This window comes from Falco rusticolus, chromosome 1, assembly GCF_015220075.1.
Source record: "Falco rusticolus isolate bFalRus1 chromosome 1, bFalRus1.pri, whole genome shotgun sequence".
Lineage (NCBI taxonomy): Eukaryota > Metazoa > Chordata > Aves > Falconiformes > Falconidae > Falco > Falco rusticolus.
In genome coordinates, this window is record NC_051187.1 from 14,275,776 (window position 1) to 14,347,075 (window position 71,300).

Consider the following 71,300-nt stretch of genomic DNA (forward strand, 5'->3'; position numbering starts at 1 on the left):
GGTGTACTATGTAAAGATTGGTTCTTCAGATACTAATGTCTCGGCAAAATCCAACTGCAGTCATTTGTGGCCTGAAGGGACTGTTTCCTGGGGAGGAATGCTGTCTTGGAGGTGTGAGTAGCTGATTGCTGAGTCTTTGGCAGAGGGTCAGCTGTGCAGGAGAGGCAGAGTAGTCAAAAGCAAGTCTTGGTCTTAAGGGCAAATTTGACTTTTTTAGCCTTCACCATTATAATTACATGCTTGTAATAGCTGTACAGGATTATATATGTATATGTTAAAGAAAAACTGAACAGCTAAATATGAGGCAGCAGCTTGGAGCTGGCACTGGTCACCTGCTGTGGGAGTTTGTGTAGCATCCAGATGAATTCTGGAGATGTTAGTCCTCTTACTCAGTGAATTACAGAAGTCACTCCTGATGTGACAGCACATGGTGTTATGTGGTTTTTTTGGGGTTGGTTGTTGGTTGTTGTGTAGGGTTTTTTTTCAGGATCTCAGTGTTCTAGATTTTAATTTTTATTTTTTCCCTGGGAAAACAGGATGCCTATAACTCTGAGTTGTAAAATAGAGTTTTAACAACATGTTTGATCTATTTTATTGATGACGAACGCACAGGCAAAACAGCTAATGCCGACATTTAAATTGTCATAATTGCATTGCAAAGTTAACATGCTCTTCTGATAAATAGAAGTGGTTTGCATCTCTGGGAATTATTCTTTCGGGCTTTGTCAGTCTGCAGTACTGGATATAGCTGGGTTTCATTTGGAAGGTTTCTGAGAGCTGTTTAAGGGGAAAAACCAAAAGGTTTGTTTTCATTTTAAAAGATGGTCTGGGAAGACCTCATGTGGCTGGACAAATGGGCCACAAAATAAAATGCAAACCCTCTGAATTGAAGTAACTGCACAACAATCTTCTGTACTTTTCAATTTAGAAAGCTTATTTAATTCTAGCTTACTGCTTCATAGCCAGCAACTTGAGATAAAATCTCTCTTCAGGCGCACCATAGAACAAATCTGCTTTCATTTGGGGTTGTCATTCAACGCCATAATCTTCATACTAATTAGTGTATGTGTGAATCTGTATACAGTCACAGAATCATGGAATATCTTGAGGTGGAAAGGACCCATAAGGACCAGGTCCCCCTTTATCTTCACCCAGAGGCTCTCAGCCGTGTTGTCCCACATGGCAAGAACCATCAGCCTGCCTTTACACCCTGTGCCCCCCCTCACCCGTCCCCTGCAGGGCCTATAATGGCCCGTCATGGCGGCTGCAGGGCTCATCCTGCCAGGCTTTGCTTATGCTCTGGGGCTGGGCCAGAGCTCCCTGCACCTGCTGTATGTTTCTCATAGAACCATGGAACGGTGGGGGTTTGGAGGGGCCCTTTAAAGGTCATTAGTCCTAGCAGGGGCATCTTCAGCTACATTGGCTCGGGCCCATGCAGACTGTGCCGGGCTGGGGCATCTGCCGCCGGTGGGCAGCCTGCGCAGAGGCTGGTGCCACCGCAGGGGAGCCTCGGGCGTGCTCGGTGTGCTCGGCACACCATGGGCAGGGCGAGGGACCTTGTTGGCATGCCATCCCTCAGATGCTGGTGTGAGATGCTGGTGAGAGAGAGATGCTCTCTCTAGGAGCCTGGCTTTATTGATTTCCTCCTTCAAATCCAGTTTAAAGCCCTTTGCACGGGAGGTAGCAGGGCTTCTCTGAAGACCCTTGCTGGCAGACCTGCTGCCACGTGGGCCAGCCAGCGCCCAGCACCGCGGCTGTGCTGGTGGCTGCGGGCTGGAGCCAGGCCTGCCAGCACCTCCTGTGCCACCGCGTCACCCCCTGTAGTGGGGGGATGGAGCAGAGAGTCACTTCTACTCCTGGTCCCCCAACCAGTTGTCCCGAGGCTGCCCCCAACAGCCCTCTGACTTCTTGTGTGGCAAGACAGCACTGGGCCGCAGAGTGGGGCCGTGGGCCACCCACACCTGCGGTGGGGCCCAGCCACAGTGGCTCCTGCCCCTGCCCAGGTCTTTTCAGCTGTTGACATCAACTGCCAGCGAACTTCAGGTGTAGCAGGTGACAGGAAGTACAAAGGCGGCAGTTTATTCTTCTTAAATGGGAACTGCTTGCACTATAGTTTATTTAGACCGCCTTTTCCCTGCCTGGGTTCTGTCAGAAGTGGTGTGCCCTGGCTGCCGGCACAGCAGCCCCAAAGCCACTGCTGTCAAAGGAGGCCGTGGCCCCATGTCGGGCAGCAGCTGGCACACGGTGCTGGGGAGCAACGGCACCTCAGGCTGGCTGCCGAAGCTGCTGGCTTGAGCTGAGCCAGTGCGGCGGGAGCCAGGGCGCATGAGGGGCCTCTCCATCAAGCCCAGGAGAGCTGCTGTGGTGGGGAATGGCATGCCGTGCTTGGGCTGAAAATATGAAGGACAGGACAGAGCCCTGCCCAGACAGCGTGCAGGTCAGTCGTCTGTGCTGCTCAGGCTGGCTTTGTCTGGCCAAAACGGGTTTGTGGCTTAGTGACAATGATCTTGGCCTTTCTGGCATCACCTGTACAGGGAGGTTCCCAGAAATCACATAATCACTGTGTTCAAATCAGTGCGCTTCTGCAAAATCTGTGGCTGATCTAGATTAACTGGGAATTTGGCCTTGAACATTTGACTGAGTCCAGTGAAGCATATTGTTTGCCTCAGGACTGTAAGAAGTCTTGGCAACCTTTGAATCTGCATGTCCTGGGATCACCTTGGCCAGCCTGTGCTGTCTGGAGGGTGCTGACACCCACAGGTCTATGGAGCTTTTTAATAGCTGCTATCTGTCCTGCCTCCGTCACTCAGATATCCCCAAAGCATTGCAGTAATTGTTTACTTCCTTTGGTGGTTTTTTTCTTGCTTCCAAAAGCCCAAGTTGTCTCTGTTAAGCTGATGATGCTGAGCTGGTTCAGGTGCCAGGACCATTTCACTCCCATCACTGTGACTGGCCAAAATACAAATATGAGGGTGACCTTGTCTGTGCTGAATATTAAACCAGCAGAATTATTGATACTTCCTTCTGAAAGGTGGTTACAAATTCTTTTTCTAGAATTCTGGGAGTTGTTTTGACAGTTATTACACTATGACTCCCAACAGAGATAGATGCCTGTGGGTATTAAGAGACCTTACTTTCAGTGTTTGAGGTTTTTCTGTGTAAAACTGCATCCCTGGTTTTGCCAACCTTTTGACAATCCTGCTCAAATGTGAGGCTAATATACTGATGAGGCTGCTGCCAAACAAGCTGGTATCTGTAACACAGAGCTGTGCTACGTGGTACACATACGCAGTCCCTCTTAGGGAGAACTGGCATTTGCAAGACCAAATGCTAAGTACTTGTGAGGACCTTAGTGTATGACAATGTACTTGAAAAAGGACAAAGCAAGATGTTTTCAGTATGTTCTGTCACTGCTGCCAGTTTCTGACTTGGTGACTTCTGACTGCAGGCCAGAAGGGCAAGTGGTTCAGGCAGTTTGTTGGTATAAACTTACAAACTGAATGAGAATAGCAAATACTTCCTCTGAAAATTAGTCACTTCAGAACACAAACTCTGGAGAAGTGTAAGTGCTATCTTAAAGTAGATGTATAACATCAAAGGAATCGTGCAGTGATGGTGCTCATTGCTCTCGACTGACCGCCAAAGGTGCATAGCTGCTGAAAGGTGGGTGACTGTGCTGTAGATGTCTTGCTCCGGACAGGCAAACCCAGCCCAGATCTGCTAGCTGAAAATCAGGACTGTGTTCAGCCAGAGCAGAGGAACAAGTTGGGCTGACCTTGTACAGTCCCTGGCTATAGCCATGAAGAACCTTAACAGAAGCATGGGGAGCTTTTGGATTAATCCAAAACTCGGTTCACAGGACACAACTATTTTTTTTTTTTGCAGTAACTCGGGTATTGCATGGTGCAAAGCCACAAACAGAAAAAATAGTCTAACATGTTACTGCTTCTGGATATTTTTCTAAAGCTCAAGGAAAACAGTGTCTTTGAACTTTGCCTATTGCCAACATGCTAATCCTTGCAAAATGAAAATTACCATCTGTCCCTCTGATCAGTGACTGGCATTTGGGTCTAACTGCTGTGGTGGGTTTGGATGGGATATTGGGCAAAGTATGTGAACACATCATTTCCATGAATATTTGGGTTGTGTTCCTCTATTATATTATTATGTATGACATCTGGCATATATAATAAGTTAAGTTAATACAGCTTTTGTAATTGTTATTTCTGTTTCACATAGAGCCAACATGTAGGTCCTCTACTTCCTTCTGCTTGACCCTCCTGGCAGAGGTAGTGACTATAATGACTGTGATACTGCATTTCTTTTGCTAATCTCATTATCATGAATATATTCTGAAATCTATGCTGCTTCTCCCCTCTATTTGCCCTTTTTTTGGTATCCAAATCCAAGTCACTTCATGACTCCCTTGTCTGTTTTATTGCACAAACAGCAATATAAAAATACCATTGAGGCATTTCTTCAGACGTAGAACTTGCACTTAGAAACCTTTTTTAATGTTTCCTTGCATGGACTGTTTATCAGTCATAATGGGTTTTTTAAACAACCTTTTTATTACCCTGAAACGGCTGAAGGAGATGATCCTCAGCAGCTGATAAACCAAAAGAAATCTGTTTGAAGTCGACAGAATGATGCTAACTTTTACCAGCTAAAGAAATGGACCTTGACAGCACTAGAGCAGCAGGGTGGCTGACTCCTGAGCCATATAACTTTATGGCAAAACTCAGGTGAATTCAGTGGGGGTGAGAGCAGAGAATGAGATGCTTTTTATCTGTTCTTGAAAGCAACAAAAGCTCTCCAAACTTACTGGCATGCTTTTTCTTTAAAATCTGGTTTCTTTGAGCACTGTTTGCTGATAATTTAAACGCCCATTTTTTTCAGTCTTGACCCGTACTAAAAGGATGCTCTGCCCTCCTGTTCGGAGTTTGGGTTCAATAGCCTGGATGACAGGAGGAGTTTCTGGCAAAAGGGGTCTTTGAGAGCTCTGTGACGCAGACTTACTCATCTTCCCAACAGAAGGGGAGCAGAAGTTTTCTATTTTAACATGCTCGATCTTTGCCATAACAAATGTAGTTTTGTCTTCAATAGCACTTTTAGTGGTGGGTGTGAATGTGTGTGAAGAACAGCCCCCCCTGCACTTCGAGGGGGGCTACTACTTTCTAGGGATATGTTCTCAGCCACAGCATTGCTGCTTCCTCCCCGCTTTCCTTTCACTTCCTTTTGCTACAAAGCCCATAAAGGAAAAGTACAATGAAAGAATCGAAACCCAAAACAAACAGTCCCATTTGAAAGGTGGAGAAAGTTGCTGTGTAATTTGCTTGCCTAGTAGGTAATACTACATGGTGGTTTGTGAGATTCACTCCTAGAGACAGATTAAAAAAAAAAAAAAAAAGTCTTTTTGGCCTGCAGAGACTCTTGATTAAGACCTAATACTGTCTGCTCCTTCAGGGATCCCCTGTGAGTTGCAGAGACGACAGCTCTCCTTGTGGTGAAAGCAAAGTGCTGCCAAAGCAATGACATGTTGCACAGGATGGGATTCCCCTCCAGCACTCTCCTCTCTCTTACTGCCCGACTGGGGCTGGGAGTAAAATGCTTGCTGAGCACTTCTGCCTCAAAGGTTGCTTGTCTCTGACAATGATGGTGACCTTCCTGCTTGTCACCAGCAATTTGGCGCAAGTTTCCTGAAGGAGAGCTGCAGGCAGAGCTGCAGCAGGGGACGTGCGGACAGCACAGGGTGTACCCCAACTGCTGCTGCGGTGGCCCTGTGCCCTGGGTCCCTGCCTTGGGAGCAGCAGTTGGTCCTCCGCTCTGGCAGGAACCAGAGCTCATGGGGGCTGGCATCCTTGAAGGCAACGTGGGAGAGCGGCCCCTCTCTGTTACCCCTCATTGTCTGTCCAGTGTGGTGCCTTTCGTTGGTGATTGCCAGGTAGAATCTGAGTTCCTGGGAGCACTACTAGGAAGAGGGCAGAAATGGGCAAGAAGGGAGCAGTGATGGTCCCCACAGTCCGAGGGACCACATGGGGACCATCTGGCATCCACAGAGCAGACAGGGTTGTTTGTAAAAACCTTACTTAGTAGTTGAAAAGACTTCCCGTACTTCATTGATTGCAACGTTAAAAGGCTGGCTTTCTAAACCCCTGCCATCTGGGCAAATCACAGCTATGCCGTGCCAAGCTGCCTGGCACGTTTTTCCTGCTTTGCAGAATCCCAGTGCCTGCCTCATCCTGCAGCATCTTGCTGCCAGGCAGATGCTCACAAGCCGGGGCAGGGCTTGGAGCAGTGACCCCAGTGATCCCAGCCTGTGTGGCATCCTTTAAAAGCCTAGCATCCTGAGGAAGGTTTGTCCCTCTTGCCCATAGGCTTACAGGGCGAGACTCCAGCCTAGGTTCTGCAGTCTTTCAACTTTTCTATCAAACTGTTCCTTTGCAGAAATTGCTGTTAGGATTCATTGTGAAAATTGCACTAGGATGCAAGGTAAAAGCCAAGTAAAGTTTAAAATTGCCAGATACAGAATCTGGAGAACAAAAAGCCTATAGAAGCTGAAGGGGAGCTAACAATGGGCTTTTAGTTTAAAATCAAATTCAGAGGAAACCAAAGAGACCATTTTCAGTCCTAGGAAGGTCAGGCTGTGTCATTGCTGGTTTGACGTTGCCTCTTAATGGCTGTTAGGTTACTTTAGTTCCATTAACATCTTGGTGCAGCTCTGAAGCTGGAGACTTTCTTCCTCAGGAGTATTCTTCAAATGTATTTCCAAATGCCCCATTTACCCTTTAACGGTTGTTGGCTGCACCCTTTCACGTAACTGTGAATATGGAGTATATGGCACCTTCGTGTTACCTTTGGACTAATGGGGTCATCCTTTTGTAGGCTTTCTGGCTTCCTCCCAAAGTCTTGTTGCAGACCACAGGATGCTCAAAGTGCACGTGCCTGGCTTGTGGGGACTCCAGCCTGATCACCTCCTGCGTTTGGAGTCCTTCCATGGTTACAACAAGCTTGTTTTATTGATTGCCTGAGACATGCTCATGACTCTTAAAAACCATTTATGGCTTTTGTTAAAACTTATTTAATTCAGGTGTTGACAGGATGGCTTCTGGCAGTGTTACCCGAGGTCTAAGCACTGTACAGAGAGGAAATAACAGGCACTTTGGTAATGAAAAGCATCCTGCAAACGTTTATGTGTAACTCGCACCCTGTGAACACTCCGTGGGCTTCCGTGCTGATATTTAGCAGGAAAGTGAAGGAGATGGAAATCTCCTGATTTCCATCAGGAGAGGAACACCCCCCCCTCCCCCTTCCCTGCCAGTGCTACAGGTACAGCACCTGTGGCAGCAGCCTGCTTGGTGGCAGCCCCTTCCTGCAGCGAGTGCCTGCACAGATTTTGGTCCCAATTCTTACCAAAAGAAACCAAATTGTTCTAAAACTGCTAACTGATGTGGAGAACAGTTCATACCCCTTTTCACATTGACATAAAAATTAAGAGAGATAAAAATAAAGATTTCACGAAGAAGAGGTATAATTTCTTTAATGTGGCTTTCTCAGTTCTGTGGTGAATTATGGTTTCAAGATAAAAAGAAACATGATTATTTTTGAAGCTGAAGAGGACAGGCATGGCCTTCTTTGTACAGTCTTGTTTTCTTTATTTTAGTCAGTAAACAGACACTTGGAAGATACAAAGCACTACTTTATTCGGAAAACAGCAGGGAAGAAATCTGAATGGAGTGCAGATATAGGAGATCAATGAATTAATAGCACAAAGCAGACATGCAAAGCAAGTACCAATGCTGGAAAGACGCTGAATGGTCCCTTATCTTTAAGCTTGTCAGATAGCGGTGCAGTTATTTCTAGACTGACTTTTTAGAAAGAAATCATTGTTCAGTGGCAAAAGAATTCAAAAAGCTGGTTTTAGTTTGTGAGAAAATGAGGCAATATGAGCAAGCTCTACTTAGCATAATCAACTAAATCTGTTTGTTTTCTTTCCTGAGGCTGGGGATTTATTTTTGTTTACATTGCTGCTAAAAATGGGCTGAAACTGAAAGTTGTATTTTGGGTTCAGTCCCTGGGTCAGCATGGTTGTGGTGATTTTCACTGTGTGTGAGGTCCTACCCACTGCAGAGCTCTTTGTCCCTCTCTTCCCTCAGCAGACCCCTGTGGCCAGTGCCTTGGGCTCCCTTCCCTGCCAGCACCTGCATGTGCCCTGTCCCATGGGCGTCAGCACATGTCCCGGAGCATATCTGCTTGCCCCTTGGCAGGACACATCACGGCTACGGAGGCAGATTGAGAAAACGAAATGGAGAGATAAAAGTGCTTCAACTATGGTGATCAGGAGAGACTGTGGAATCACCCCCATACTGATGTTACAGTGGTTTGGTTTTTTGCTGAAAAGCTAACAGACTGGGTCGTCGTGCTTTGTTCGGGGAGTCTGCTGTAGCTATGGGCTTACCTTCAGCCTTGGGGCTCACAGTCCTTAGGACCAGGCTTAGTGTTAGATCCCTCCAAAAAGGGCCGTGCAGCTTTAACAAAGCACAGTATCAGCAAGAGGTCTTCTTAGTAACACCATGCCAAAAAGTTCCTGCTCCTGCCTTTAACCAGTCATTGTAGGGAGAGGGGATTTCCCTTTTTCTTCCCCATTAGGATTAACCAACTTACTTTGGAAATGTTTCACCTGTCTTCTGGTACACCAGCTGTTTTTCAGAGGTAAGAATAAGACCAGTGGAATTCATGGCCAGGGCAGGTCCTCTTCTAAACAAGGTGCTAATCACCCTGCTGCTAAGGGGCTGGCCTGGCTCGGCCCTTGGGTGCTGCGAGGGCAGCTGTGTTGATGGGGTGGCAGGAGATGATGGTGAAACTGGGTGCAGCTCAGAGACCCTGGATCCTGCACCTGGGGGAGCAGGGACCCAACTTGTGGCCAAGCAGCTTGTTTCACTGCTGTTGGTGGAAGCTCCTGATGAAGCAGGAAATGCCAGTTCACCACATGACTGCTGGCTCTGGTGGGTTTGTCGAGTCTCTGCTTGGTTCCGTGAGTAGAATGTTATAATTTCTTTGGTGCTTGGCTCTGGGAAAGCGTTCAGCCAGTGCAAAGGCTCAGATTCACTAGGGCAGAGTAACCTTTCAATGACTTTACCAGAAGATAATTAGTGATTAGAAATTCAGCTGTCTTGGGGGACAGGTGTTACTGCATGTGCTGTGTCTGATGATTTCTTGGCTGTTGACTGTAGCTGCTGGGTTGGTAGGACACTGGTCCTTGCTGACAGTGTTGATGAGGTTGGTGTTGCTGGCTTTGGGGAAGCAGAGGGGTCCCTTGGAGCTGGGTCCCCAGCAGCACCTCCTGCGTGGTCCTTCCCCGGGAGCTGCTCTGATGTTACTGGCTTGTCCTGGCCTTATGTAAGAATGCACAAACATGCCACAGATGTCGCTTCCACAGAGAAGTATTTTTCCATGGAAAAGAATTTTCAGCTTTTCCTGTGTGTTTTGGTGTTAGCCTTGTTAATGGTGTTGTGTTGACAGAACATGAGATGTATTTGTTTGGTTAATATCGTATGTTCTGCTTTAAAATGATGAACCGAACAAGAACAAGGCACTGTGCAGCTGGGGCATTATTTAAATCTGTTTGGAAACCTCATGCTAATATTTAAATTGCTTCTCATTTTAATTGAAATATTTACTTCTGAGAAGGTAGAAGATAGAGGCGTTGCTTGCAAACCTTCATGGCATTGACACAGCTACAGTGGGTGATAAATACCAACTTGCAGAAAAAATAAATATGTTGAAGCATTTTCTCTAGAGGCTCAGCAATGAGAAAATAGTGAATTAAAATGTTTTAGTTATATGTTAGAGAAACTACCAAGAGCCTGCATTAATTGAAATTCAGTTCTTTATGTATATTAGTTCCTTATCCTTCTGGGATTCTTAACTATAAGAAAGAGACAGAGCAACAGATTAAGCTAAATGTTGGCAATGACAGAGATAAATTGAGGGTTTAAAGCCTGCGTTGAGACACATTACTACTAAAAAACCTGCTTGCTCTTTTTTCTAGATGACTTATAAGACCAAGTACTCAGTAATACAACAGATCTGCTGTTTGTAAACCTGGCTATGGCAGGTACAAAAGGGAATTTAAGCTTTGTGGATGGGCTCGTGTTAATGTTTTCTTCCATGACTTGAGAGCGGATGCTGTGGCACCCTTCCACCATCTCTTCTCAGTGCCTGTCCTCAAATTTCCCTCTTTGCCATGTTAATCTTCTCCAAGTCAAGATCTGAGCACGTGGAGGGAGCCAGAAGACAGAGACCATTGCTGGTGCTGTGCAGGGGTTTCTTCACCTGTCCCTGCCCCTCCAGCCTTGGTGGCAGTGGCCCGTGCAGAGACTGTCCTCTTGCTGCCCATGCAGTGCAATGGGGCTGTGATTCAGGGAAAGGCTCTGGCACTGCTCTGGTGTCCAGATTTAATGGCTTGAAACTGAGAGAAAGTTTTTTGTCTGCTTTGGGCCAAAAAGAAGCCAGTCTTAAGGTCTTTGTGATGTGTCTGAAATGAAATGTGTATTTTATGTATAGCTCATGTAGAATAAGCCAACTTGGTATTCTGTGGTATTGTTCTATTAATTTCCACCCCTTCTACCTTGCAGGTGCTTGTTTGTTTCATTTAAAAGCCTGCAGTTATGTTTGGCAGTAGTAGTAAATTTTAAATCAGCAAAAATAATACAGAATTTAAAACCTAAGAAAGCAGAATGGTTTGAACATGGACACTGTCAGAGGCTTTAGCTGCCTTCTGAGCTTTCTGCATGTTGCTGACACATTGAAAATTATTTATAGAGCATGGGTGTGCTATTGTTTCTAATTTAAATATGTGCACTGACTGTTTTAAGACCTGGAGGCAGCCCCACTGGAAGCAGGAAGGCCGTTCTGTGCTGTTAGTAATACTGATCAAAGCGGACATGTAGACCAAATCGTGCTGTTGTGGCAAAGGACAGTTCTCGAGGGTCAGGATTGAAATGTTTCATGTCACACCAAGAAGCAAATTATTTTTTTTCTCTTGCTGCTTCCAATTTTTAATATATTTTTTTTAATTTTCTTTTTCAGCCAGCTGGTTGAAAAGCGTTTTACTGAATTAGAATAATCAAAAGCTTATAGCCTTGAGACCTTGGCATCAGTTAAGTTGTAGCTGTGGAATCCAGAAACTTAAGTCCAAGGTGCAGTGGATTCAGTAGCTACAAATGGAGGGTAACTAACCTCTGGATATCGTTGTTACATCTGTATGTTCCTTTGATATCAGCTCAGCATCATTACAGTTCTCAGTGGATCAGCATTTGTGCATAGCAAGCTGTTTGTGAATCTTCTTAAATAGATGACGCTAGAGGTAGTGTTGCAAGTAACCAGCAAGGTCTGGGGCTGCTTTGGTCTCTGTGCTTCGCTGCGTGGGCACCGTGGTGGGGAAGGAGCCTTGGGGTGAGCCCCTTAGGGGGAGTCCAGGCAAGGACTGAGGCAGGGACCAGGTACCCTGGGGAGGCAGTGCCCTGCCCTGAATGCCAGCCCTGCTTTTTTTGGCACATTTGACTCTGCAGGGCTGAACAATTGGCTAAAACACCACCTGGTAGAATGTGGGTTCAGATGATGTGTTTTGGGAAAGGCTGGGCCAAGTCACACCTTGGCACAGTGAAAAACTGCCCAAGATGAACTAATTGTGGGTCTAACCACTTACACCTGTGTTTGTACTGGACCCTCTTTGCCAACATCTAGAACTTGCTTATAGACTCTTTTCAAATTAAACAATAAGCGTCTGCATTTGTAAGTAAACAGTTGCTAAATCTGCTCAAATATTCAATTTGTTCCATCCCAAGGATTTCCAATCAATATTGCATTCTAGCAGAAAAATAATGTAATAAGCCATTATTAGAATAATGTTGTGTTAGTTTGATGCTCACAAGTGACAGCAAATCTTTATTTAAATTAATTCTTAGATTAGTTAAATAAAAGCCATTCTCCTTTTTTTTTTTTTTAAGAAAACACTTCTATTGTGCTTCTAGGACAGATAAAATTGGCAGGATTGACCAGAATTTTATGTAACTTCTCAACACTGTTGATGCAGGCCTATTTTTATTTTTGGAAGTTAGTTGATTACAAATAGCAATAGTGGTTTTCATAAAATGCTGTGGAAACAAGTTGTTTTGGAAGTTCTGCTCTGCGTGGTTCTGATTGAAGGTATTTTACATATATGCTAATGCTTTAGCAATTTCCAACTTGGCTATATTTATACTTAGCATATATCTTGCAGGGTGTGATAAAATGAAGCATTTTAGCTTTTCTAACTTGAAAGTGTGCTGTTACGGGGTTATAGTTATTCTGTAAACCAAGAATCTTTCTCGTGCAACTCCAGAGAAAGTCAGCATCTGGTTCACATCTTCTTTTCTAATTACAACTGGCCATATATTTACAGCAATAGCAATTAAAACATCATTAACGGTCATTGACCAAATAATGCAGAAAGCACACTGAAAATAACTTCATTGTGCTTACCATACGTGGAGACTAGATAGAGGTTGTGTGTTTCTAATAAGACTCTATGTTTAAAAAAGCTCAGAACTTAATTTTAAAACTGCTGTAGATATGAGCAGATTTTGTTTTCTGTCCCGGAAACTGAAATCTCAAATTTCTTATCTACCCTCTTTTAATCTTTCATATTGCTGCCACTTTAAATGAGAGTTGAAAGGGCATTTGTGCGTGCATGAATGTAATTAGTCTGAGGAAGAAAACAGTCCCAGAAAGGATGTTGCTTCACCTTCAATTGCTTAAAAACCAAACAACTATAAACTGAAATTGTAAAGCTAATGCACTTTGAACTAAAACATGCCTTTTTCAATGAATGCTACTTTGGCAGTTGCAATTCTTTTTTCCAAATCTATTTTCTTAACTGGGGAGACTTTGAACATGGCCTTTTTCCATAAGCAGTTTTTGACAGAGCAGGAAGAGGATGCAGAATGTTCTTGTTGGCATCTAGTATTTGGTACCTTACCGCTCCCTTAGTGTGCTGAAGTGACCTGAATTGGAGAACTGAAGAGTCCATGAAATTTATTGATCTTTCTTGGCAATGTAATTAACTTGAGAGGTGCTTACATACTAGTTATGGGCATCAACACGAAACTCAAAGACAGACTAAACAAAGCAATAGATAATAACCTAGAACCCCGGGGGGATATCCTGTGCTATCAGATTGCTGGACTGGATAGCCTAACAGGATTTCTGTCCCTGGCAATTAGGATTAATCCTGTTTATAGCTGGTAAAGAGTTGTCAAAGGCAGAACTTCTTGTCTCCCTCCTTTCTGAATCAACATTAGAAGAAATGAACTCAAGCTTAAAGTTCAGGCCTGTTTCAGCCTTCAATAAGGAAATTTAATCATGGCAGTGGTGAATGGAATATCTTTGACATTACCCAAGGAGCATGGAATTTGCAGACATATTTTGCGTTTAGAATAGTTTTAATTGGTTTCTCAAGGTATGAAGTGGATGGATTTATCCTGATGAGTCTGTCTTTTTTTTTGTTTGTTTGTTACATTCTCAAATGCGATTGTAATTTGTTTTAGTTTCCATGAAATTTTGATGACTTTCCCCCTGCCCCCGCCAAGTGTGGATTTTACATTGTGAATTGCTCTATCCACATCCATGTCAGAGTCTTTTGGGACTCAGCAAGTTGTGCATCCTGTCATTATTACTTTGTTCCTCTCTCTTTTTCCTGGCTTGCTTGTATATGGAGGAAACGTGGACTCTCATGTTCAGTACTTACATGTATTTCTCCCTTGCAGACCCCGAAGGTTTTAATAACAAGCTGCTACTGTCCCTTTTGCATGCTTTGCATGCTTTTCTTGTACATGTGTTGGAGACACGCAGGTGCGAACCAAGCTGCTATAGACAAAATGGATTAGAAAACACCCTTTAAATTTCATTATGGAACTTGAAAATTAGTCATGCTCAATTTTAATGTAGTATCACAGTAAACTCTTGTAGGTGAGGCGATTACAAGTGAGTACCTTCACAGAAACCTTCTCCTTCGGTACATGTCGTATTGCTGATGCTCCAAGGCATTTTCTGCTGTGTGAATTACTACAGGGACCTCTGGCTTAACCCTGAAGGGCTGAATGGAGAGGAGCTCATGCTGGATTAAGTAAATCCATCTAGACTAAGGTGGGCTGTCCCGATCATCGTATGAGTGCATGCAGCAAACCTGCCTGATATTGTGCACGTTGGTACCCATCTGCTGTGATGGATTTGGCATTATAGGAGGGTGCTGTGAGCAGTGCTGTGCGGCTCAGGTCCTGCAGCACAGGAAAAACTTCCTCTTGCAGCCTCAAGGTAAAAGCAATAGACAGAGGCTACTCTGAAAAGGTCATGTAGCAAGGTGAGCCCTGTACATATCACTCCCTTAAATACCAAGGCTGGGAAAGGAAGGTAGATGTGCAATTGCCTCATACATCTCCTGTCCATTCCATTCAGGAGATGTTTTACTTGTAAATTTGAGGTGTTGTGCAGACTAAACTCCACTTGTGATGGTGTTTCTCCTCTTCCTTGAAGTAGTAGGCACAGATAATTTGAGCTGTTATGCAAACATCTCTGGCAGCTGAGGAGCTGTGGGAGAGGCTGTCTTGTGCTGAGGATCCTGACGTTAACAGGAGAAACGCTGTCTTGCAAATGGATCTTTATTGGCCTTCTGAACTAGTACAGCTCAATTTAAACGTTCAAAATTGACCTTAGCAGGCTGGAAAATGAAAGGGCTGGTGCTGCCATTTGGTTTGAAAGTGAATTTCATCTTTAAAGTGAACTTTCCTAGTACCTTGAATAGGAAAGACAGTTTTTTCTAATTTATACCGGGTTGACCTTCTCGATGGCAAATGCACTTTATAGTAATGTAATGGTCTGTCTACAATACACACACACACACATATATATATAAGGAATGACATATATAATGCCCTGGGTGGATTAAAAATATGATGCAAGTATCACTATAACAGTTACTGTTCCCTGGTGTAAAACCTGCTAAACTTTGTGCAGCCTCTGGAAAGCAGAGTGGATTTCCTGTGGTTTGGCTGTGCTTGTTGGTGCTCGCAGGCAGTGCTCGCTCACTCTTCTCTGGTCTCAGAGCAGTACGATGGCCTCAAAAGGATGATTATGTGACACTCTTGTTAGAGAGGGCCTGTCAGAAGGCGAGACCTCTTCTCTTGCTGTCTTTATTTGGGTTACTCAGCTGACTTCTCCTGCAGTTATTCTGGTTTACACATGGATAAGCAGACAGAATCAGGTCCTAGCTTTTAAGACTCCTCCCAAGTTGGAGAAGTCAGTGTGATCTAACAGCCGTTAAACTAAGTGAATAATTAAGACAGTTTGTTTTTTTGGTGAAGGCCCTTTATATGTGGGACATGTTTGTGCTTGCCACATATCTCTCTCCTGGTAGCATAATCTATTTAAAATAAATAACGTACATTGATGCTTTCTCAGTTACTATGCTTGCTGAAAAGAGAGGGGATGCTAACCTGGTTCCTGTGCCTCCAGTCACCGCTGCTGGAGCACAATTTCCAACTCTATATCCAGCAAGACGGAGCATTTCAAGTAGTGAGGACTGTGCCCTTGGCTGCATTGCTTGCCATGTGGAAGCCGTCCATCAGCATGGTGTCAGGATACCTGCCAGCAGTGTGGCTTACAGCTATCATGCAGCATCACTATGCTCTGCATGGCTGCTCACAATGGCACTGGAAAGCAGATCAGTGCATGGGGGCAGCAAGCCATGGTTTTAGGCTGCTCTGCAGTTGGTCTGCGGAGCTGTGTACCCTCCATGGGTGTGTGGACAGGCTGGTGTCCAACCAGCCCTGCCTGTCTCTGCTGCTTCTTCCTTCCAGCCTGGCACCAGTGAGTACATGGGCCAGGGAACATCCCTCTGGTCCCTTTACCCCTCCTTGCACTGTGCTGGGGCCATGAGGTGAGCTGGACTGGGATTGCTTGTACCAGAAGAGTTTTCTAGGAGAGGAGGGGGAAAAAAGACCCCAAATGTATGGGTCTTTCATAATAAGACCCAGTAATAATTACAAAAAAATATTATTCCATCAGCTGATCTGCTCCTTGAGACAAATATTTTGTTTAACCTTCACAGCATCTCCAGGTTTTCCTGTGGTACATAGATGTATACAAGTTCTGCAGTATGGAAGGACATGGGTTTAAATTAGTCCAGACTCATGTATACTAGGTACACTCCAGGTGCATCCTATTTATTGTTGTAGTAATCGAATACAAGCCCTTAATTTATCTTCTAATGGGGACTAAATCACCATTATTATTCCTGAAAACTGAAGTAATACTACTGCTTGGTTCCCCTAACACTATTACTATGCCAGGAAAATCCTTGCAAATAGACATTTTGACAGAATACATACTTAGTCAATGGCAAACTGGTAGCTGCACGGTTTTATGCAAAATTAAAGTGCTTAATTCTTCCCTCCTTTTTGGAAAACCTTATGCATATTTGTAGTCTGCCAGTTTTCTGAGCAATGTGTAGATCTTCTATACTGAGGAGAGAAGTACATGCTCGTTTAGGTCACTTTTCCCCCCAATCTGCTGTTTAATATTAATGATGTAAGTTGCTGTGTCGAAATATTAAATAATTGTAACCTGTATAGGAATGGAGTTTTATTTTAACCTTTGAAAACTATATTTACATGTTTTAGTATATATGAATAATGCATAAAGTTAGGCACTAAGGTTATTTTCAAAGTCAGTCACTTCAGGATCAAGCTGTAGAAAACAATGAAAATGGTTTCTTTTCTCTTGCTCTCCCCCTTTCTTTAATTCCCCAGGATTCAGGAAATAGCATTGAAGTCTTAATGCCATTGGGATTTCTCACTAAACTTCAAAGCTTAATTTAGTCTCTGCTGGAATGAAGAGAGGCATAAAATAGGCACAGTGGAATCCATTTAAATGAGTAACTGCAAAAGAAATATAGTTTCTAAGAAAACAAATATTCTGCACAGTCTTTTAACAAAAAATACTCATTGGAGTACAGTGGCTAAAGCATAGCTGTGCTTTGTGGCAGTGAGTGCTCTGTGTGGCACTGCCCGAGCTGTGCCCTCCTTGTTGCACGGTGGGGGTCCTGGCCTTGCACACCCTGAGGTGGCATGGTGGCTCCAGGGGACTTGAGGCAGGAACAAGTCTCCAGGTCCTGTTGCAAAGGACATGGGACCAACCGCCTGTGTGGTCACATGTGCATGTACTCGCATGCATTTGACAATTTTCCAGAACATCATTTTAATAGGGTAAGTCAGCATGGAAGATTTGGTTTATTTTCCAGCATATTTGATGCTTCATGGAGGATGTAGTTTTACTTCAGACTGCTCCTTTATATACCTACTAGTCAAAGAAATGTTCTTGTCATTAGCAAGGTGTTTCCTTTAAATCATTTCCCTATCTGTATTTTTTATCCATTGTGACATGAATTTTCTTCTATGAAATGAGCTGTATAATTTTGTTAAGGCAGTGCTAAGTGCTTTATTTTAGAAGCATTATAGGTTAATGCAGGCTTTCGACATATCTTAAAAAACCAAAGGCTATGATCATTTGTTCTGCCTCTGCAGTGGTTTTATGATAATTGCTTGTAATCCAGTCAATGTGGATCTGCAGGAACTGCTCCAGCTACGCAGTATTTCTTCTAACCCACCCCACTGATGCAGAACTGACCTTGAAAGATCTCTCCAGTATGGTCCACGTGAAAAAAATATTCTCTTTTTCAGTAATTGTAAGAGCTTGCAATTACATAGCATCTCCTGTCTGCAAACCTCAGTGCTTAACATTTGGCACTGCTGAGGGGCAGCAGCAGCAATAATCAGGTGGGCATCCAGATGTTATTCACTGCACTGGGGCACGACCTAAAGGAGTTCTAGCCAAGGCTTTGGTGAGCCTTGAACCTTAGAAGAATCCTGCCTGGTGTCCCCAAGGTGGGCAGGTTGGTGGCTGTGGACCACCCTCCCCTGAACAAGGAGGGGACGGGGAATGAGCAGGCTCCAAAACCAGAGAAGAGACACAGCTCTGTGGTAAAGGGGGAGGGTGGGGGGGAGGGGAAGTGGGGAAGACCAGTTTGGTGAAATGAGATTGCATTAATTAGAATTGATTTCATTTAAAAACCTTTGGGCCTATCACACCATCTTAACTGTTGCATAAAACATTTCATTTAAAAAATGCACTTTAATCATATCTTTCTTCATTTATGGGAGTGCTTGACACCATTTCATGTGACTAAAAGCAGCCATTGTTCTCTTTGCTGCTCTTTCACATTGCTTGGTCAAAAATATACATCCATTAACCATGACCGTGCCCCATGTGTCGAAGTGGTATACTTTCTGATACATTTCTTGCATTTTCTTGGATATGCATGTGAGTTGCTGTATTTTTAAGAAAAATACCATTATGGTGCCACTTGAGATGCCTGCAGATTGAAACCACTACAGTGTTTGGGTGGTAGGCTGAGTACTGCAACACAAAAAACTGCAGACCTGAGGGCCATGAATTGGAAATAAATAGATGCTGTAAGGAACAAGAACACATGCTGAGAGAGATATGTTTGCTGGTCTGAGTGTGAAGAAGGATTAAAAAATGCCTTCCCATGAGATGTTGTGGTTCAAAGGGGAATTGCTGATTTACAGTCCATTATAATTTGTACATCTGGAAATTTGTTAGAGTAATTAAATGCTAATATAAAAAGGAGATTCAAAGGGATAGCTTCCTTAAAGATTACTCCCAAATACCCAGGGTCAAAAGTAAATTATAAGTAATGCAGATGAGAAGTTGGAGCTTTCTGGCTGAATAAATGTCACAACTGAGAAAAGCAGTAACTCAACTTTCTATATTTGAACATCTCATTACATTCTAGGCCACTGAAAGACACATTAGGTTCCAGAGAGGTGACGCATAAGGTCTCATGCTGATAATCCATCCTTTAATTATTTTATGGAGGTTAATGTTGCTGTAGTAGAGTAGTAGCTTGGTCTTAGCAGTGAAGAATAGGTTTTAGTAGAAATGAGTTTAATGGACAATTAATAAAGCAGTGCGAATGGCTGAATTACATATAAGGCTGGTGATGACGTTCATGCTTTTTTTAGTATTGCTTTAAAGGCTTTATTTTGCACTTGGTTTCCAGGAAGCAAAACCATTTTCTCTCCTATTATGTCCTCTGTTCCTAGTGAGGTTTACCTCTTCCCCCCGGCCTTAACAGTGCCCATGCGCTTGAGGAGTAAGTAGGTCTCTAATTGAGATTACCAACCCAGTCTTTTTCTGTAGAGATGTTGTCTCCCACCTACATGTAGAAGTTTTGCAGGACTTCAACTTTGACAGGGGGAGAGGGGCTAACTGTTCTTGTCTTCAAGCTAAGTCTGGCAAAACTTGGTTTTGGTTTTGTGCCATTACAGCGTGTGTCTGTAGTAAGCATATGTGTGTACAGCAGTTCATGGTTTGTAGAGAGTGTGTCCACCTGCATTGCTGTTGCCTGTTGGCTTCGGGGGTGTTGGCTTGAGCAACCAGGCTTTTTCGTATTGGAGCACCTGGGGAACATTGCTCATTGACACAACGGACCTTGCCTGGGTTGCAGAGTGGTGGGGAGGGTGTCTGCAAATGTTTTAACCTGTAGGTCCTGTCAATGGCTGTTCTGGGAGGAGGGGAGAAATGCAAAGCATTGGCAACCTTTTTCCTTAAGCAGGCTGAACTTGGTAGTGTGGCTGGAGGTTGGCTTTGAGCTCTTGAGTCAGCAGGAGAGCGATCGGGATCGAACAGGAGAGTGGTCAGGGTGACCTGAATTCAGATGTGCAGCAGGGCAAAACATAACTTCAGTTTAATGGAGAATCTTGTTTCCAACTTGTTTATTCTCACAGTTGTTCCCTTTGAAAAATTCAGGCGTTAAACTCTACTTGTTTTTCAAATGTAGCATCTCTTAGTTGCCTGTTTATGACTCATCATAGCCTTAACTTCCTGAAGAAAACTGAAAGCTTGAGGGAACTGCATGCGTGTTTCTATTTCTAATATGCTACTACTGAATACAAAATAAGGAGGAAAATGTACGCGGAGTGAACATCAACATGACTTTTAATGGCATGATAGATTATTTTTTTTGACTAAAACATCCTGGTTAATTAAAGCTCAGTGTGATAAGCAAAGCACTTTTTGCATGTAGGAAAACCTGCCTTGCAGGGAAATCGCTTGGGGTTTCTTTTAGTAGTTTTCTTCATCTACCCCTAGGTTTCATTAAAATGGATGCAGGGGGAGAAATAATTCAATAAAACCTACTATTCACCAATAGCTTCTATGGTGTGGCAGTCCCAAATGCAACTTAATTTGCCCAGTTTTAGTAGATTTATTGCCAGTGTTGCTCCCTGACCTGACATGAAGCAGAGGAGTCCCAGTAAAATGGTCCAGAATCTGTACTGGATAGAGCAATCTGCTTCTTTAGAGCCTTCTGTCCTCTTGATCCTGGTGGCAGGTTTTGGACTCTGACCATTGCTTCACCTGCCCTGGTACATGGAGAGGTTTACCCGGGCAGCTTGCACCATTTGAGGGTCTGAAATGTTATGTTACTGTAGGATATTCTCTAGTTAGAGATAATGCCATGGAGAGCGGGAAGGGTGAGTGATCTCTGAACCAAGTTCTAGGGAAAATGGGACAAATACAGCTACTTGAGTCAAGTTCTGTGGGCCTTAATCTTCCAGAAGTTTTCTGTGGTCAGAGGGAGGTGATCTTCCAGGAGAGGAAACCAGATGGAAGCTTTCCTTTCTGACCTGGACTGCACTAGCCACCTGTGGTGGCTCACTCTTCCTTCTTTTGTGCATCTACCAGAGTGCGTGCACTCAGCAGTGACCTAAGTGGAATCTGCATGCTGTTTTTGAAAGAAATGCATATTTTCATATTCAATGAATGGATGTAATATCTGTGCACAATTCTTATGGTGCAGTGCGGTGTGCCAGCATCAGTGTCTGCTGTGCAAACCTGCTGCAGCGCTTAGGTCAGCTGTGGCAGAGAGCTTTGTCTTTCCAAATGCCATTGAATTGCTGACTTAGGATATAAGGCTAAAGCAACACAGATTATTTGCCTTTGCAAGAGGGAGCTTGAGAGAAGCTATGATCAATGTCTGTGAGCACATCTGGAGGCAAATAAGAAGGGCTTCTTAAGCTAAGAGACAGTGCTGGCAAAGAAAAAAAGCACAAAGGAAGGCAGTGTGAGCTACATGTATGTTCAGGCTGCCTGTTTGGAGGCAGTTACTAATGATTAGAGGAAAAAGATTCTGCGACCTTCTTCCTAGGAGAGCAAGGGGTAAAAATACTGCAACTGTTTTTAAGATAAAGTCCATGTATTTGTGTGAATAACTTGCATGCATGGTGCAGGGATGGTTTGCAGTGGTCTGAGAAGTCCTTGTCTATTCCTATGGTCTTGAATGAGCCCTGGCAGAACGTATAGCAGGCTGATATATACATGTTGTGTTTGTATACATATAGATGTATGATGTATATAAGTGTCTATATATTTTATATACAACAGATGTATAAGTAAAGAGTCAGTCCCATATCTCATATATTAAGAATTAGCTACAATTTTTTTTTTAAATGAGATGATTGGTGGCATACACAGAGCTAATGAATATTCGTAATTTTTGCCAGTTCTAATTGTAGCCACCTAGAGTTTTCATTACAGAACATGCATATAATTAAATAGCCTTCTTGAGAGTTCACAAACTGCCCTTACTCTCACCACTTACAGGTTTGGAATGATAAAATAGTTTTTAAATGATCCTATAAAGGTATACCAGGCTAGAAAGGCAATACAATAAAACATCATCCTCATAATCTTAACATTTTGTGTTGGACCCAAATTCTGGTTTGTCGTTTCATGCGATTCAGTGAGACTGAGAGCAACTTCTTTTTGTGAAATATTTGTGCACCTTGCAGAGGCTCAAATTTTGCAGGACGTGACACACATTCAACAGCAACTGTACCCAAATGGACTATTGAAGCATTTTAATGCCTAATTTCACAAAGAATCTGCTCTTTACTAAGTCACAGGAAGGATGATGATAGCCCTTTTTTGTAGCATCCTAATTTATCCACTTTATGCATCTGTTTCTGTACCTATGTGGTTGTATACATGTGCATTTATATACTATCGGTGGTGTTTGCTACATCTGTCTAGCACAATATTACCTGGTTTTGAGGCTAGTAGGGGACCTGTGGAGAGAGTATTAAAAGCAGACTAATGGGTACTGCAAGGTAGCAGTCCCAGGCAGAACAAGCCTGGGTGTCTGGCTTCTCCCCAGCAGGCGGTCTAATGGCTGTGTCTGCGCCTGTGACTCCTGGATCCCCAGCCCAGGCTGTTGGGAACCCGTGCTCCTGCGGGGACACATGGCCGTGTGTGTGTGAGCTGTGCTTCCGTGTCCCAAGAAGGGCTGTGCAGGCACCACGGAGTCTGTGGCACATGTCCTCATGCACACTGTGATGCCCACACATGCTCCCAGCAAACAGGAAGGCTCCAGCTCATTAAAACTGGGATCTGCTTATTCGAAGGCAAGGTACAGTGTAGTGTGTGTATTGTTTTAGAAATATGACTGGGTTTGTTATTTAAAGCAAGTAGCTTTTTTAAATTCTTCCCACTTAATTTTATCTGGACTTGCAGCATCCTAACTCAGTTGCTTTTCTCCAAGCTGTGCCACTTAATGTAAGCAAAATGAGATTTCAGCTTTCTTTGTGTGCCAGCTCAGTCGACCGCAATCCTGCACCTGTGGCCCCCGGGGCCTTTGCTGCCAGGGAAGGAACTTGGGACTGGAGATGGGTGCATGAGAGGCCCTCACCAGCCAGGTGGTCCTGAGCACAGAGACGAGCCGCGCGTGGAGCACAGACAGGGAGAGATTCAGGCCAAAATGTGCTCAATGTCCTGTATTTGTTTTAAAGCACCAATGATACACACGCAGAGGAAGTCCAGCTCCATTTATATAAACTTCTTGTTTTATTAAAACTAGGATTTTCACTCAAGTTTTTAAGGAATCCTTTATTTCTCATGGACAAAAGCATCTGGCAACAGGGCAGCCCCTTTGGCTGTGCAGTTTAACCATCTCTGGCAGCCCCTGCCTGCAGGCAGGACCAGGAGGCCAGCTGCCCCCACCACAGCATGCTCCCTCTGCACCACGCATGTGGGATGAAACAAACCACAGGGAACTGCAGTGAGTTAAAGGTAAAACACGCATCGCTGCTAGGGGTGGCTCCAGAGAGCAGCAATAAGTAACTTTTTTCAGGTTGGATTGCCTCTGTCTTCCTCCAGGGATCGAGGTGAGGTGGGGTCCTGCTTGTGCTGGGGCTTGTGCCCTTTGCCCTTGCTCCCTGGATGGCCTGGGCTCATGCCAGTGCTGCCTGGCCGTGGCCACTTCCAGCACCAAGTGTACCAAGCGCGGTGATGTTTGGCCCCAGTGTCTCTCTGGCCCCATTGTGACTCTCTGGGCACAGAGATGGAGGTGCAGAAACCTGTGCTGAGCCCCTGGCATGGGCAGCAGCCCCTCCTCTTCCACACCCCAACGGCCAGGCCTTGGGTTTGCTTGGTACTGGTGACACCCAGGGACTTCCACCTCTGGCTATGCTGAATTTCTGTTTTCTTCTATGGGTCCCCAGCTGTGCACCTTGCTCTGGGGGGGATGCTATGGCCACCCACCTCCCTGTGAAACTTGTGTTGGCCCCAGGCTGTGCTGTTCCTGCAGGGAAGGCTGGGGTCGGTCCTGAAGTGCCTCTCTGCCTGGTATCCGGGGTGCCTTTGCCCACCGGTGCTTTTCTGCCCTGGCATCTCTGACAGCGCTGTGGCAGGTGGCCTGACTAGCAAACTGGGGAGAAGGAAACTAGTGGGCTATGCTAAGAAGAAAGCAACTGATTTTCGTAAACACTCAGACAAAAATTGATCAGTGTTAAGACCTTTTTTTTTTGTTGTTTTCTTTCCCTCTCCCTTTACGTACATCCATTTACAACACAGCTGCTATGAAAACCAAAGCAACCCCTGCAGGTCTGTGATGGCAGTGGGGGCGAGAAGTCAGGATGCCCGCTGCAGAAGCAGGGGTGCTTCGCTGGGAAGTTCTGAGCCGCTTGTGCAGGGAGGGGTACACACAGGTAGACACTAACAGCTTTTTGCCTTGGTTTATAACCCAATTTCCATCCTTCATTGCTTGCCTTCTGGAGCACTTAGTGCCCTGAAGAACACCCAAGAGTGGAGAGAATTTGCAATGCTCAGCAGACTCCACAAGTGTCTTTGCTTTAACTGCTATAAAGCTCTGGTAAAGCTCTGGTCTGTCTTTTTTTTTATGGTTTGGTTTGTTTTTGTTTTTTTTTAAGAAAAAAAATATTTTATTTTTAAACACAGCAGAGTGCTACCAGGCTATCATCTTGGCACGTACTCTCTGGGCAGCCCTGTGAAATTTCTTCCCCTCAGGGCTTCATCCACTGTCAGGATGTATCTGTTGATAAGATCTTTCATTTCCTGGGTGAATGGCTCAAAATCCTTTTGCTTCGCACCAGATCGCTTGAAATTCCCATCCCTGTTGTTCTCAACGCAGAGCAGTCGGTCCTCTGTCACTGTCATGTTCAGAAACTCCACCATTTCCTTCAGCTTGGGGATGAGGCTCTGCTTCAGGTCCTCGTAGTGGATGATGAGCAGGCGCTTCCCATACTTGAGCCAGTCCAGGACGTGGGAGGCCCACCAGGATGCATAGCTGTTCACGAAATCCGGCCACTCTAGATGACCAGAAAACCAGGAAAATGAGATAATGTTAACCACGCTGCATTTCAACAGTTACCCAAATGTTACCTTGTGCAACAAGACTGGCATGGCTGGTCACAGCCTGATGTTGCTGTGCTCTGGAGAAGTGCAGCATGGCCGGCTGCTGGGGTATGGCAGCTCAGCTTTGCAGCTTCTGCCCTGCAGACAGATGATACTGAACCCCCACTGCCCTCAGCCAGCTGGATGGCACAGGCTTCATGGCCCTTAACAGGGCTGGGAGTGCCACTCTGCTGCCGAGGGAGCCTCGGGGATGGACAGGGCATGGCAGCAGCCAGGTGGGCAGAGCTCCAACTTTGCATCTTTACTGTCCCTTGTTCACAGGAGTTGAGCTCTCTGCATGTGTGCGGCTGGGGCACGATGAAACACCCCAGAGGAAGAGCTTGACTGAAAGCTGGTGGTGGGGCATGAGCAGGGAAGACAGCAGGTCCCGCTCAGATGGTGGCTTAAGCAATGCTTTGCCATGTAACTTCAAGCAGATTCTTTCACTTCCATGGTTTTCCTACCCTATTATAACTCTATTTCAGATATAGACTGAGAAAGATAGGCTTATCTTTTAATATGTATGTAGGCAAATAATATATAATAATTCTATAGTAGTACATTAGATTTTTTGTAAAATGCAGCATCAAGACACTGATCTTGGCTGCAGCCCAAGGTATTCCTGACTTCAAAATCTGTCAAACAACCTATCTTTCTGCATGCTTACAAGTCTGCTTATGGGGAGACTGGATAAGGAAATAAGATTAATAGGGAAGATTCTTCTGTTCCTGGTACATGTAAGGAATTTAAGGTCACCTGCTAGGATAACTGGGACAAAATTTACTGAATTATTTTCCTACCTTTGCCTTGGGCATTAATGACACTTCAATTTGTATTTGCTGTCTGTGACAATTTAATTTTCTGAGGGTCAGGATAGTCCCAGCTAAAGCTTTTGGGCTGGACAAAGAGCATTTGTGGTTGAAAGGTAGCAGTTTGTAGTCTGCAGTACAGGAAAGCCATTCCCTCCAGACTCTTTTTCTTTAAGGGCTATTTTGTCTGTTTTTTGATGAATAGGTCTTGAGTTGTAGCTGTTGAAAGATGATACATGAACTTTGCCAAGAAATGTGCTGTGACAGAGGACAATTCCCCCCAGCCTCCCCCAGCTCTGTGCTGCGTGGTTTGCCAAGCCACAGCAGTAATGCCCAAAACATGCACGTGGAGAAATGCAAGCTGAATCTCTTCTGCTGCAGAGTCTGAATGCAGCAGTGTATTCAGCTGGGAAATTGTAGCCACACCATCCAGCTTGCCAGTCAAATGCATGAAGCGTGGCAGGTATATTTGGAGGCCTTTTCATGTGTTCAAGGAACACTGAATCTCAAGTCCCCTTGTTGCTATTATCCTTATTTATCTGCAGTGCAGTAGCACCTGTGCAGGGCTGTAAAATTTCCTTCAGGAAATGTCATGCTCCATTGAATCCTCCAAATCTTAAATTGGATTTCTCACAGTTATTAAATGCTGCAGGGGCAAATTATCTTCACCTCACATAGCTTGGCAAATGAGCTGTACACAGGGGTGTTGTACCTGGACATGTTTTCTCTGCCAAACAGTACAATGGCAGGAATGTTGCTGCGTGTCTGTGGCCACAGCACTGGTGTTGCGCTACCCTCCTTTCCATGGTGGTGGATGTATGGCAGAACCACAACTACTCCCAAAGAGCAGGTCTGAAAGCTTTTGGGACTGACATTGGCTGCAGTGGAACTCGGGTCCCACTGAATTTGTTTGCAGTGCCCACTGGGGTCCCAGTGCATTCCGCCCTTGCCAGCATCCTGAGATGATGAGTTTCAAACACTGTCCAAAGCAGCAGTGAGCACCCCTAGCCCATGCCAGGTTGGCACATTACCTTTGCTCTTCCAGTTGCGGTCAGTGGCGTACCCCAGGTGCCCAGCGTATTTCCTGTTGAACTCCGCCATCAGTGACTTGTACGGGTTTCTTATCAACAGGATCGCCGAGTCAAACATTTCAATCTCTGTCTTGCCGCTTTCATGTGTTTTCACACAGATGGTCCTTCTGCTTCTCCAGTGATCTTTTTCTCCTTTAAAACCTGTTTTACAAGACAGAATTGTTGGCTTTTTTACTTGATTTCATATGTCTGTGCCTTTTTACACTCTCAATAATTCCCTACAGTGGCGTAGAACTGTTGTGAAAGTACCAGTCACTTAAACCCATGACTGGAGTCCCAGCTGCTGAGCTGGGCTTGTGCTGGAACCCAGGCTTTCCTCCACTGGGGAGGACTTTGTCAGCCCATCACTGCAAAAGGGTGTTTTTTCACAGGGCTGATGCTTGGTGCTTGCTAAATATCATAAGCCTTCAGGATAATGTCCTCCCAGAATAATTAGTAACACTTAAAAATTTAACCCTAGTGTTTCATGTGCTGAGGCTCAAGGTTTAGTCAACTTTTTTTTAGTCAACTGGTCTTTTGGACCAGTCTTTTAGATGGGACCTGCACATGTGCATGTGAACCGCAGCACCAATGCAGATGACATGCAAATTTTGCAAATGGAGAGCCTGGCTGTTGTCTGCCTGTCAGTAGCTGCCTGACAGTAGCACTGCAGGCTCAGTGCAGCACTGGAGCAGTCCCTACTGCTGTCTGTGCTGCGTGAGACTACTCATTCCAGGCACGTGTTTAAATTTTACCAAAAGTGCTGACAGCGACAGCCTTTGCTGGCTCCAAGCAGAAGGGTGCCAGAGCAAGTAAGGATGCATGCCTCAGAAGGGCTTTGCATGTCCCATCCCTCTGAATACAATACCTTTGTTGTAGAGGGCTCCATCAAAGTAATAGCTTCCCGTGTAGTATCCTGTGGCATGCTCTATCAAATGGCGAGCCCATGTATTCCCAGCCCCAGGAAAGCTCGACAAAGCAACAAACACTTTGGATTTGGTGGTTAAGAATTTCCTGTCTGTGCAGCGGGTGTCTGCGAGTACAGAAGATATTTCATTGTTAGTATCGTGGCTTTTTAATAATTTCACTGACAGCTCTTGATTACGGGGTTTATTGCTTCTTTCTTCTCTCTATTATGAATATAGGATATCAATTTGAGTCCAGTTGTGAGTCAGCTACTTCCAAAAATTAATTCAGCCATAAGGGCCCAGAGACATTATTCTCAGAAGAGGTTTTTGCTGGTTTTGTGTTGGGAAATGCTTTTTTGATAGAGCTACAACAAACTATTGTACTTGCTGGCAAGTTGTGATAATAGCCCTTTGATGTCTGTTTGCTAACGGTTATTTGCCTGGCAGGTTGGCTCTTCAGTGAAACTGTAAAGGTGCCATTGCACCTGGAAATTGCGAGTTTTATAATGCAGGAGAAACCCCTCCTACTGAAAGGAGCTGGTGTTCAGTTAAACCTCTGTGCTGCCATTCCTCTCCAAAGAGCCCAAGGCAGTGATGAGCCTGTATTGCGTTAATCTCCCATGGGGACTAGATACCTGGTTTCCATACATAATTTTGTAAATCCTAACCTTATTTCTTAGTGTGCTAATAAAAGCAACGATAGGATGAGAACTAATCTTGACCCTCTGTGATAATTCAACAAGAAGCCAGGAAATAAATTATCAATTACTCTTCATTCTTCAAAGCAGCCTCTAGCTGAAGCCATGGCTAGGAAGTGCCAGCAGAGCCCAGTGAAGGCTGTCCTCTGCCACTGCTGATCCACACAGGTGTGGGAAGTACTAGCAATTTCATGAAAGCAAGCGTTCTTCTTGTGTGATCTTCTCATGTGCTGGTGTCTGCAGTCTACCTCTGAACTGGGAAATGAAGGGGAGAAAAAAGGGTATGGGGGGTGGGGAAGCCTGGCACCAGTCCAGAAAAAGCACTTAATTTTTTTAATTTTAAGCTTGCGAGAAATTTCGGTGAACTTAGTGCAAATCATTGCATGGATAAAGTTGCCAGTACCACATAAATGGTTTAGTGGATTGGAGCCTTACTCTCTGCTTTATTTTCCGGCTTTGAAACATATATGCAGATGAATATTTTAGAGGAAGATAGGTAGAGCAAAATTAAGAGTCTGCAGAGCTGTCTCGGTGGCTGTGTAACATGGGGGCTGGGTGTGCATTTAATGAGCAGGACTGGAACCAGAGCATGGGGTCCTTGTCCACAGCTGCCCAGGGTGCTGCATGGCTTGGGGTATGCCTTCCCAGGCTCTGCCTTGTTCTCTCAATCTGCAAAATAACTAAGTTTTTCAGGGTAGGGGAAAGCTGTGCTGCTTAAGGAGAGCCTGGAAAAATGAATATTTAAAAGTGAGGTTGCAGGTGGGGGGATTTAGGTAAGAGTGGTTTCCTAAATTCCTGCCTGTATTGTGATACCAGCCATTGTGGCTAAGACTGCTGTAAACTGGAACACCTCTACCCTCTGCAGAAAGGGCACAAGGGCTCTTTCTAGCATTGGTGGCTCTGGCCCTGGCATAATGAGGCCTGGAGCTTGTACCTTGCACTGGTGTCTGGTAAACTAGGCAGTATTTTCCCTCGGCAACACTGCTGGTGTTGTGCATGCCATTGCAGAGCAGCCCGTCTGCGCCGTTGTGCAAGGAGAAGCGCCCAGTGGGGTAGCCGCAGTAGCACTCCCGCCCTCGGATGACTGCCAAGGGGAACTCCTACGAAAGAGAGAAAATAGATCAGTGCGTAAATGCCATGGCATTAACAGCCTGTGGGGAATGCTGCTGCTATACAAAGAAAAATAAATCTTCGCAAGGCCACTGTCAAGATCAAAGCAGTGTTTGATATATCATTGTAAAGCTTATGCTTCTTATACTACTGTCTTTCATATTGCAATTTCTTAAAACTGGTTTTCAGACACAAACCTCGTAAAGCTTGAAAATTCACAATATTCTGTTTTTTTCATTATTCATAAAAAATACTTTTATAATATTCCTGCAGCACCTAGTACAAAATTCCACCTGCAAAATATCAGTGTAGAAAAAGTTGTTCTCATTTGCCCCCAAATAAGGATTTTGAATTGGATCATCTATTAAACTTCCATTTATATTCCCCCAAACTGAGAAGTCAGATCTTAAAATTTGTTAGGTTTTTTTTTTTTATTTTACCAGTTTGTGGAGAGGAAACTTGCTTTTAAACTTAAAAAATTGAAGGGAAGAGGGAAATCTAGGTCTGCTAACTGCTGCAATCATGTCTAAAAACAGAGAGAAAAAATGTCAAGCCATAAAAAAAAAAAAGTATGTATCTTATTGTGACTTCTTTACAGTTTGCAAGAAATAAATGTGTAGAAGGACTGATGTAGAATTTGAGAGCTACTGTGTATATCTTTGAAAAAAAAAAATTTAGAAATATGATATCAAGTAATTTTTGGCACATCTATTCAGAGGGGCTGTGCTGACTGTGAAGGAGGGCTGCTCCAGAAAAGGCAGAGGGGGCCTGCAGTGCCTGAGCACAGCCATACCTGACGCTGGTGTAAGCAAAGGGCAGGCACAGCTCTGCCTGCATGCAGGGCTAGCTCTGCTGGCGCCTGGGCTCTGTCTTCAGGCACAGACACTTCTTGTTTTATGTAACTTGCTTTGAGATAGGGAAACTTCATCGGGAAATCCAGACTGACCACTGCAAGTGACAGGTATCTCAGCAGAGTGTAAAATGTGCAACTGCAGGAAAGTTATAGGTAGCATTAATTGCAAGGAAGTAATTCCCAAGGAAAATTTTTGGCTGTAAGAAACTTATTTAGAATGGATTTGATGAGAAGTAATTCAGGTTTTGGTGTACCAGTCTTACCCAAACAGGTAACAGGCTGCAAAGCAGCATTGCTGTGTGGCGGCAGAGCAGCGAGGCTGGGCTAATGTTCATGAGAATTAATAGAAGTTTGAGGGAAACGTGTTAATTATTTGCTGAAGAAATTTGCAGTTGCTAATGTGCTCAGAGGAAAAGTGTGCTTGCTACCTTGCTGAAACTGGCTCTAAAATTCAGTTTTTCTTCTTTACCGGGAGAGCTTGGGTTTCTGAAGTATTTGATGCCTCACCCAGTGGCCGGGGTGCGCTGGCATGCAGGGACTGGCTTGATGCAGCTACAGAATGGCTAAAAGCTATTCAGGGGTTATTTGAGCACATAGCATTCAATTCCACCTGTTCTGTAGCAACACTTTTTGCCTTTTGAAAGTCTTTTGGAGTCTGGGAGTGCGTGGCAGGACTGCTGAGCAGCTTATCTCTCACTCTTCCCCACGTGTTCATCCTCTGATAAAGAGTCAAATACAACACATGTGCCATCTCTGGCCAAACAGCCAACATTTGCTTAGCAAATGAGATATGACATTGTCAAAAACTATTTACAGATTGGATCCAAGGGTGAAACAGTTCTGGTTTTGCCTGCAAACAGTAATTTTCCCCTTACAATGAAGCAGTGTTTCTCAGTTTAAGAAATTAGTAAGTGTCCCGGTGCTCAAATGCAGCCTAGAATAAAAATTTATGTTGTGCCATGCACCAAGCAGCACCTGCAAGCAACGGACTTTTTCTGAAAGGCTGGAGGTTTTGCGAAGAGACCTAAGCAGGCACTTCTCGGTACTTCTGTGTCTGCAGAAGCGCTGGTCGTTGTGGTGCTGTTCTGCAGCCACCCCGCACATGGAGGAGGGTAATGGTGGTGTGCAGTGCCCAGCCTGTCGGTGGCAGGGCACTCGGGCTGACCCTCGCCTCTGCAGCCTTCCTGCTGCTTGGGTAGCCAGGGGCTGGAGGAGCGGGGAAACAGGGAGTGAGCTTCACAAGTGAAAGTTTCAAAGTTTCAGCGATGGCAACACATGCATCCAAAGAAGCATGACAGTAGTTCTGGGAATCACAGCAGGATCCCCAGCGTCAGCAAAGCGCTGTCATCGGTTGGCTGATTATTTGGACTGTCTACCTGATGCAGCGCACAAAGTGATTGCAAAGTAACATCATTCAGTCTTGCCTTCCCATCAGTATTTAATCAAAACTACAAACCATCCACTTTGCTCACCTGGGTATTTATGTATGCCCAAACTATGGTTATGGCTTTAAGCAACCATGTAACTTTTAAGTGCAGGACTAGTCCTCAAGTTCAATGCACATAGATCTGTGATGCTTCAATTAAACACAAGTGTATTGCCAGAGAAGTCTGCGGGTCTGTGAATAAGGATTTTTCTGGATGGAGCTTTAGAGCATGCATTGATAGGTTCAAGTGTCCATCATGCAAGCTGTAACTCAGAGATGATGTCAATGGCACTATTTACATAAGAATTTGTGAGATGGAGTCTCAACAGGTAGTTTAAATGCTGTAAGGAAAACGGACGTTCTCCAGTAGCAGCACAGATGATGTGATGATTCAGTCAGTGATTTTTACCAGATTGTATCCAAATAATTATGAATATGTTAAAAATAATACACTTATCTGGTTCTACTCTGATTACTCTGCTAAGTTCCTTTTCCAACTACCTGTACTAACTCTCCTGGTGCAATTAAACATTTTCTCACAATCTACCAAAAGGAAGAAAAGATGGGGGTTGACCATGGAAGGAAATTTCTCTCTCAAGTAAAAATGGTGAGTTTGGTTTATTTAAAAATGGGCATGTTCATTTTGCAGCAAACCTAGAAGTTGTTCTTCAAGTTTTTGTTGGACCAGATGTGCTGAGAGCAAAGAATAAATACCATAATGCCAATCATGCCTGTGCATAAAAATTGTGACTTGTTTTACACTGTGATCTGTTGAGGCCAGGGGACAGTTTCTCAGTGCACTGTTAAGCCCAGTGTGACCATGATTTGAAATACTGCTGTCTCACTGCTGCAATAAAAGCAGCAAGGCTGTGATTATCTGTGCCAGCTGAGGTTCTGGCCTACTTATCTTTGTTTTATTGTTTAACAAACAAACAAACAAAATATCTAAATGAAGCTGTGGAAAAACACTGTATGAATTCTACAGTGGAATTTGGATCAAAATGTCAGGACTGTCTTGTTTATGGGGAAGTAATAGCATGTAGCTACCTCTGGAATCCAAAATAGCACGTCTGCTTTTGAAGGTAGGAGATTGCTGTATTCTGTATATTGTTTTGTAAAGCAAAGAAAGAGCACCTTAGAGTTCGTAATGTTCAAGTGTGCAAACTTACTGGCGTGGCTTTTGGATGCATTGAGATACTGAGGTTCTCTCCTGAAGTCTTAAGTGTTCTTCCATATTTTATTCCTATCATCATGTATAACTGCATACAGCAGCTGAGTGGTAAAAGGACTGTTTATTAAAAAATATAAATTCAAGTAGAGATGGCTCATTTAGTATGCAGGTTGGCTTACAGAAAGGCATAAATGAAAATTATGGCTACTGGCCAAGGGACCTAGCACAGAAACACATTCATGGATCTATGTTATGGGGTGATAATGGGTTGCTATTAAGCCATGTCATCACCCTGTTAATTAAGAAAGAAATACATAATTAAGGGTATTTAGCAGGTTTCATCTGAAGTTGTTACCTCAATTTCATGTCTCAGATGCTTCTAAGGGCTAGAGCTTCCATTTCAGCTGCACAAATCAATTTGCAAGACTAACAAATAAATATGGTATGCCTCAATTAGCTTTTCTTTTAAGTCCCAAAGAATAAAAGACTTAGTCATGTGTTTAAGCATCCAACTAGCTCCATTTAAAAGCCCACTAGCTTTTTCAGGATACATAGGAATTGGTGGGATAATTCCTTTCAGCACAACAGGCTGGATTAGAACGACAGTGCTTTCCTGATTTCAGGGGGCTGGGTATGTTGCTATCAGCTAGGAAATAGTCCATCTTTCTTTGAAAGAAAAGGAACCACAGTCAGGATAAACATTTCTGGTGTCATAATAGGACTTGTTTTGGTATCTATAGAGTTCAAGCACAAATCAATGTGTAACAATTTGACTTGTGGATATCCAACTGCTGCTGCTTAAGTGGAGGGAGACCTTGCCAGTCTTTGTAGGTGATACTCTCTAACAGTCACTTTCCAAAGAATACCCTAGTGCCTAGCAGAACTAAAGGCTGGGAGGGGTGATAAACATGGTGAACTGACACAGAAAGATCAAGATCTTTTCTTCCACCGTTAAACAATAGGTTAATGGCAGAGCTTGGAAAGAATTGGTGATGAAGTCCTGCTTTACTGAACATTTATGTGCATAGGGGATTGTGACAGTGTGTTTGTATGCACATTTGTAAAGTACCATATAGGGTATATGGGTGATTCACTGCAATTGGCTGCATAGAGTTAATTCCATGATGCATTCTTAAAACACTGATGAGCTGGTATAGAGGATATGTTGACTGGGAAAAGCTTTCCCACTTTACCTAGTAATTAAGAGGATTTGTTGTTTGTGCCTGAATAGTTTTAATCAATTTTGTGATGCTAGAAGACAAAGTAATTGAATGTTCAGTTTAGTGCATGAGACTGAATGTTGCTGCAGGCTAAATCTGACCAGGCAGTGAACCCTCCTCTGTACAAAAAAATAAGGCCCATTGGGGTGGGGTGGAAGGTAAAGGAATCAACTGCAGCAACAGCCACTGAAGAGTGTGCCCTGGGCCAAACATTCCCTCCCACGAGGATACCCAAGTCCATCAAAGTCAAACTCCTTCAGTTCTTACATCCATAGTCTTACTCTTTGATAAGTGTGGAGAACAAGCAAAGGTGATGCTTCAGGCCAAGAGTGTGCACAAAGGCAGCAAATGTTAGGATGCCCCTTCTTACCTTCTATTCAAAATCCAATAAGCACACAACTGACCATATTCATAGCTTTCTTGTAGTCTTATATATCAATATGAAGTTCTACAATTATTCCATTTTAAATTAAAATTAATTAGATTTAAATTACATAGGCTATAGTGAAAGTGTTATAAATTCTTCTGGTGTGGAAAGAGACACATTTGTATAAAAGTACCAGGAAAGTCCACCTGCTTTCAGTGTACTTATCTGCTAAAATTTTTCTCTGGCAGCTTTTTTTTTTAATCTATTTAAGATTGTATCACGTTCCTAGCCAACACAGTTACACACTGATGTAAAAATTGTGTGCAGATAGCTCAGCATCCTTTTGCTTGCTACGGCAATGCTTGGTGCTGTGCTGTCAAGGAGCCCGAGACCAAAAGAACCACCTTGGAGGGGCTGCACAGAGTGGAGGGCACTGGGAATTGCTTCTCCCTACCCTGCCCACACATGGGTCCCCAAGAGCTCACTGGGGACCAGCTCCCCAGAGGGCACTGGAGCTATGTTTTGGGTGCTGTCAGTCTACATCCACCCTTGGCAGTGTGCCTCCCCATGAGCCTCAGCCACCAAGACCTGCCCGGGGTCAGATCTGGCTCTGGTTTGGTTTGAATGTGACATGGAAATGGTATTGGTTTCTTTATGGTCAATACTCGTCACTTAGAATGGTTTGGGGTTTTTTTGTGCATCGTATTTAGTGGCATCACTCTGATGGCTTTCCCTCCCGCCAGCCACATTCCAGAGTGGGGGTTTGGACCAGATGCATCGCTGTGTATTTACTGAGTTTTGTCCTTCAGTAACTCATTTACAAATTCAAAGCTCTGAGGCACTAATCTCTGCTATTCCCTTAGTAGATTAAAATTTAAAATAACAAAAAAGAAGAAAGGATGTGAAATGAGAACTGTTCTTACTTTCTTGGAGCAAAATTCAGAGCACATCTCCACCGTCAAATTGGGCTGTATCAAAGAGGCTGGAAAGGTGTCTGTTAAATTTTCTGGAGCTCTAAAACATCCTCGATAGATAACATTCCTCCCTGCAGGGATATGAAATAGGTTTCTCTTGAGAAAACAATGTCCATAGTATCCTGCCTCTTTCACAAAGAACAATACTAGGTTCAGAAGCTGAAAATAATAGAATAAATTTTATATTCCAAATGCTGTAGAAATAAGAGAAACCATGATATACACTAGAAAAATGTTTTGCAAATCCTGTGGTATTGAGGGGAGCCCATGCCTTTACCTTTGTACAAACCACTGAAAGTAGGGCTGCAGCAAAGAGTTTAGATTAAATTCCACCAGTGGAGGGCATTGCTATTGTTTGCAAGTCCCAGGTTTCTTTTGAAGACACGCTTTCCCCTGAAAGACTTAAAAGCCCCGATAAAAATCTACAAAGCTTCCCATGATCTGCACTGGAAAAGGAAAGGAATTTAAATGAATCCTGAAGGCCCCCACAGGGATCCACCTTCCTGCACATCTGCTGAGTCGCTGAGCTATCCCTCTCCTCTTCCCCTTTGCTTTCTTTTCAGGCCAAGGGAGTTTGCTGCAGCCTTCGAAATCTAAACTAGGCTTTTGTAAGCTGTTCAGGGAGAACAGCTTTCTTCAAGTCTTTAGCATCAGCCTCTGGTCTCACCTGCTCCTGTATAAATGCCACAGAGCTTGGCAGAACTGTTGGGTTTTTTTGCATCACTGTGATTGAAGTCAGGATTTGGCCCGAATACTTGTTGCAAGCAGCAATACAATTTTCCCTCCTGCTTAAGAGAGAAATGTCCCCTGTCAGAGCCAAAAGAAAACCACAAAGCTGTCATGGAAACTCATTAACCCAGGTGAAGCCATGCATTTGCACAGATGAACTAATGGTAATGAAGAAAATAACGGTGTGGCTGGTTAGAAAAGAAAAAGGTCTGCATGTTGTATGACACTTCTGTAATTCTTAGGATTTTGTGGGCTTTACAAAGGTGAAAAACGCCTTTACTTCATTGCTCTGTACTAACTCTCTATTGGCAGATTTTGCCTAGCATGGCTCAATAAGGGAGAAAGGTGGATTTGGGAATGAGTTTGGGTCTTCTGAGTCCTGGTCCATACCCACTGGCTACCTTAAACAATACTCACCGGAGCTGATGTGGGAAATGTGTTGGATGACAGCAGAGATGCAGTGCTGTTTTGAAGGAAAAATTTGGTTCTGCATGAATTTCCTGGCAGGAGGACCCAGATTCTCCAGCATGAACCAAGAGCAATCTAAGGAGAAGCTGCTTAAATGTTTTCTAATAACTGTTTCTAATAACCAGTTACTAGCAACAGTGCTGTATCTTTGGAATCACTGAGGAGATGTGGAAATAAAATAACTCTATGCAAGTTAGGGGGAAACAGGAGTCTCCCCGGGACCAGATCACTACAAGTGTGGCACCAAAGAACAAAGGAACAGAAGGTTTTTGGCTTCTCAGGATGCTCTTGAAAGACTTCTACTAAATTTCACACTAGTATTTAATACCTGAAACAAAGTGTTTATGAACATGTTTGGAGTTGTCTCAGTGAGTCAGGAAGAAAGCTTGAACTGCCCACACCAGCACTTTGGGAGGGAGGTGCATTCACAGAGAACCCGCTGATCACACTGGAAGTGTGCTGTTTTACAGCATCTGCCTGCTCTCTGGGGAAGGATGACTGAATCCTGCCCCAGGGAACACTGCACTCTGTGCTGCAGTGATTCCAGGGCTGCAGTAGCTGCAGGCTTGGAGCTTCATTGTGTTCAAAGTGATGTGGGGACGCGAGTCCCGCAGTACAGGAGCTGCGCAGCTTGTGGTGCCTGGGGAGCCAGGGTGGGAAGGGGGAGGCGAGGGACGGGGAGAGGAGCTAGAAACCCCCATGTCTGGGAAGGATTAAATGAAGATGCCACTGGATCTGCTCTGCCTAAGTAGAAGCCTTATGCAAGATCTGTTCTCTATATTGCATAGAGTAAATCACGGATGCCGTTACAATTTCAGAGTTACTTTCCAATATACTTGTTCATCGTGATTAATACTTGTATTGGCCCTTCAGCTAGTTTGTGTCGGTGGGGTTCTTCAAACAGTCAAATATTAGGTATAACTAAGGGCAAACAAAATACAAATCTAGCTCCAGGCTAGACTAATTTGATTACTAATTCATTAACACTTAAGAAAAAAAATAAGTGCCGCCTTTTCCTGTGAAATATTCATATATATCTTATGCTGAAGATTTGAACAGTGATGCATGTCCTGGGAAACCTGCCAATGTGCCTGTCAGCCTGACACTAGCAATTTGGGTCTATGTACCTTTGATATATAATTTATATGTAGCTGGGTGGATTATTGTACAAACCTTGACTTGTCTTTAAGAAGAAATGAAGTACCGTCAATACTGGCACAACCTAAGGTCTTGGTGCTTCTTCTCATCAAATAACATCCGTAAGGTCTTGTGAGCTTGCCAAAGGGAAAGACTGCTCAGCTGTTTAGATATTTTATGTGCTTGGTGTTGCCCCAAAGCTTTATCTATTGTATCTCCCATGGTAGTTAATTGAATGACAAGTAGAGCAAGTGTTGTCCTCTAAAGCTGAAACAAAAATCCCAACTGCCACTAGAACAGAAGTCCTTGGACGAGCAAAACTCTGTGGTTTCATTTCTCTCACTTAGGAAGGCGATTGGTATGCCTCTCTCTCTCTCTGGTCTCTACTTATTCTTCTGCTGCAGTCACATAGCACTTACTTCGTTTAGGATGATTTCTGAGCTTAGGGTGGCATTGGTATGGGTGTTTTTCTGCCCTTCTGTTATAAGGCACCCACTTCCAGGGTTGTTTCTTAAACACCTGTGGGCTTGTCCCTCTGCAGTGGATGCGAAAGGGAGTAGTTTCTCAGCTGAAACTGTGCTGCTGTTCCAGTTGCTCAGCACTGTGTTCTGTTTCTTCCCCAGTGATGCTAAATTCCCACGTGGCAGCCCAGAGGCAGCCGCGCCAGGCACATCTCGCCACTCCGAGGCAGTGAGCAGAGCTGCTATTTTGGGGAGGGAACCAGGGACCGGACCAGCAGCAAATGGACACAGTGCCCCATGGGCACCTTTGTCCTTTGCTGTTTCAAACTCTGGTGACAAATGGAGCGAGACGAGCAGTGGAGACAGCCCACGTGCTCAGCCCGGCTGTGGCATCAACCCTGTGGGGCGAGTGTTCCTCCTGGGGAGAGCGGCTGCCTCTCTCCGGTCGCACACCCACTTACGTCGTCTTGCTCCTGCACGAAGCTCCTCCACCTTGTAGACAGAGAGCCGGTTCACCCCTCCGCAGACGGAGCCCTTCTCCCCCTTGCACTCGTTGTTGCACTCCTCGGGCTTCGAGGCGGTCACTGGGAGCTTGTTCCCACAGTAGCACTCTGCTCCGTACGCCAGGCCTGCGTAGGTGTAAGCCCTGTGGGGAACAAAACCAGGCACTGTTGGTACAGGCACCCCATCTAATCCTGAGTTTATACCTAATGAGGGCAGGAGCCTGACCTGGCCTATGGTGTACGCTTCTGCTGCCCTGCTGCAGAGAGGCAGCTGGCCGCGGGGACCAGCGCAGCCTCCTTGAGGCAGGCAGCCACCGCATCCCACAGGCAGTGGCAGGGAGCAGTGGTGGTCAGGGTTGGCCTGTCGCAGCCTGCCTGGGCCCAGGGTGCTCGTCGGGAGGGCGAAGCAGGCTTTGTCTCCCGACACAGGTGTCCGAGCGATAGCCCTGTCCCCAGCTGTACGGACGTGCCTGTGCCATCCCGCGGGAGCTGGGCCTGCACCCCCCCGGCACCACGGATTTGCTAGCCTCGCCGCTGGGAGTGACATTGGCTCCCGCCAAAGCTACCACCAGGTTTTGACCAGAAATGTTTAGAGCAGTTTAGAGTGACAGAAGAAAAGCCCCTTTCAGAGGTTCTGTCAACTGGCACTTAAAGTTGAGCATTTTGGATCCAGTCAGGCAATTTTTAGATGCTCAGACCAAGGCAAGGCTGTTGCTGGAACAGCAGGCGCAGGGCTCGCTGCCTCTCCCGAGGTGCCCGAGCCAGCGCTTGCTTCCCACCACCGCTCCGGCTCCAGGAGCTGTCACCGCAGGCTGCCAGCGCCTCCTATGCTGTGTGAAAGTGCTGTCTGGTCTGGGTGGGCTTGTGGCACAGGAGACGGCACTTGCAAGGAGGTGGCAGCCTGCCGTCACAGAGGCACATACTCTTGGGTCCCCTTTGCAGGGTGAAGCACTCCCTTGGGCCTCTCATGTCAAAGGCGACCGCATGTCGTGCCCGTGCACGGCGCATGAGGGTCCCTGTGGCCAGGCCCACAGCTGAGCCTTCTGGCTGCACCAAGCCAGGGCTGGGTCTGTGTCTCCAAAAAGCATCTCATGCAGCCTGACGGTCTCTCCGTCTGAGAGTACTGTTTCCTTCGCCCAAGGGACAGCTTTGTCTGGAGCATCTCTGTGTGGCTGCAGGGGACTGGGCTGGAACAGGGATATAAAAGCCAGCAAGATAGGGTTAAGCTGCAGTTCAGGCACTCCTAAAGTGACGGGCTCCACTTGCACCACATTGCCCTACAGACCAAGGGAAGAAGATTTCACAGGAATAGCTCTAAATTGCATTGTTTCTTATGCTTTCCCTTATGCTTGGGAGCAATGGGAAGTCTTTTTCATAAATATTTTTATATAGTCGTGTCCCAGATACTAACGATTGTCTCTGGTCTGCATCCTGCCTTGGCTGACCAGGGCAGGTGGAGCGGTGGCAGGAACTATGCCTGTCTGTTCCCTGATGACTGGCAGCTCCCCAGCCTGTGCTGGGAATGGCTGCGCTCCTTCCCATGCACCCGGTCATCTTGCTCTCTCCTGTTCCTGGGAGTGTTAGTTTGTTCATAGTTTTTCCAGTATTATGAAAGATTTCGGTTACAGGGCAATATATAACAAAGACTATCTAACAAACCAGTAACTTTTGACCAGTACAACAGAAAATATATTGTAAGTAGCCATGCTATAATAAAAGAGAATAGGCAGCAGTGACATAGTCTACTTTAAGCAAAGTAGCAGAGCTACGCCACGCCTGAAGGTATGAGATAATCACAGTTTTCACAGATGCTATGTGTTTAACATATGCATGTTTTTCCCATTTCAAATTCAGTTCCACATAGTGTCAGAAAAGAGAAAACTTGCAGTGAAAAAATACCACTTACCTCTCAGCACAAGCTTCCTGACAGTGAGATACTGTCATTTTTCTTAAGTCATAAAACACAGCTCCCTTCAGTGTCCTCTCCCTCGAGTCATCACTGAAGCATCCCATGTAGGTGCCTGTGTACATGCAAGACCAGAGTTAGGCAATGTACATGGGATGGAGATGGGGGAGAGGCGGGGGGAAACATTCAGCGGCAATCCAGTGGCAAAAGCGGCACAAGCTGTCTGGAGTCCTGCCTGCTCTGCAGACCTGTCCACTGGTACTGAACCATGGTAGGTGTTATTGAAGGGGGGAGCTCGAATGCCCAATGGAAATGAGCAGAAGGGACTTCTTCCTCGCCTGGGTTACTTTAAGCAGGCTTGCTTTTGCAGATCCAGAGTCTGCAACGGCCCTGGAGCCACAGTTCCTGCAGGCAGCTGCTGCCTGCTCCGCTCCTGCCCTTCGGTGACAAAGCGTGGCGCGTTGCTAAAGTAAAGGAGAAGGTAGTCTTCAAAAAATGTATGAACTTTGAGACAGCTTGTTTTCTTGAAAATCTCTAGTTGATAATAAGATGGTGCAAAAGAAATATTAAGAAAATCAATTTTCTTTGGGTACATAGAGTTATATTAAAGCTATAATGGAAAGATAACTTCAGTCTTAACTAGGCAGCCCTGTCTAGCTATCGGATTGAACGATCTCTTTCTCTGCAGTGCAAATGAGTCTCTTAAAATATGTCTTCCTTTATTTAGCATATGAAAGATAAATATTTCTCTTAGAATGCATCCTATGTTAACCCTCCTTTTTGTTGTCACGAACAGAATACTGCAAAAATCCAGCCCATTTTTTAATATACGATTAGAAGGATGATGTGTAGTCCCACTATTATAAAGTAATTGTGTGTATATAAGTACATTTTATCATTAAAATATGAAGGAAAAAAGGAAATTTGATTTTAGAAGTAGCAGTATTGAGATGATAACACAGGGAAATTAAATAACGTGAGCTGTGGACAGGAAGAGAATATATAATAAAAAATGAAACTGAAAGGCATTATACTAACAGTAAAATAATCCAAAGAAAAAGAAAGTTCAGGCCACTAACAGAGATTCTGCAGATAGGAATAATAAATCAAACATTTAAATATTACAAACACAACAGTAGATCCAAAGACCTGCACACTGGTAATTTGCAAACATGCAATTAGAAAATTCACAGGCTGTGAATATACACCCACAGCATGCTGTTAACGAGATGGGAGCCACACACCTGCAATAAGGATGTTCTGCATTTTACTGGAGACTTTTGATTTGGGTACTTCGGTTCAAACCAGCAGCAGCAGAAGACTCAGTGTGTGGGGCCAAAGAGCCCAAGCTGGGGGGTGCGGGCAGGCCAGCTGACACGGGCAGTATCCCCGCTCCTCCCTGCCTCCCCCGCCACTGCTGCCAGCCGGCAGCAGTAATATCTCATTCACATCCTCCTGTGAATGAGTCATGGAGAGACTTTGTGATCTTAGAGTGGAAAGTCATGTCAGCAAGCCAGTCCCTGCCACCTCTGCATCCTGTGCAATGGCATAACCAGGCCAGGGGAAATGATATGAAACACCCCATCTGCTGAAAGCCTTCATAACAGAAATTTTTCATTTTTTACATAACAAATTCCTGGTTTTATCTGTAGCACTAGAAGTATTTGCCGGTCTTCCTGGCAGGACAAGGTGTGGTCCCTACCCTGAGCCACTTGCCATGTAAGCAGGCAAGATAGCTTGAAGTGGAGCTAAGAAAAAAAAAAAAAAAAAAAAAAAAAAAAAAAAAAAAAAGGACAACTTGAATTCTCTTACCCAAGGCTGCGTGATCCTGTGTGGACACAGAGCAAGGCAAGGTGGGGCAGGGGTGGGAGTGGGAGGTGTTCACAGTATGCTGGAGCAGATGCCATCATTTTTGCCTCAGGTTAAGGGTCTGCCCTGGGAAGCCTGGTGACGGCTGGCTCACAATCCCCGTGCCTGAGCAGGGGCAGAGCAGCCGTGCTGTGTCAGGAGGCATGTCGGGCATTATTAGGATGGCACTGGTGAGGAGGGCACAAACACAGCCTCTGTGATAAGGTAATGTACGCTTTACTGAGCGGGAACCACAGGGCAATGCTGAAACTTTAACAAGCATTACAGCAACAGAGGAATTCATTATATCTTGGAAGGGATCCATAATGAGATGACTAGCCTGTAAGTTTACTATGGGGGGGGGGGGGGGAGGAGGCAGGAAGAAGACATGCTCTACATAGGTAGTGAAATTTTTAATTGATAATTTCCAAAAACATTCCAGTCCAGTGCTTGTTAACAGTACTGTTATTAATAATGTCACTTCATGCTCAGTCAGATATTGAAATGGTGCATATTTCAGTCAGCATAATTCAGTGAGATGCAGCAGTAAATAGTCCTTCTGGCTCCTCTCAGTCACCAGTCAGAACCTGAACAAGGCACTAGTCTCAACTAACTTTATCAATAAATTTCAAAACTAATCTTTTTGGTTTTAACTGAAGTTTTTAAAGAACAGGTTCAAACTCTGGCTGATATTAGAGTAGCTTATAAAGACTCATCAAGTTTCTCTACTCTTTCTCTATTCTTTTGTTCATTGGGGGGAAAAGAAAGTCACCAAACACAGCAGGGACTAGAGCAGCCCCAGCAGCTACAGTCCGCGGACAGAGAATCTGCCGTGCTGTCTTTACACGGTCAGGACTGGGGAAGAGGCAAAGCCAGAGGGCTTGTGGGCGCTCACCGAGCTCAGCCAGCCAGGTTTTCTTCGTTGAACCCACTGAAACTATCTGTGCTACCAGAGCATGTGCAGCATGGAAGTACAAAATCACAGGGTATCCAGAGCAAGGGAACGTAATGTACCCGGTATTATTTTATCACTTGCTTGTCCTCCCTGGCCCCCTCAAATCTCCCAACATGGAACAGCAGGCTTGCCTAGGTAGCACCCTGCCTGGACCCCTCCTTGTTAAATCATCAGCTGCTACTGCACAGCAGAGACCAGGGTGCCTGCTGCTTGCAAAAGTGTGAAAAAGTAATATTTTGTAAATATTAAATACTTTTTTAATGAGGTACACATACAGAAGTGGTAGCCTGCAGGGTTCATGTTACTCTTTTCTGCAACTATCCATGAAGAGCTTATTTAAAGTGGATGGTGACTAAGTCAGCAAAAGATGTATATTTGCTGAAGGTGAAGGCGCATCTTCCTCCCGCAGAGAGCCGATGGTGTCTGCGTCCTGCCCTTCCCAGTGGGGACAGGGATGGGGACAGAGCCCCTCCCCAAAGTTTTCTGCTGCCCTGCACCAGGTTTGGTCACTGATGCATGGGATGGAGCAGTTGTAACCTTATGATCTGTGCTGTTCCAGGGGCTGTTGTTAGGCTCTGAGGTCCCAGGCTTTGTGCTCGGGGCACATCACAAAGTGCAGTAGGGTTCTCTGGGAGACATCTGCACTTTGCAGCCTCTCCTCTCTGCCACCAAAACCTGCTACAAATGGGATGTTACAAAGCACCGGTGGAGCACTCATGGAAGCTCCAGATCGATGTTTCAGGTAACTCCAGTGGTTACAGTTTGCCTGGCTCACGTTGTGTGACTCATCTCCCATACACCATCACTATCACCTTCTTATTCCCATTTCTGACAAGTCAGTCAGTAGGAGTTATGAGGTGGCACCCATTTTGTGGGGATTTTGCAGAAGGTGCCCCTTTGTTTGGGTAAATTTATTCAACAAACTAAGAAGCAGTTTAGTTATGTGGTGTCTAGTCATCCAGATCCCACTCCTTTTTTATTGTCGGTGAAACATCCCCAAGAACAACTAGTTCTAAAAGGCAAAGGATGAAAGATTGCAAACTCGTGATTTGATGCTGCAGGTTTGAGAGCATGGTCAGTCAGCTAGCTTGAATCCTGATGCTTTCTGTGTTGGGTTCCTCATGGGGATGCTCAGCCGTCAGAGGTGACTGCAGAGCTGGGGCTCCAGCTCCCCGTTGCGTGGTGAGCTGCTCAGCTGTGTAACAGCTCAGCGCTGTGGGCATCCGGCTCTGTGCACCTCTCCGGAGAGCATCGTGGGTCCAGTGAGGGGATGCAGTCCCAAACTTAGCTGGGGTGATGCAGCTCTCTGGAGGGTCATGAGGGTGTAAAGCCATGCAGGAAATGTGAATATCTACAGACTCCTGTTTTGCTGCTTTGCCTGCTCTGAATAATAGTTTATTAAAAGCTTTCCTACTGAACGAACCAAAGCAGTCCATGCATGTATTTATCAGCGGTGCTTGGGGCAGCACAATCAGGCTTACAGTGAAGTGAACTCACTTTTCTGTCAAACCTGAATGGCTTTCCATTTGGGTTGGAAAATGTAGAGTTTTGTACCCAGTGCTCTGGCCACTGATGCACTACACCTGTTCAGCGGCGTGAATTCCCCTTGTGTTCCCCTTGGCCTGTTGCAAATTTCCAGCAAATCTGCCAAACACTGGGAGCATGTCTCCAGTTCAGAAGGGTTGTATGGCCCACATCTTGTCCCCCTAAGGACAATGTGTTTGCAGAGGTGGTCACAGGGGGTAGGTCAGGAACAGTGAGTGTGTTTGCAATAACAGAATTTGGTATATGCTAGAAAGCTTTAGCAGTGAGGAGGCACTTCTAGACTTAAGGTGTTGCGTGGTTTTGGGTAGTTAATTTAATGAAATCCACTTTTAAAGTGATTCCCATTCTGAGAAAGAAAATCAGTTAAACAGTGTTCATTTCTGCATGCTTGAAGAGAAAATAATGTAAATTAGGGAAGCATATTTCACTGGGCTTCTGCTCAATCAATAAAAATACTTTTTGGAGGAAGTTACAGCCAGCATGACCAGGGACACCAGGACCATACTTTGGCCTGTGGATATGCTTAAGAACTGGTTTGAAAGTGGTGATGAGCCAGGAGGAAGGCATTGCTGCAGGGGCATTGTGGTGCTCGCCCATCTCTACCTGGGACAGTCCTAGGGGGACGTGCAGTTTATACACATGCCAGAAGACAGGGCAGGGGTACTTCCCTTACCTTTGTGTTCAGCAGTGTGCTTCATTGCTTTAAATCCTGCTGTTTGCATGGGCTCCTGATCGCTGATGAACCTGTGAAACCACCTTCTTCTCAACTGCCTGAGCTCCGAGTTGCGGGTCACGAGCCACCGTGGGCTGTGCTGCTGGTCCAGGGCTGGCTCCTGCAAAGCGTCCATGCCCACCAGCAGCCTGGGACCGGGGCGGGGGTTTTGCAGCATCCTGGGGTCTACAATCCCTACCCCAGCCATCCCATCCAGCACTGGCAGGGCCTGGTTAGTGGAGGTCCCACGCGAACCTTGCTGGATAACCAAATGGGTCCTCTGTAGCAGCAGGAGGCTGCCAGCCATCAGGTAAGCTGCTGTGAGGAAGAAGAGCAAAAACTGGGTCCGACGGAGAAACTTCTGTAGCCTGAAGAAAGCTTTGGCCATGCCCTTTTTGAAACTGGGCCCTTCACGCCTCCTGACAGGCCCCTGAATCTCCGTCTGGCTGGACACTGGTTCCTCCCATAAGTTCAGCCCATCACTTCGGTGCCTTCTCCTGCTGAAAAGCCTTCTTGCCGGATGGCCGTGGCAGACAGAGCAGCCTGGCGCGGCACTGCTGCCGGCCTCAGGCGCCTGCCTGGCCGAGGGGCCCCACACGCACCCAGGGTGATGCCATTGTTGTGCTCTGCTGAGCTGCTTGACAGACGATGCTGAAACCTGAAATACCAAGGGGCAAGGTTGGTTCACATCCAAATAGAAAATACCCATCATCAGGGTGACTATTTCCCACCCCCCTCCTTCTTTTTAGCTCAGCTTTTCTCCATCTGTTGTTTATAATTACGCACTTCAAAAACTAGAATCCAATGAGAATGATCGATTAAGCAAGAAGCTAGTTTCAGATCTTCAGCCTTACTTTTTTTTTTTTTTTTTTTCCCTTCTCTCTTTTAACTTGGAGTGAAAAAGAAATACCTTTATGATGAGGTTATTTCTCTTGGGATGTTTGGGAAAAAAGTTCTTTGTTTTCTTTTGTCAATAGCTGACATCTCCATTCTTTGTCACTGCCTGGAACAGACAGCCACAGTATAGGCATCTTTTTAGGAAGGTATTATCAGATTCCTTCCTTTCAACTAGACAGTAGCTAAGCTACAAATGCAGATCAGAAGGAAACAGCAGTGTGGGTGTGTGTGGGAAAAAAAAGATTGCATCAACTCACAATAGATAAGATTATTAATCTCTTTGCAGCGCAATAAAGCCAGGCTTTATGCTGGAAGGATATTTGACGATTGTGTACTTACAGAGCTTTGTGAGTTGCTGTGCATGTTGCTTTAAAAGAAACTAGAGATCCTGCTATTTTTTTAGTAGATTTCTGTTGCCAAATATTGAGGTGTGGATGCCATGGATAAAAACTAGTGAATGTTTGGAAAAAAATAATTTCAGGTTTCACCAGATATCTCTTGACTGCTTCTGAGCTTTGCAGGCTTTAGTTGTGCTGGTGTATACCATGATGGGGTTGTCTGGGCAAGAAAAGCTCCTTTGTGCTCTAGGGAACCTTTAACCTCCCGCAGCAAATAAAAGCTGGCATCTCCCCATAAGTTCCTGTTTTCCCAGTCAATCACTTCTCTGTGGAGCCAGGCAAGTGTTGAGAAAAGATGCAGTGTTTTCCAGAAAAGAAAATATTATGGCTTTTGCTTAACTTGTAATTGGGGCACACTGCTGAAATCCACAGTCCTGGCACAGAAACGTCCCTTCACTGTACTTCTTGTTTTGGTATCTGATTTAAAGTATTGTGGATGTTCACTTATGCCTCTTTCTTAAATAGATGTTGCCAATTAAGTCTCCATCCATTCCCTTTGTCATTTAGTTGTGGAACTTCTTTCTATCTTAAGCAGAAATCAAAAACAAAGCTCAAAAACTTGCAGACCAAAAATATATTAAAGCTCAGCTGCATCTTTTGTCAATGGAGCCTGAATTCCTTTTGTGTGACCTTTCAGCCTCCGTTGCTAAATGGGGTTGGCTCAAGGCAGGAGTCCCCGTTTTCTAATCTTACAAGATGGGTGGTCTGGAGGACCTGATTTAGGTGGCTTTTAGAATGTTTTTTTGTTAAAGTTCATGTGTCATGGTCTCAATTGTATAGGGCTGAGTAATATCCAGAAATATTCTATGTGTTTATTGCTACGCTTTCTCCAAGAACTCGGGAGAGTGAGCAGGTGCAAAGGGCTTCAAGGCCATAGCATGTTGTAGTAAATTAAGACCACTTTCTCTACTGTGGAAGTTGACACCCACCCCCCGCTTCTGATCAGCTCTAAAGCCAAAGAAAATGCATTGATTTACAGTAGCTAAAGAGCTGACCCTTAAAGTTAAATTACTGAAAATCTCTGATCAACGTTGTGAGTGCTCAAGAATTACAGTAAAGGGTCAGAAGTACCTAGGCAGATGAACAGGAAATTAGCCATAATTAGATACTGCTGATTGTTACTGTGCTAATTTATCTGAAGAAATACTGTCTGTCAGCATAGGTATGATTTGATACACTAGTTGTTCCTAACGTGGGGCTACTGAAAACTTGAGCTATTCCCAAAAGAGGCTGTCTAATTGAAAAGAAAGATGTGTGCATGTATTAGCCATTTGAGATTCTAACTGGGAAATTACTGTGCTCCTTACAGCATACAGTATTTTGAGGAAGGCTTGGCCAACGGAGGAGGCAGCTGCATGCTTTGGCACCTGAGCAGACAGCACACTGTTTGAGCTGTCATCTATAATGCAAAGGTATGGCTCTTAATAAAATGCTGCCGCAAACCCTCGTAGGTGCGATGATAGTGGCAGCAATCACATAGGTTTTCAAAAGGTTTAAGATTTTTTTTTTTCTTTCCCGCCTAGTAGCAAGATGAGGCTAGATAAATTTGTAAGACTTGCAGTCATCTTTATCCAACTGTAATTCCGGGTTTCGTAGCTGTTTTGATTTGCTCACAAAGTGAGCAAAGCTCTCAAGTGCTCCCCAGTCATTTGCATTGGAAGGTGCTGCGGTGGCTGGGACCCTTCAGGCATTGCCAATCCACAGTGCCGAGAGTGGCAGCTTCGCTGGAGAAGGAGCATCGAAGCCGTGTAGCCATGGTCGGGCACATTATACTTGAAAGTGCATCACCGGCCCAGTTTAGTCCCTTTTAGTGCTACTGCATGCATCTTTCAGCAAATTTCAGAAAAGTTCCTTCATGTTTGCTGTGAGGTAGTGGGGAACAGCTGGAAGTGGTGTCATCCCCAGACAAGAGGCTCTGCCACTTTTCTGGGCAGCGCACGGCAATGCCTCCTGGTGCCAGGGGAGGTGGATCTGGCCACCGTCTGCCCAAGCAATGGCTATGCAGGGTGCGATGTGCTGCCTCCCACATTAGCAGGATGGAAAACCTGCCATGCATCAGCAGAACTGGAGTTACTACCCAAGATAGCAAACCTAATTTAAATATGCAGCAAGCTCTGCATCCAAACATCAAGAAACATTTGGCATTGCTCCTGTTGCTCTGCCTAGTTTGTTTATTTATTTACTTACTAAGGAAAAGCTGCTTCTGGGTCTCAAAAGGCTAACTTTTCCCTTGCCCAGTGGTTGAAAAAGTTTAAATGATACAAGCCAATTTTACTGCAGTCAATATGACATATATCAATTACCTCCAGATGCATTCGCCCTCAGTACAGTTACCATGACAGTACGTTGTAGTAAAAACCAACCAAATAAATAAGCAGACTCTCCGCCCACAGCAACTGCTGCAAATGTGCAACTCAAAAATTAAACGTTGCTTTTTACTGGGGAAATAGCAGAGAATGCTGCTGACATAAAAAAAAGTCATTTGTTTTTTCCATAAATGGCATATTGCAATATCATCAAAGTATGCCTAAAAGAATTGAAATGCATCACTTTTGATGATGATATTAAAAAGGAAAGAGTGAGGAAGATATGAACTACTATCTGGTAATAGAAAATGTATCATTTATCTGTTTCATACATGTTTCACTTAAAAAAAATAAAGGAAAATGGAAGAAAAGTAGAGTCTTCTGTTCCTATTTATCAGTTCTCAAGCCAAAGGGGTTTTAGGACCATATTAGTTGAGAGTTGAGTTAGTGAAATCATAAAATGATAATTGAAAGGACTTCGAGATGGGCAATGAGAACAGTTAAACAGCAGAGAAGACCTCTAGGTGAAGAGAACAATGAAAGGGTTAACGCTGCAACGAGGAAAAAAAGGAAAATAATAAGTAGTGGTGAGGCTCAGCTGTGGAGATGGTGAGCAGTAGTACAGAAGATCAGCTGGGTACTGTGCCTTCAGCAGGGAAAGGATCACTTGCACCACTAAAATGGTGGTGCATCTGGTGGCAATGTTTTTATGAAATAGATAATTATCTGGTTATTGAGGGCAAGAATTTTATGTGGCTCAGAAAAACACTGAGTGATTTTATTTTATGAAATAAGGATTTTTTTCACTTTACTAGTCACAGGTAAATTTTTAGCTATTGGGAACTCATAACCATTCAGTTGTTTGAATGGCATTTTTAGCTGTTTGTGCCTGAAATTTTTTGACTGGAAACGTCATTAGAAAAAATAGTTTGAGGGGGTTTTTTTTCTGTAAGATCTCTATATATGCCAGCAGGATTGAATGTAGAGCTGAAAAATGCATCTTACCTGACATCCCAGTATCTCAATATAGGAATCTGTTCCAATCAGTTTCCTAAAATGGATAACGCTGTGATTCTTCTTGCTATCTCTGGGAAAGCCAACATCTTAAAAGAAAGATCCCTCTAAATCTGCTGTGACTTTATCACCAGTGGATTTGCTGGCTGGTAGCCAAGATTTCAGAGCGCTGTCCCCGTGCTGGGGAATGCTCCCGAAAACTGTTGCAGGTGGGTTATTTGTTTATTCAGGTGCTGTCAGGCTTTGGAGCGCATGGTGCTGGGTGCCAGCTGTAAGAGATGCTTTCCCAAAGGCTTTCCACAAAGCTGCAATGCTCAAACAAGGCATGGTCCTACCAGCATCCACAGAAAAGCTGTTTTGCTTTTCTGAAGCTTTCCTGCAGGCCACGCTGCTCAGAGCCTGCTCCTGTGGGATCTTGTCATTGCCCAGGAGAGTGGGGTGGCAGAGGCAGCAATCCTTGAGGGAACTTTAGTGTTATCCTCTGAATTAGTGGTATCATCTGAAACAAGCTCTGGCAGCCATGTAGTGCCTAGCTCTGAGTACGTCTCTCAGCAGGCAGCTGGCCATTTTCAAGAGGATGCAAGGTCCCTGGTTGAACATGCTCTAGACACTGGGAACAGCCACTGTGCCTGGTAAAGGATAAAGTATCTTTCTAGAGCTCTGTCAATATCTCATAAAAACAATGTGGTTAACAGGTAGGGGAACACCTGCACCACTGATGTGTCTGTGGGGAGCTCTTTTGGGAAGGATGCAGAGAAGGGAGTTGTCTGTGTGTGCTAATCATTTCAGGCCATGCTGGAAATACGCCTTTCCCTTGGTGTCTTTATAATGCTATGAGGTTATACACAGCCTTGAGACATCCCAAAGCACAGGCTGTGAACTTGGTACGTTGCATCTCAAAGTGCGCTGACAGGACTAAACACCAGACCTGAGGTGTTTCCAATTTGAAGTGCTGGTTTTCTTTTAATCCTTATTTTTCATTTGTTACATATATAATACCAGATGTATAAATACCACTAAAAAATTGCTATAATGAAAAGCAGGTCAGTGCCATGCTTCCAAAATGATCTCGTAGAGTGTGACAGAAGATGTCACACTAGGCAGCTGCATTAATATATTTGTAAAGAGAAATAGAAGAAAAATTGTAAAGTTCTTGAAAATTCTACTCCCCTAGCTAAAGGAATAGTTACAGCATTTTTAAGAGAAGACTGAATACTTTCAGTGGTGCTGTGAAAGCTGGTAAAAGCTGAAGACACTGAAGAACAGCCCTAGACTTGCAGATGAAGAGTTGCTCTGTTGAGGACTGTCACTTAATAGGTTACTCAGTGCAGAAACTTAGGTCAATGCTGCATTGACAGCTGCAGCTCATCAATAGCTGATTTGTCTAAAGACCAGCAGGATTTTGCAAATTCAGAGTTCTTGGCATGGAAGCAAGACTGTGTTTTCTATTGTAAACTGAAGGGAACTGGACTCATGAACACTATTTTTAGAAAAATCCATCCCTCTTCCACTTTTCTGCTTTCTTTTGGCAGCTTTCTTTGAGGACAAACGTAGTGGGTTAGGATCTAGCTGGAGGATTGTGTCTTGCAGCCGTTCTTTTGGATACACAGTGCTATTTTCTTGAGGCTGTTTGGAAAGTCAAGGCCGACGTCATACTGTGTGAATGTGTGTAGGAAGAAAAACTCTTGGGAAGCCCCAAAATTAATGTCAGGATCCTATCAAATATTTGCGGTTCCTTTATTCAAATAGCTAAAAGCATCCTGAGTAACCCTGAGTATCTGCCTCTGTTGGTCCTGAGATGGCCAACAGCAAGTGCTTCTCACAGCCATACTTTCATATGTGGCCAGAGCCATTGCTTGAGTTTTGGGAAAGGGGTTAAAAAAAGACTACAAAGGTGGGCTGTCTGAGCTCTCCCCTCATACCTTGAATGGAGTCGACAGAGGAATTCCACATTATCCCAGTTTCCAAACCATGCAAAAAGAGAGAAAAATGAAAATGTGGATCCACATTTGTGTGGAAATCAGACATGCTAAAAGAAAAGTTTAGAAGATACGTCCTGGTACTCTTACTGTCTTAAGCCCAAATCCACTCAGATCAAGATACAGGTTGATGCTGATGAATTTTGGCTCAGGTCCATTTTTAGTTTTTCTGGCTCTTAAGAAAACATCATGCAGAATTGTCTCACTAACTTAACAGTGTAATTTAGGAATTCATGCAAAGGAAAGAAGAAGAGGTGATTTTGTAATTCTGTCACCTTTCCTAGGATGTTCTTTCACCAAAAAGAGAGGAAATTTTCAATGAAGGGTTAGTATAATATTAATTTCCTTAACCAACTTAAATGTGTACTTTTCTATGAGAAAGGGTCTATGGAATATAACCTGATCATTGACCTTTCTGGCAGTTACAATGCAATGCTCAAATGAGACCCATCTAGAGTCCAACAACCTGGCCTTCCCAGAGCATTTGGCTGCAGATGGAGTGGCAGAAACACCCTCCAATTCTGGCCCTGGGCAGACATTCGCCCCGCGCTCTTCCGATAAACCCGCAGACGAAGCTTTTATCACAGGCCCTGGAAGAACCACAGCCACCGTCCCAGCAGTGCATAGCCGTCCTGCACGGGCAGGACCAGGAGACAGCCCTGGCACAACTCAAGCCGCACACAGCAGCATGCCACAGAGCTCCACCAGCTGCCACAGCTCACACCAGTTCTATTGCTCTCCAGTTTTCTCACCCCTGCCCTTCCTGCAAGGCAAGTGGAAAACTCAGGTTGCTTTTCTTCATTGTTCCAAGGCAGGAATGTCTAGCTCAGGCATGCAAAGCTGGCTATGAGTTAGTGCCCATGATTTGCTCATGGATATTCTGCATCAAGCTCCATGTGAAACACACCATGTCAGTCAGTTCTGCTGCTGCAGAACTTGCTGAGGGTTTGTATTTAAATACAGTAAAAGGGTTTCTTCCTCATCTCTTCCCAAGTCACCTCCGATAGTTTGATTTGGAGAATAATTTCACTTTCAAATATTTCTAGAAACTTTTCCACCCCCTTCCCATCAAAATGCAGCTTATAATCTAGGAATTTTCAGTAATGAGGTGGCCAATGAGACATAAGTGAAGGGACCTTCAGCCTGCCCTGACCACTGAAGCTCCGGTGTGTCATGCCAGCTTCCCTACCAAGAGATCTGGCCTTGCTGTCTGGGCTTTCAGAAACAATAAGCACTTCTTCCAGCTTACGAAGTTTTACCTGCTGGAGGATTGATCTGTGCTGACTCCACGCACATCCCCCCTCATGAGCAACAATTTCCTGAAACAGTGCTGCTTTGAATATTACTTGAAGCACAACATAAGGTCTGCCAACAAACTAGAAATGAGGTACAAGCACCACAGTTTCTCCACATGCTGTAGTGGAAACATTGCAAGCTGAGAGGGCTTTCTGTCAAGTTTACTACTGCTTGCTACAAGTGCGCTTGCTACAAGATGTAATTAGATTGCAAAGTTATCTTTGGTGCTGATACCATGTTAAAACTGTTAAATAATGATGCATTGTGATAAATACAGCAGAAAAAAAGTCTTCATGCAGAGATAGCAGAAAGATGGAGAAAAAACTCTATAGTCCATAAACTAGTCAAATCAAGTTGAAAATACACAAGTTAAAAATATACATGATACTCACTGCATATTGTACATGGGAGGTGTTTTACAGTTGATGGATAATTCAGCTTTGGAAGTGAAAGGCAATGCCACAGAACAGAGCTGCAGCCTGAGGCTGGAGAGTCAGTGCTGACTTGTTCAAATTTGGTTGACGGCAGCTCTTTCACTAGATATTCCACTTTTTTGAGACCAATTTTCTAGCACAAGTAGGTGTGAATCTAGGCAGTGATTTTGTTGGTGAACACAGTCGCCTGTGGTGAGGGATGCAGAAGAGCCCACGGGAGGCAGCTGGGCCGGGAAGGCGTGTTGTGAGGCAGAGTGCTGACTTGGAAAGTGTTCCACTGACAGCTTGTCACAGAAAGCACACCATGGCGATATGGTATTTGTTCCATTAATCCAATACTTTCTACTTAGCTCAGTGAGAAAGTAATAATCAGGAGGTCTTATTCCATGCCAGTGTGGAAAAGATGCAGACATGTACATATCTACACTCTATATGTGTGCTTGCACACACATGTATATGTATGTGTGTATGCATTCGGTACACAGAGGGATGTGTACTCAAAAGATAACATGCGGTCTGCTGTCACCATTCACCGATAAACTGAGACCTATCAGCAAACAGTATTCTTGAACCTAGAAAGTATTTTGATCAGTAATAAAGCATTCATGCATAATGTACGTCCCTTTGATATTTAAGAACTCAAGCACCCAGCGAATGATGCTTTATCTGCAATTTCCAAAAAACTCCAACATGGTGCTGTAGCTGTAGGCTGAAGTTTTCCAAGGTACTGTTGTAAAATAGGTACCATATATTGATTTTTGTCTCAGCCCACAGTAGCTAGGGATGAGATCTTTTCCTGTGTGCAAGGAATTCTACTAGAATTATAATAACATGCAGATCTTTAACTAAATCATAGGTATTTAAGTGTCTTTCATAAACCCCTCGACATCCAAATTCCTGTGGCATCCACCTACTAAAAATTTTTACTCTATTTATTTAGCACAGTGATGCTTCAGAAATTGTTTAGAAAAGCCGAGCATTCTAGTCTGCCTCACCAGGCTATGTGACACAAACACACACTCACATTATCCATTCTTACTTTTCCAGTATAATGTTTCGTGGATGCCCAGAGAAGGGCATCTTGAGAGCAAACTGCAATTTATAAATAATGCAGCTAAGCCTCGTGTACTTAGATGCCATGGATAAATTTAATAAATCAAACAGCCATTCAGACTGTGATGAATGTTAATACCTCAGCCTCTGCAAAAAGTTGTCTGGTTATTACTTGTGTCAAGGCCAGCTGACAAGCAGCTTGCAGACACAGATAATGCAACTGTGTAAGAAAAAGAGGAAAAAACTCACGTTTCTTTTATGATCGAGGAACTCCGGTTGTAGCCAGGCAAAGTCCTAGACAATCCAGTGAAATATTATAAAAAGCTGTAATGCATATCTGGAAAGCTGATAAATCCTGTTCCCGCTGCCCTTCCCCACTAATCCTCCTCCTGCCTCCCGCGCCCAGCGCGCAGAGCCGTAATCCCGGAGCACCCCTCCGTGCTCTGCCTGGCTGCGTGGCACTCTGCTCCTCCAGCTGTTAATACCGGTAACTAACCCAGCCAACACGCAGCCCGCACATGCTCCCTGCTCACCACCGCCTGTCACGGTCCCTCGCCGGGGTCCCTCGCCGGGGTCCCTCGCCGGGGTCCCTCGCCGGGGTCCCTCGCCGGGGTCCCTCGCCGGGGTCCCTCGCCGGGGTCCCTGCGGCTCACTGGGCCAGGGTGCCGGGGTCCTGCGCCGTGCCGGGGCTGGTGGGAGAGAAATGCTCCATGGCCTCCTGCGCCAACAGGCACGATTGGAGCAGCCTCAGTGCTGCACTGCCAGAATCCTCAGCCACAGTCGGTACACTCGTGTTTCATAACACTCCCCCTGGTCGGGGAAGCAGAGCCGCTCCTTTACGTCTGCTTCACGGAAGAGCTCTGCAGCCTTCCGCAGCTACAGACGTTTCCAGACCTATCCATACACTCTGTCTATATATTTGTCTAAACGCATGGATGGCTGCATAGGCAGATACCTAAGCAGCAGCAGCATGAAGACCTAATGTGATCAGCTGAACGGATGCTCCTGCGTTTGTTTCTCCATGCCTCTTCCCACTAGGGGCAGATCCCTCTGGAGCTGCTCCTCCGGAGACCCAGACCCCTCCCCAACAGGTGCAGAGGGTCCCAGGAAAGCGAGTCCCCAGCAGCCTTCCGGCACCAGCTCGGAGATTTCAGGCAGCAAATTGTTATTCTGGGCACAGGTGGATAGAAGTAAATTATTTATAAATGTGCAAGCTGAAAGGCAGTTTGCTTAGTGTCCTTAGGACTGCCTGCCCTGCTCTGCTGTCTTCGCTGCACATATGGACTCCTTTCTGCTACTGGTTCACATGGAGATTGATCAATTTATAATTATTCTTAAAGCATCTGCATTTAAATGGGAGTAGGCTGCACGCTTGTAACTGCATGTGGTTTTGCAGCACCCCATAGTCTCTGCATGTTTAAACAAAAGCTGTGGAGATTTGTCTCTTGGTGCCAAAAACGGATGCAGTTGTAGGGAGTGTGGGTCAGTAATGTCAGACCAAACACCTGCCAGGCTGTGAGAAAGCAGCACCCGGGGGGGTTCCTGGATCTGAAAGAGGGAATTTGGATGCCACTTGGGAACTGATCCTGTTTCCCTTCTGTATGCTGCACGGTACTTCATGCTCTGACCAGTTCTGTGGGTTTCAGTGATGCTGTGTGCATGGATCTCTCTCCACACAGCAAGCTCCGTGAGTGGGATCTGAACCCACCAACACAATGCTAACGCTGCTTAAATTACACTCAGCTTTCCCATCTCTGTGCAGTTTAGGCAAAGAGGGACCTGGTTGTTCGTTTCAGATCTCTGCATACGTGCTAGCTAATTTCAAAATCTTCTAGCTGCGAAGCGGAACTGGATTAGAAATGCTCCCAAAGACGGGAGCTATAGATTGATCTCGCTTGTTCGCCACCTTGCAACAAATAGCGCAGTGGTGCTGGAAAGGTTCAATCTTTAATTGGTGCCAGCATCAAGGGAGTAATTTTACCACATTTGTGTTTGCATTGCTTTAGTTCCACCTGTGTTTCTTGTCTTAGTAAGTAAACTGTGCTGTGCCTGGCTACTGAAGTTTCTCAGTTTACTTTTCCTTTCCTTTTTTGAAGGATGTTTTGTCGTGTTGTGTTTTGCTTTAAAAAGTCTGTTTCTAGCTACAGAACATGGGGAATAATTTTCAGTCATGGTAGACGAAAAAGAAGGACTTTGCATTTCTGCTCACTGCCAGATCCTTGACCCCCCCGCATCCCCTTTGCAAGCAGCTTTGGCTGGGTGCCGGGCAGGAAGCCTGGCTGGGTGGGCAGCAGAGCCCCCTCGCCTAAGCACTGAGCCCATGCAGGCGCTGTGCAGCAGGAGCAGAGCCCAGGGTGCTGCCGCCAGCACCCTGCACTCAGCGGCGCCTCTTCAAACAGCAACCGTAGTGCTCTGTGTGTTTCCAAGGGGCGAGGGGAGCGGGTGAGGCAGGCACCAGCGCCATGGGGGACAGCTGGGACATGGGGGTCTCCTTCCAGCCCTGCCCCCAAGGTCCCAGCGATCGTGGGCAAGCTGTGCATCCCCCAGCACTGTGCACCTTGTCCTGCTCTTCGCATCCCTTGCTGTGTCTGACTACATGCTGCGATGCTGTGAGCATGGTCTTTGGGGCTCGTGATAGAATTTGAAAAGATTGTATCATAATGACAATTGCAAGTCCATTTAGTCACAAGATATGCCTGTTGTTGTTGATGAGAAAAAAATGGCAGCTGCTGACAGGAGAACCTGCTATGAACAAATTTGCAATAGTTGCAATTAGTTTTCATATACAGAAATCCAGGAAGGATTTCAGGCTGTTACAACATTTGTACAAATCTGAAGATCCTTCAGACCTGGTAAAATGTGGAAACGAACAGTTAAAATGCTTTTGCTCTTAACAAATGTTTTCTGGGACCGAATGTATTGATAGGGCTGCAATTGTACAGTGATCTTGTGGATTTTGATTAGTGGAGGACTGCAAGACTTAACAATGTAACATTCAGATTTTAAAATAGTGATGGCTGGAGAAGTATTCTCTCCCTGAAAAGTTGTGCGTCTGTTAGATTGCAACCTATCCAACCTTTATGTGTGCATACAGCTTTAAGGCTGCAAAAGTCTGAAATTAATTTAATTTTACTGAAATTAAATTAATCAAATGTTTAATGTAATGACATTTTTAAATGTTATGCTGGGTTGGGGCCTAAATCAATAGAATTACAGGAATCTGCCCAGGTAAAGCAGTGGCAGGAAATGAAGTTCAGTGTTATCAGCAAGAAAAACGATGCTGAAAATGTACCAAACTCCTGCTTTGCACTGCAGCGTACCAGCGGTGCGACACTTGCACCAGTGCGGCTGCATCATTCAGCGCTGCAGCCATGAAAGCAAACCTCTCCTCCCGGACACCCGTGCCAGCACAGGAGCCCTTCCCTGGTGCAGTGGGTAGGAATGGAACGGGTGGCTGAGCTCTGCCAGGAGTGTTCTGGTGCTGGTGGGAGCAGGCACGCCGGTGGTGTGGGCAGCGTGGTCTCTGAAGGTGCGTGCGGGCAGGAACAGCCAGCTGGGACCTTTGCTACCAGAGCGAGTGCCAGCTCAGGTCTGCAACCGTCTGGCATGCTTCTGAAGGCGTTGCTGAGACCTGCTCGGCACGATGAGTGTGGCCTGGGGACACGCTATCGCTTTGACATACCATCTATTGTCAAAGATTTGATGTGAACACAACCACTATTGTTTGGGGGTCTTGTAGCTGCTCTGCCTTGATTTCTGAATTCAGGAAAAGCCCAGACAAACTGCTAGGTTTTATAAAACATCAGCCCTGCAGCACTGAGCCCTCTTTAGTGCCAGCTTGTTTCCAGGATTTTGTGTACAAAATACCATGCGCAGGCTTGCAAGTCCTGGTGCAGCCATGGGCAAGACCCCTGCTACCACAGGGTGACCCAGCCGAGGGGGCTATGGGCTGCAAGCAGCAGTGTCATGTCACTGCTCAAGATTCAAACCGGCACCACGTTGATGAGATCAGCAAGGAAAATAAAGGGACGGTAGGGTTTTATCCCCAGGGGAGATGGCAACACTCCTCTCTCCTGAAATTAGTGCAGTGGAGTATTTCGGGGTAGGGTAGGAGGTGCTCCGTGTCCCCTGCTGATGCTGCATTGCACTATGTAGCAGTCATGGGAGTGCGCTGTTGTGGGGGCACGGCTGCTCTGGCCCCTTGGAGCAGGCACGGGCAGCGGCAGCATGCGTGGTGCTCTGCACAAAGTTTCACTGGTTTGATTAACTTAGTTAAAGCAAGCAAAAGACTGTTTTCAAGCTTGCTTGATTATTTCAGTTTAGCTTGTCTAGAGAGACTGGCTAAGAAGTCAGTAAGCCCTTTGGACAGGATGATGTTAATAATCACAGGGAGCCGTGAAATCTCTGTTCTGTGAAGATGGGAATTATAATGTAGTTTCAGTAAACAAAACAAGGCATTCATAAATTGAAGTAAGGTTGTCCACATAAGGTTTGCAAAGGCTTAATTAAGTCAGCTGAATGAAATCAATATATACTTTTATTTATTTTATTTATACTATACGGATTAGATGCCATAGTATGATAGATATATCATATATATAGCATAGATAGGATGCTTTGCTGTCACTGTACTCAGCACTGATAAGACCTGCATCACATTGGACAGTCTCTTTTTATTTTTTTTAAAGAATTACTATTCTGTGATTAGATGATTAACAAATCTCTATTAGTACTGTCTGGCAAGTGACATTAAGTTTGCTCTCTTCTTACCCAAGTGTAACCAATAGGGATTAAATCCATGGTAACTTTGGGGAGGCCATTTTAGCAAGTATGCTTTGCATCTTGTATGAAGTATCTATATATTGAATCTGCAAGGTCTCCCCTACCCTTTGATGTGCTGGTACTTCATTTTTTCTGTACATTGCAATTATCTTTCATTCCACAGCGCTCATGTCAGCTCCGTTTTGTTACTAAAATGATATTACATGGATAAAATAATAATCAATACAGTGTTCCAGTTGAGAAAATAGGAGGCCAAACTCTGCTTTTTCTGTGCCCTGATGCAAATCTGAAGTGATTCCCAGAAAGGCCGTGGGAACCACTCCAGATCTGCACCTCTGTTGATGGGAGGCAGGACCCTGTCTGGTGAGCCTGGGAACGTGGAGGTGGATGACAAAAAACATGATGCTGTTAAAAAAAATAATCAGAAAGTTAAATGTAATGAGAGCTTCTGTGGAAATGCCACATTTTTTTGGTAAATGGGAAGGCAGCTGAGATAATTGACCTCTATCTGGAAACGGTGATGTGAAATCTAGGGGTGGTCATAGGAATCTGGAGGTCTTTTGCAAATGCTCATCAACAGGACTTTGGTTTTTCTAAATATGCAGGATATGGAATTCACCAACATCTGGATTTCCATTAAATCCTAAGAGGCAGTACTGTTTTTAGAATCTTATCCTGCCTGCTTATCTAGCTTAATGCTTTATTTTACATGGCTTCAATAAAAAGTAAGAGAGGACTTTCTAGGACTGGGAATAGAGCTCTGACCAGAGAAAAAGAACCGTAGAAAACCTGACCCAGGAAAAGCATTTGAATTTCGACAAGGTGGCTGGCTGAGGGGGGCTCATTTCTGTCGTTGGTTATGCCAGGTTCTGCTCTCAACATGGATAAAAAAGAAAATGATGACATTTTGTCTAAGACAGTGGCCAGTGACTTGAGGGACCTGGGCTCAGTTCCTACCTTTGGCACACACTCACCATATGATCTTAAGATGGGGTGGGGGTGTCTGAAAGCCTTGACAAGGAGAGTTCTGGTGCCTTTTTCAGATTTCAAAGAGAGATGGAAGCTTAACTATCCTTCAGAGTCCTGGCCATAATCTCTCCACTCCCTAATTTCCTGTCTGGTTAATAATACTATTTTTCTCCCATTCCCTGGGGAATTTTTCTGTCCCTCACAGGGAGCAGGGGTCGATCTTGTGATGCGTGCTCTGCCTCCAAGCTATGCGATGATCAGCTCTGTTTAATCCAGGCTGACTGAAGCGGCTGCTTGTTTTAATATTTTGTTCACAGTTGCAGTTTAAATGCCTTAAAGAGAAATACCTGTTCTGTGTTTGAAGTGCTAATGCAGTCTCAAGCATGGCAAAGCAAAGTCATCGCTCTAAAGGGTGAGCACTGAAAAGCCCACCTGAAGAGCTTTAAGGTGAGTGTGAATAATGGGCCTTTAGCATCCGTCTGCATTAGCTGGTGTGCCGTCACCTTCCTCTCCCTCAAATGGGACTGCTGAGAATACCTGCAGTTCGGAAGGAGAAGTTAAAAATATGTGCTGTATGGGATGAGGCATGAGTGGTGTTGATTATGAAGAATGATGTGTGAGGTTGTTTCTCCTGTATTCAGACTCAGAGCTACAGGACACTACTCTTGTTTTAACTCACAGTATTTTTCATCTGTGTCGTCCCATTGTCTACAGAGAAGTTGTACCTTGACAAGACCCATGAAGGTGCCTGTTGCAGCTACTGTTAAATTAAGAGGAAAATAGATCAGATTTTAAATTCAAATGAGGATCTGATGTTTTACATGGTAGAAGTAGTGTAAGAATGAGCAAAGAAAAGGAAAACGAGATACAGAGCTGAGCAGGATGCAGACGTGGAAAAGGATATCTAGTAACACTAAGAGAAAAGGGGCAAAACTAGGAAAATAAAGCATGTGTGCATTATGGTCATGTTGTAAAATTAGTCATTTGATGGAATGAACGGCAGCTGGAGGCATTCTGCATCTGAGTAAAATTCAAAGCACTTTCTCTGCTTGATGGTTCTGCTTGGTTGTTGCACAAAATACAGCACAGAAATTGCAAAATGAGTGGCATTACTTTTAGAATCCTGTTGTGGGAGCAGTTCTCGTGCTAAATGACTCAAAGTTTCAGTCACTTCAGAAAATAGGCTCAATTGTAAAAGTACGGATCCGTTCAGATAAGTGACAGTTTTTGCTAATGTGGTTTCAAGAAGAAACATCTAAAAGACTGTGTGGTTTCATAAATCAATGTAAGGTAGCAAATAGTTTTCTTGTCCTTTTTATTTAATAATTCAAAATTCTCAGGGATTAGGCATTCTGTGTAATGCCTACCAACAATTTTGAGTTATTTCGTGAAATGACCGAGGAAAACAGCTGTTTAGTGCAGTGGTTGACAACGTTGTTCTTTTTTTCAGAATGACTAGTTTTATAACAGGAATGCCATATTATGCGTAACACAGGGAAAACTATCAGGTTTAATACAATTATTGGCAAAATTCTCCATGATTTCAGAGCACCCAGTATGTCAAATGCCAGACATAGAGCATTTGTTGAAGATTGTGCAGATAAGTGAAAAATCTTACATTCCTAAGACATCTATCAGAATTTGCTTTAGCTGTGAAAATAAAGGCAGATGCTAAAATGATGCTAGTCTGTATAGCAGTACCGTGCTTAATAGCAAGTGCCACTGTAGCACCGGGCAGTAAGCTGTTGCACCTGATTCAGGTAATGATGGAGTGTGGTTCCAAATGGTGGGAAGAGGTGCTGGAAGGTGCAGCACAGACCCTGCCTAGGACTGGGGCCTCCAACTCCAGAGTTTCCCCTTTCCTGCTATCATTGCTGCTAAGGTAGGTCATGGGTTTGGAAGCAGCTGATACCACTTTTTACTTTTGGGGGGTCTGAAAGGACAGAAGCTGTTGCAATAATGAGTGCGTGAAGAAACAACCACTTAAAAGATAAATGAAGAAAGAGGATAACATAGATGAGGGTCTTGAACACATTTGTAGTGTCTAGGTGGAGGTGAAATAACATTCAAAAATATAAGATATAATAAAGGAAAGCCAAGTTAATTTCCAAATTCAGGAGAGATTTGAAAAGTGAAGGTAAAAGTTCAGCATAAGTAAGATTTGCTATAACTATAGCTGTTGCTGTTGCTCAGCTTCCAATTTATTAAAGACTGAAGTACACTGTGGAAAAGGAGCAGGTAAATATGAGTTTTGGTCAGGATGTTGCTGGTCTAAAAGTTGTTAAGATTTTGTTTCTCACCTTTAACATAGCATCGCATGAAATGCTGAGGGGAAGCTTCAAAATAAACAAAAAGTGGCAGTGGTGCTTTGTACTGTGTGTAATCAAGCTGCGCAGCTCCTTGCTGCTCTAGTAATCATCACCTAGCACTGGCACAGAAATGTGGGACTGGTTTGATTCAACTGAAAATGGAATAGGTTTCCAGAAAGCAGCTACTGTGTGCACATTTTGGGAACAGGATTGCTTTGAAGCGAATGGGTATGGAGGAAGTTCTGGCAAACTGGTGGGAGGGGGGGATTGTGTAGCACTTGTGCAGCATTTTTTTCCCCTCATTTCAAACACTGTGAACTTGTTGATGTTCCCTTACTTCAGGCGCGCATTATGTCGTGTTATGGTTTTTGTCATGTTTCATTTACACTCTTATAAGTTCCACAGATATTTAAATATTTTTTTGAAGAAGTGCCAACTATACAGATGGCAATTGCATGTACTGCTGCACAAGAAAGTATTGGTGGTGTGGTTAGCATCCCTGGGAAAAGAAATGCAACTGGTGGAACAAAAATCCGATGACAACCCTGTTTTTCTGTACCATTGATGAGAAACAAGACAGCTAGGTGTTGTCAGTGGACAGGATAGGATTCAAGGGAATCGGCTGCAGGCACTGAGCAGAGTAGACAGGTATGTGAACATGGGTTCCGGGGTAGAATTTATTGTTAGTTTTGCAGTAAAAAGCAACATTTTGCTGATCTCTTCTGGTGTTTGTGCTTGCAACTTCATGCAAAAGCAACTAAATTGAGGGTATCGTTTGACCTGACTGGTAAGAGATGATGGTGATACAGCGGAATTGTTTCTAAGTGGCTGCGAAAGGTAAATTTGCTAAAAGCACCACTCAAAGGTTTGGACCCAAAGAACATAGTAGAGCTTCTGGTCGGTAATGTACGGAGCACATTGCAATGTGTGTGCAGAAATGGGTTTTATATACCTGTAATCTTTGAGGAAATTTGATTATGATTTGGGCAGTGACAACCTTAGTCATAAGAGATGATATCTGATATAGCACAACAACAGGACACAGCTATGATGCAAGCTACTGGGCATTTAATGGTCTGTGTTCTGTAGGAAGCTGGACAAAATGGTCTTCATTTGCTGTGGCCTCAAAATGTGTTCAACACTTGTGGTCACATCGCCTGTAGTCGTCTCTGTTCTGCCCACATGTTTCTGTTTGTTCATGATGTCCATCTTCCTTTGCCTCAGTAGAAGTATTTCAACCTACTGGGGTGGCCAGATGTTGGGGGAGCTGGGGGTACAGATGCGGTGCAACCCTCCCACCCCCCTGCTGCCCATTTTGTTCTGTGGTGTCTCTCCAGCGAGGCCAGCAGCGCCGGCTGTGCCCGAGCCTGGTGGCACCCACTGCTGCTCTTGGCATGTATCTGGGCCCCAGTCATGCCACGTCTCCGCACTTGGCCCACTGGTCTTGCCATGGCCCAAGGAAAGGAGCCGGGGAGCGATGGCAACGTGCAGAGTGTCCTAGTCTTGAGTAAGTAAATACTAAGGTTTGTGAAGGTCCACGGACTGAAAGAAAATGGCGTGTTTGAAATCTGGCCCCATGAAGCGGAGCGCTTCCTGCTATTCAAGGGCCTTCAAATGTAACTTTGAATGTATATTCCTTCCTGATATTGTGTCTCTAACTGTGGGATTCCTTTGAGCTGAGCTCAGGGGAGATGGACAGTCCTTGGCCAAATCAGCTTACTATCTTTGTTCTTCCTATTCAAGTGTTTTTCAGCCTCAGAAAACACATTTAGCTTTAAGTACTGGTATTCTTCTGAGTAGTGCCTTTTGATGTTCTTGACTGGTATTATCTTTTAAATGCAGCTGTTTGTTGAAGAAAGGCCAATTTTTTTGAAACTGAAACTTGCAGTTTCACCAGCAGCTTGTGTCACTGCTGTGTTAGGTATGCAGTGGGTCCTGCACCACACCAAGCTCTAGAGATGTTGCCTCCCCCTCTCCCATTCAGACTCTGGGCTGGATTTCAAGGGAAGCTTTATTGGAGCTGCTCAGCCAGACTGTGTGAAGGAATAGTGTGGATGATAAGACCTTACTCTGTGGTAATCACAAAGCAACAACAGCTAAAGTCTTCAATCAAATACGTCTGCTTTTGTTTTCTGCTTGAAGGCTTGGTCTTTTGACAAGTGCAGGTAATGTCTTGCTCTTTATTTTTAGTGGACTATAATAAATGTGAGTAGGTAGAAAGTCACCAGAGCCATAAACATTTGAATGTCCCCAATGTCTTCCCATTTCATAAAATAGCAGCACCAGGACCTTTCAGAAACCTTCGTAGCCTCCCTTTCAGATTCTGTAGAGAAAAGTGAGGTTGTTATAGCATTAGGTTAGGGGAGTTTTCCCAAGCTGGCTCAATCATTCCTTATCAGGAGCTGACAGCAACAATTAGGGAGCCCTGAACACCCAGCACAACAGAGATCACACCGATTCAGTGTTTAAATAACAGCCAGGATGTCATGCAGTGCTCTTTGCAACCTGGCCTTGCAGTTAACACTTGCCACCTTTTCCCAGCTTTGAAAGGAGAAATAGCAGAGTCATGGCAGTTAGTCTGCGGTCTTCAGTGCCCATGAATTAGGTCGCTGTCTGGCAGCACTACTGAGTTGGCCAGTTAGTTTTTCTATGGCAAAAACTTCCCCCTCCCTCCAGTTTTAAGTGCATCACAAACAACATACATGGCAGACTGTCAAAGGTGAATCCAGAGTCAGGGATCACAAAGGAAGGACAAGGACAGCATCACAGAGAAATGTAGGAGAATGAATGGTAGAGAAATAGTGAACTGGAGGTACTAAGTTCATTTCTCTTGTAACATTGGAACAAGCAGGTGTTCAGCAATGCTCAAAGTGAGTTTCAAGACTTGAAAAACTGTCTGCACAGTTGCCTGGTGGCACGCAAAGAGTGAAACATGTCTGCTTAAGGAAGTCATAACAGTCCCATTAGTGATAGTTAAAAGAATGAAATGGAGGTGTACAGTAAAACTTTCTTTTCTCAGTTATTCACCACACAGTTTTCCCGTGCACTCACAAAGCCTGTGCAAGTAGTCAGCATCAGGGACAGGATGCTGAGTTGTATGGACAACTGGTCTGTGTCCTCAGTTCTATTTTTTTATGTGATCAACAGAGCAGACGTAGGTGGGCAGTTTTGGTATTGGCATCCTCAGCAGTCTCATAAGCCATTTAATCACTGTCTTTCTGCTAACGCTTCAAGCCGAGGCATTTGAACCCAGTCTCAGATCCAGACAGCTCAGGGCATTTGGGGATGCATGCTGCCAGGGAGATGTTTGGGGCAGTGTGAGGCTGTCAAGTTTTGGGGCCAGTTCTATTCACCAAACGCATGGAAAGAAAACTCCTCAGCTCTTTGTACGGCTTGGATATAAGCACAGATATTTGCCAGCTCAACTCATAGCCTAAATTAAGCACATGTTGTGCCTAATTCTCATTTAGAACAGTAATGGAGGTAACAAAACAGCTCATGGATTAGATAAGTGTAATGATATCCTTGTCTGGAGTTACCGGGATGAAACACCATGGAGCTCTGGACCCAGCCGGAGTTTGTGGGTTTTCAGCTGCTCACAGAACCAGCCTGGAAACATGAGGTCCCAGGAGGGTTTATTTCTCTCTTTCCATTGTTAGATCCCTGAGCTGTAGAAAAGGCTGCAAAACACTGCGGTGTGTCCAATGCATATGAGAACTGTTAACTTTAATTTAGGGGTTTGTTTGCCATTTCCCTTACTTTTAGTAATAGACATCAAATTATGCTCATAGTTTTGCCCACATAAAACTAGAGGTCTTCTGCTGCAGTTACTGGGTTTATTTCATATTTTCCTCTTCTCCCCATTCCTCCATCAGGCTCTGTCAAGTGAAATGGATCAGTCGGTTTTCCATCCTCGTTATTTTCAAAGCTGCAGTTTGTTTTGGGAGCAGGGGCTGGCTGTGGCCGCTCCCTGTGGAGGATGCTCAGCTCTGTACGCCACAGGCTGTGCCTGCGCTCGGGGCTGCCGGCTGCGTGAGCCCTGCCGGGGCCGTTCCCAGCACTGGGGGTACAGCTGCAGGGTTTGCCCCCCCGCCTTTCTCCCTCCCAGTTCGGATGCTGCTGGCAGTGGAGCAGGGGCTCAGCCGTTGCTTGGTAACCGCAGCCACATTTCAGAAATGTACCCTTTTACAGCCAGCTTCCCAAACTAATGGCTTTGAAAGGAACAGTTGTTCTTTCAGGATTGCTTTCATTTTGTTCTTTCTTAAAAAAAAAGGGGGGGGGGGAGGGGAGAAAAAAAGTCTTTCAGCTCCAGCTTTGTTTTTCTTCTCCCCTCTGTTTCCTCCCATCTGTCCCACAAAGGGGAGTAGTGTTACATGCCTGGGAGCAAAGCCCTTTCATCCTCTTCTCCTTAGGGTTTAGCCATTGTAATTTCTGAATTTCAGTCTGAGCGGAAGGAAACTCTGAGCACTTCCCATAACATCTGCATTTGTCTTTACTCTTTGCTGAGCGTAGTTTTGTTCTTCTAAGAGCTACATGTTTTACCCTCTTCAGGGAGGACAGGTCAGTGTTGTAGGTAGGACCAGTGCCGTAGAAGCGTTCACTGTCTGTTCTCAGCTTTCATGGTGGTTTGCCAGATGTCCCCCTTGGACAAGTCACTTGCTCCTTCATGCCTTGCTCTCCCTGTCTGCAGACCAGATGTGGTGATCCTCGCTCTAGAGGATGTGGTGACCCTGTGCTCTAGAGGTGGCTGAGCAACTGGCAGCTCAGCCATGGCATTTCCTTCATGAACGTGGGGTGAGGTTGTCAATAGCCCATGGGGCTGTATCTGGAAGAGTTGCATCAGTTGTAGACCGCAGGCAAACAAAAAGCTTAACTGCCCTGAAACCAAACTGCTGCTGTTCACCTAATGACAGCCTTCTGTTCCTCTTTAGCCTAATGGACAGCCATCGCAGCCCTGCAGGATGTGTCTGTGTAAGTCACCGCAGCATTGACTGAGCTCAGCAGAATTCCATGTAAACCTCCATAGGCATGATCAGTTGGCTTGGCTTTAATCTTCATGGTCCTGCCCATGTAGCACCTCAGTCATGGATGATGCAAGGGCTTTGATCTAGTGGGGAGCTGAACAGCCATTGTATGTCGCTCACATCTCAGTTATTCCCAAAGACACAGTACAGAACTGTTAATAATTACTTTTCTATCCAGTCTTAAGGTTTTGTGCGGCATCAATATCGGGACATCTTCCCCATAATTACTTTTACAATGCTGGTAATAAATACCAGAAGAACGATCACTGTATCCTGATCCCTTGATTAGCAAATCAGAAACTTTCCAAATTGTACAAGCAAGGAAAAAAATTCTCACACCCATTAAATTGCTGGGGATGGAGATGTGGCTTTGCAAAATAATCAGAGTTCAGTGGTGTAATGAAATATAAACCTTCATCTTCAGAGCAGTGAGAAGGCCTGTTTGGTATTTTGATGCCAAGGCAGGTTTTTCAGGTTTTATTGATAGTTCCACAAGCCGTAATGTTCCCTGGCTGTCCAAATGGCACTCTTCCTACCTCTGAGAACATCAAAGGCTGTTGCTGTTGTGTTGAATTTCAGTGCAGCCTTTAGAACAGGATGTCACAGAGCAGCAGATGAGAAGGCCAGCCACATAACCAGCAAAAGGACGTAGTAGTGAGGTATCTTTCAGTGCTGCTAGCAGAGTAACGTCTAATTGCCTTGGCCAAATTCAGAGAGAGACAAAGCAGGTTGTATCCTGATGGCCTGCAAGTTGCTGCAGTACTTTGTGATGAAGGTGTTAGCCGTGTAATCATATGGAATAGGATACCAAGACAATTTTATCTTGGTCCGTGTTGTTTCTCAAACATCAGTGGATGACCCCATGTAGGGATGGGGATGGGTCAGGTTCTTCATGCAGACTCAGGGCTGGGTGACCAGTGGTCTGAGGAGGCTGGTGGAAGAGCCCAAGGTAATTCCTTGTGTACAGGACCATGCAACTTGCCAGGATGTACAAGTAGCAGCGGTTCCAGTGTCAGTGCTGTGCATCTGAGAGGGCTCCTGAGCGCAGATGCACAGCGCCTTTCCAGCAGTACCCAGATCACTGACTGACTGGCAGTGTCAGTGGTATGAAACATTAGGTCATCCCTGATGTTTTGAACAATGGTACTACATCTTGGGCTCAGAGGTCAGTTCCACCAATCATGCTAAAGCCGTTTAGTGCTTCTCAAGAGCTGTGTTCAATTTGTACCAACTCCATCTGTTTAAAAATTGAAATGACAGCATCCTAACAACACTTGATGTGGACTGTCACTTTTTATTTCACCACTGCTCTCCCATCACCTAGAAGCACACACAGCTGCAAAAGAAGAAATGGCTAATAGTACAGAGAACACGTCTCTGAGCCATATCCCAAATTTGTAGTGTCATAGCAAACGCAGCTAACCAGGGACCCAGATTAATTTGGTGCAGGAGCCAGGGATGCCTACTTTCATGACTTCAGCCCACTGCTGGAACTGGAGATAAGGCTGACTTCAGATGGCTTGGTGCCTTCTGAATCTGGGGACCAAGGCAGGTTCTGAAGGGTATTCATCACAGCTCAGGACAACCTGTGAGCTGTTTCAACTGCCCAGAGCTGTTTTGGCTCTCTGGGAACCATTTCAGAGATGGGATGTGAGAGAGCATGTCATGCCCCAGCTGTCCAGCAGCGTGGTGGCCTCCCTTTGGAAATGCTGGGGTCCATGCTCTGATGTTTGGCTGAGTCCTGGTGGATCAGGTTTCTGTAGTTTTAGTGGGCAGTGGTTTATTTTCAGTTTGTTGCCTTTCCTTTGCCTTGTTCCCCTCTTAGGAGATACTCTGCTAATGACTTTGCTTGTGAAATCTGCCTCGGACTCTCAAATAAGGTAAAGTGGGATGAGGGAAAACAGGTTTTCTAGAAGAAATTGTAGGAGGAGAAACATTTCCATGGTAGTTTCCTTTCTTTTTTTTTTCTTTTTTTTTTTTTGACTCACTGTGATGAACAACAAATCTATAAAAAGTCTCTATGCATCAAACAAATGCCAATATATAAAACAGGAACACAGTTCCATAACACAATTAAAAACAGGTATAATTTGAGCAACATCAATATTCTTTGGGAAGGTAGTGCTGCATTACAAGAGTAAGCACTACTCACACATTTATAAACATCTGTCAGAATTATTTCCTGAGGCAAGGGAAAGTGACATCCAGCACTATGTCTTCACTGAGTTTACCCTAATTTTCAGAGCTGTGTGTGTAAAAACCAAACCCGCTTACAGCAACTACCGTCTTATGCAGTAATGCTTTGATGGGAATTGGGCTGGAGGAAGGAGTACTCACTTTTTCTTCACTCGTGCCAGGAGCTGTGGTCAACACCTTGTAGATCACCAGCCAAATATGTCTTTCTTCATCCATGTCTGTTTTCTTGTGTCCCCTTCAGCTTCCACTGAAGTCCCCAAACCCCTTCTGCTCTGACCCTCAGTGGTTCTCCCTCAGACCTGGCCGGGTGTTATTCCTGAGGCAGAGGCGGTCTTTACTTATGCCTCAAGCAGCACCACATCCACCCCGACAAAAGAATTGAAGATCTCTGTGCCCTTGGCACCATTAGTGAGTCGTATTTCCACCCCAGTTAACATCTCTTCCAGAGCAGGCACCTGCTCATAGTCCACACTACCTTTTGTTCACATAAATATTAACCAGTTGGATGTGAAATGAAAAATCGTAGTCCATGTTAGTCATGACTGTTGCTGAGGTCCCCAGTCAAGCCAATCAAATATTCAGAGTGTCCTTGGAATGTTTTAAGAAGAACGAGAGAAGAAATTGCCCATGTTATTTTTAGAATGGCAATTAAAAACATCCAGAGAAACAGGCTGTTTACACAATAGGAGCACATGACATGCAAGAAAGCTAGCTGGAGAAGCTGGGCAAAACAGGGGCATATTTTATGTGATAGCTGGGTACGGAAACTGAAAAGCTGTGATGATGAACATGGTGTGAAAACAGAGCTGGTGGAAATGTCAAGGAGAGGAGTCACTGCTAATAAATATTGCATTAATAACAAAAAAGGATCACTCATATCTCAAGCTGAATGTACGCTCACGT

At 44.7% G+C, this 71,300-nt stretch overlaps 1 protein-coding gene across 3 annotated transcripts; it reads right to left on the reverse strand.

Moving 5' to 3' along the window:
* Positions 1-23,044: 23,044 nt before the first annotated feature.
* On the reverse strand, positions 23,045-56,196 carry WSCD1 (WSC domain containing 1). 3 transcript variants are annotated; one of them, XM_037411164.1, is made up of 10 exons: positions 55,651-56,196; positions 55,367-55,411; positions 45,702-46,398; positions 40,681-40,795; positions 38,733-38,917; positions 35,426-35,547; positions 29,290-29,455; positions 27,618-27,782; positions 26,711-26,911; positions 23,045-24,785 (listed from the first exon to the last, which is right to left on the reverse strand). In XM_037411164.1, the coding sequence occupies exons 3-10, from the start codon at positions 46,126-46,128 to the stop codon at positions 24,433-24,435; spliced, it is 1,734 nt and encodes a 577-aa protein (XP_037267061.1). In that variant the 5' UTR covers positions 46,129-46,398; positions 55,367-55,411; positions 55,651-56,196; the 3' UTR covers positions 23,045-24,432. The 3 variants fall into 3 exon arrangements, with proteins under 3 accessions (XP_037267061.1, XP_037267069.1, XP_037267054.1); XM_037411172.1 differs by lacking the exon at positions 55,367-55,411; XM_037411157.1 differs by lacking the exon at positions 55,651-56,196 and having other exon boundaries at positions 55,367-55,569.
* Positions 56,197-71,300: the final 15,104 nt, after the last annotated feature.

Excerpts from the sequence above, each read along its gene's own strand:
- WSCD1 (XM_037411172.1), bottom strand. The coding sequence starts at position 46,128 with ATGGCCAAAGCTTTCTTCAGGCTACAGAAGTTTCTCCGTCGGACCCAG. Across the intron at positions 29,456-35,425 it reads CTGAATTTTGCTCCAAGAAA|GAGTTCCCCTTGGCAGTCAT; the intron begins GTAAGAACAGTT and ends TCTCTTTCGTAG. Across the intron at positions 26,912-27,617 it reads TGGAGCCCTCTACAACAAAG|GTTTTAAAGGAGAAAAAGAT; the intron begins GTATTGTATTCA and ends CTTGTAAAACAG.